Here is a 57,915-nt window from a genome sequence, read left to right as displayed (position 1 = left end):
ATTACCTAAATGACATTGACCTCCTGATTTGACATTGTAAACATTTCTAACCACAAGGTAAATAGCAATGAAGAACAAATGGCACATATTATATTACTTTGTTATCTACTGTAGGTGTTATCAGGTCATGATAACCTGCAAATATAGTTATAATACTCTTTAATATATTTACTAAAATTACCAGTGATAATAAATCATCCTGCAAGACATAAAAGAATGTTATGTTTGTAACACCTTTTTGTACACCCTGGGTTATCTTGTTCTTCATGTTTCACAATGTTCATTCATTACCCTGTGAAGGAAACTTACACTTAATGCCTTCCAGCCTCCAATGTAGGGTTAGCTTCATAATCTAAGGTTGTTAATGCTGACTAATATACAAGTATGAATACATATCTTAGCACAGGTTTAAAGGTGGCCTTTAAATGGGGATAAAGATGATTATGCTGGATTGTGCACAAAATAAAAAATAATCAATTTAATGAATGGACTCAGTAAGTGCACATAATGTAGAACATTGTTTTGAGATATTTTAACACCCACACAGCAAAGGATTTTAACAGATGAAATGATTGCACAGCCAGATCTTGAAAATCCACCTAAATAGGTGCCTTTGCATACTAGTTTAACTATCCATCTGAAAATGTCCTCACAGAAACCTCTTAAACTTGTGAGGATGGTGCTGCTTACTAATAAAAAGAGCAATAAATACTCCCAAAAATGCCTTAATTTAAATGTAAAAATGCCTGTAGGTGTCTGTATATTGACGCATGTTTTTGCTTAAGAAAGTTTTTTTTATTTTTTTTTTTCAAATAATTGCTTTTTTTACTATGATGTGGAAATGGGCTTTCATTCTAATAGGAAGGAATCTAATTTCATGCAGCATGATCGTCTTATTATTAAAATAGTAGTTATTCTACAAAAAAAGGATTAAAGTCAACATGATGTAAAACTTTTCTTCCCTAACTAAACATATTTCTGCGTGAAACGGCCCCTCGAGTGGAAAAAGTTGGGGTGTGTGTGTGTGGGGGGGGGGTGATTGGTTGTTTGATAATTGCTATTTTCACGTGAGTGACAGGTTGCTGGAGGCAAGGAACTGAAACTCATCTAGCTACACAAAGAAAAAAAAACATTACTAGCTATATATATCTGGGGACACTTTTGCTTTGTGGAAAGTCACGCAACACTCATCTAAATATCATACATGCACTGAATGGTGTGATTTTTTACCTCCCATCGACGGTAGGTCAGCAGGAACAGGGACAAGGGTATGGCGGTACCGGACATGGCATGCGTGGAGGGCATACTGTACTCCGAGTTGTAGAACATCTCCACCTTGACCACCGGAGGTGAGGCAGGTCTCGGCCACCGGATCACATCTTTCGTGCACTGGCCGAGATACATGACCAACACCCAGACCACGACCAGCCGGCGGCTCACATACGCGTCTACGTTCCACATGAAGAACGGGAAGAACGAGATATAGAACAGCTCGTTCCCTAGCTCAGTGCCAAGCGTGAACAGGTAGAAAAGAAACTTATTGTCGATTATGAACTCCCGCCCGAGGTCTCCGGTGAGAGAGTTTCTGCGCAACGGCTTCACCGCGGATCCCTGAGCCTCGATCCCGTCTTTATCCAGGACCTGCCCGTTTTCTCCTGCAGCGCCGTTCCCTCTGCCGCTCTCTGGTCTACGGCGGGTGGCATCCCCGCCTCCGTTCTGAACATCCCCGTGGCGAGCGCTTGGTGCCCCGTTACGAAGTCTGTCACGAGGTTCGGTCTCGCGTACCCCACAAATCCGCTGGAAGCGCGCGACGTGCTGAGGATCCTGCAAATAGTCCATGAGCCGCACGAATCCCGCTTTCAACCCGCCTGCCATGTCTAGCGACAAACTGCCTAAGTTGAACCCACCCGGTAAGACCGGGAGAAACTGGACCTAACTTACTGAGAATGAACCGTGCTGTGGGTTATTAAACCATCCCCTCCATTTCTGTCATTATAGCAACAAAACGCCCAATTTAAGACAAATAGACTTATAGCAACGTATGAGGTTATATCTAGACATACGAAGAAAAAATTAACCCCAAAAAATCCAACGTTAGTTGCAGCGGTTTACAACCCGACCTCTACGCCGTATCCGGTTAATGACAGATCTGCGCGACCCGACCACAAGTTAAAATGGGAGAGGCTTAGCAGCCCGGACATTGTCTGTGATTGGTCGGTCTAAGTACCATGTGTCTAAATAATACTATTAATATTTTAACACGTCATTGTTTGATATTAATCCAACTGCTATAAAATATAATTATTTACTTTATACACGTTTAAAATGTTACCCAACCCGCCCCTGAAACATCATAGAGCCAGCATTGTCACGTGGTAGCTGTTACTTTTCACAGCGCTGTGGATTTATTGGTCAATCAACATGAGTTCATTATTAAGAAGGAATGTGTGGCCTGATTTATAATTACATGCTTACGTCGTAATAATCCTTTTATATTTTTAAACCACAAAGCTTTTAGAGTGAAAACGTTTTTATATTTAAACACAGCTCAATGGTTTCTAATGCCACAAAGCAGACCACGCGGTGTCTAGCCTGGTGTTCCGGAATATTTGGTCTGTCTGAGATTTTTTGACACTGGGCGGAGCTTACATGAATATTCATGAGATTTTCTTTTCGGAGTTCAAAAGCGCCACCAAATTTATTAGTGCTCTTTGGATCACAGAAACTGTTTTCGGTAACATCATTTAATGTTAGCTTCGATCTAATTTAAGCTTTTTTTTTATTATTCATTCATTTAGATACATAGATAAAGGTTTCTAGAAAAAAGCCTTAAAAACTTTATCTTTCTGTGAATCTTTAATGACATGTAATTCTCAATTTAATTATTTTAGTTTGTAAAGCCATTTTTATTATTTTTTTCTGATCTTTTTTGTTGTTGTTGTTTGTTTCTGCTTTGTTTTTTGTTGTTATAATTGTCTACCACTTTTATGTTGACAGCTGTATTATTCTGTGTACTATTCTTGATTTTTGAGCATTAATAAATAATAATAAAAAAAAAAATGTATACAGTGTATACCGTCGTCTCCCATCATCACTGTGACTCTGTAGCAGCTGCACATGCTGGAGGAACAATTTTTATCTGCATATATTTATTTACACAGATAAACAGAAAGGACTTAGTGAAACATTCAATATTATATTTTATTTGATTGCCATGAAAATAGACAATTCTCATATGCTCCTTTTAAATCTTTTGGCAAAATAGCACTAAATTCTCTGAGCAAAAGTGTTCTCTTTGAAACAAAAAAAAACTCCATTTCAAAATAAACTGGATATTTGTGTCTATGCTTTGAAATGTCCAAAAGATAGCACTTTGAATTTAGGTTTCAGTAAATTACATTCAGATTTTGAAAAAATTACAATACACATACAAATGCGCATAAACAAACACACAAAATATTAATAACTAGAGTATTATTAACCATACCAAAATATTTTTGTACAACTTTTCCTGTTAGAAAACTTTATGTAACCAAAATATGTGAGACATGTACAGCAATATGAGACAAGAACAGGATCGTCTGAGGTTCTGTAGGAGAAAGAATGGAGGAATTTACACTACATTGAGCATTTATACCTTTTTTTCCCTATAAGTTAAACCATGGTCTGTGGAGTGAATCTAGGACATTGTTATAAGATATTCGGACACCAACATAGCTAGGGTTTTTAGATCCAAAGATTAGAGAGCCAGAAATGTAGAAAATCCCTTTGTGTGTAAAAGGAGGCATTGGTAACTCTGCATACTGGCCAGACAAACTGGACAGACAACCTAAATTTGTAAAAAGAACAAATGAGAGTAAAACACCGTTATAAACTGTAGTGCAGTTGATAGCAATGAACCAAAGAAATCTATGTAGCTGATAATTCATCGCCATAACACTAGATGGCAGAGTTACCATGAGTAACAGTTTCTGCCAAAAGCCTTTAAAAGTCTGTATGCAATGTTAGTAGCAAGTAGCAAATGCAGTAAATTGTTTTTTCACAATGTGAAAGCTGCATGTCACTACACTCCCAGAAAAAAGGTACAAAGCTGCCATTGGGCTGGTACATAGTATCTTAAATGTGCATATTAGTGCTTAAAAAGTACCTTAAAATAACATATTAGTACATTTTGAAAGGGACTGCCTGATAGGTGACAGAAAAGTACCTTTTTTTTCTTTTTCTTTTTTTTTTTTTTTTTTTTTGCAGACTGCGAGACCCTGTTTAAACCAAAAACCAGAGGGCCTTTGAAAGAAATATTATTTTTCAATGCTCATTCGCCCTCATACATTTTCCTTTTTTTTTTTTTTTTTTTGATTTTGTAGGTAAGGAAACGTCTTGGTTGCACTTTATTTTACAGTACATGCACTTACATATACTTAAAGTGTACTTACAGTGTATTTGTCAAAGAAAGTTCTGATAATGCAAGGTAACTACATGGGGTAGGGGTAGGTTTAGGGTTAGTACCTAGTTATTACATAGTTATTGTAATTACCATAGTAAGTACATAGTATGTACATGAGGAACAGGACTGTAAAAATAAAGTGCTTTCAAAAGTCTTTTAAAAAATCATTACTAGTTCGACATCATTAGCCACTTACACAAAAAAAGTCAATTTCACTGCAACAAAGCTTTAATAAAATCACTCTATCCTAAAGAACAGCTGGGACTTTGACACTTAAAATTGTAATTTTCGTCTCTTTTTTTTTTCTTCTAAAAACATAAAATAACAACCACAAGGTGCATGGCTTCTTGTTTGCCTTTTTTATCCCTGAAAACAATGCTTAGGATTATAGCTCACTCAAGCAAATTTATGAAAACAAAATGTCTGTGGTCAAAGTTCATATCAACAGAGTGAGGCAGTGATAACAGGATGATATTTTTTTCCGGTTGGAAAAACACACCCTAATATGGATAACACCTGTCACATCAACAAACCTCAGAGTGCACGCTCACCAGCACAAGCTCAAATGCACACAAACCCGAATCCCCTTCTTCCTTAATGCTGGCTCCTGGAAATCAGTCGTAGACAGTTGGAATAATCCCCTGCATGTGCACGATGACATCTTATACTTTATCATCCAAATGGTAGAGGAGCATTGAAGCTCCATGATCAGGAGGGCATGGTGTGGCAGCTGCCCAGGCCACAGATGCATGAGGCTGGGGAAGATGAATACGGCAGCAGCTTGTACTGCTGGAACTCCTTGAGCACCACCTTCAGTCTCTTCCGCCTCCACTCCGTCTCCTCTTCCTCTTCATATCTCTGTTTCTCTCTCTCCCTCTGGGCTTCGTCCAGGTGGATCTTGCGTAGCAGGTTATTGATGAGCACGGAGCGACGGAGGTAAGCCTCAGGGTCGTCTAGGAAACGCAGCTTCTGCAGAGACATGCGCAGGATGCAGCTGCGCTCCTCACGCAGGATCAGGTGCTGAGGAGAGACAGACAGGTGAGGAGAGACAGACAGGTGAGGAGAGACGGAGAGGTGAGGAGAGACGGACAGGTGAGGAGAGACAGAGACAGAGAGGTGAGGAGAGACAGACAGGTGAGGAGAGACAGTGAGGTGAGGAGAGACGGACAGGTGAGGAGAGACGGAGAGGTGAGGAGAGACAGAGACAGAGAGGTGAGGAGAGACAGAGAGGTGAGGAGAGACAGAAACAGAGAGGTGAGGAGAGACAGTTGGAAGATGTCAAATGTGAAGACAGGAGCAGACGGGATGTTTACATGAAATGGACAACTGCCTAGATAATCTATCTACCTATCTATATATCTATTTGTCTGTCTGTCTATTTATCTATCTATCTATCTATCTGTCTGTCTATCTATCTATCTATCTATCTATCTATCTGTCTGTCTGTCTGTCTGTCTGTCTGTCTGTCTGTCTGTCTGTCTATCTATCTATCTATCTATCTATCTATCTATCTATCTATCTATCTATCTATCTATCTATCTATCTATTTGTCTGTCTGTCTATCTATCTATCTATCTATCTATCTATCTATCTATCTATCTATCTATCTATCTATCTATCTATCTGTCTATTTGTCTGTCTGTCTATCTATCTATCTATCTATCTATCTATCTATCTGTCTATCTATCTATCTGTCTATTTGTCTGTCTGTCTATCTGTCTATCTATCTATCTGTCTGTCTGTCTGTCTGTCTGTATATCTATCTATCTATCTATCTGTCTGTCTGTCTGTCTGTCTGTCTGTCTGTCTAGAAACTTAGAAACTTTTTCTAAACTTTTTTCAAATCTTTCAAACAAGGCTCTGTAAAGCCAATTTAATGTTTAATAATAATTATAATAATAATTCATTACATTTATATAACGCTTTTCTAGGCACTCAAAGCGCTTTACATTGTATAGTGTCCCCATCACTACACTGGGGCACTAGGGCCCACACAGACCACAGTGTGAGCACCCCCTGCTGGCCTCACTAGTACCTCTTCCAGCAGCAACCTAGTTTTCTCAGGTCGTCTACCATCCAGGTACTGACCAGGCTCAGCCCTGCTTAGCTTCAGTGGGAAACTGGTCTTGGACTCCAGGGTGATATGGCTTCCGAGTTTATACATTATCGCAATTAAGCACATTTCAAATGCCACTCACTTTTTGTAAATATCCATGTAGGCTTCCCCGAACATCCTCCTCTTCCGCATATTTGCGCTTAAAGTAGGCGACTTTCGACGTTGTTGACCGTTGAGGGCAGTCTTAGAGGAAAGACCCTGCAGACGAGCACACAGGGATTTTATGAAATCCATGGCTTTGCAAATGGATGTAAATTGGATTTTTACAAATGTAACATCTCTTTTTTTCAATCTCTTACTGTGAAAGATGATTCAACAAACAATTCCATCAGTGTAATAGTGTTTCTAACACTATACCATGGGTAAAGTGGATTAGACTTCAGGTAGTGTTATGTAACAAGGCCTGTGTGTTGTGTGTATTAATTACCTGAAAACTGCTTCACGCAAACACAATCACACACCTCTCTGACAAATCCCCTATTCACCTGAGACGCTTTCCTCTGGCTCACACACATTGCCTAATGGTTTCTAGTCATAGAAAGAAAGAGACAGTATCGTTTACTAAATCTTATTGTTTACTTTCCGATTAAGGTTAGAATTATACTGGTGTGAATGCTTGACAACTAGCCCCGATTACATACAGATATTCGTGTAGTTCTGTCTCAAAAACGCGAATACATATCGGGCAAGAACTGTTGTAGTAAATGTAACGACACCTGCAGGCAGCTGTGACGTGTGTAGTACAACGTCTTAATTCTAAAAGAAACGTGCCGCTTGCTCTGTCTGTCAACACAGCGGCGCGCAGTGCGCGTGGGTGGAAAGATTAGTGTGGGCTGCGTGTGAGTTTGCGCACTTATTCTCTCTCTCGAGAATAAGTCGAGAGAATAAATAGGCTATAAGACAAAAAAGTATTTTTCCTTTGTTAAAATTGGTTAAATTAAAAATACAATACGTTTTGGTGGCTGTATAGGCCTAGTTCAGTTCTAAATGTAAACGTCATTAAATGTAATCATTTTTAAAACATTTTAAGCAGGTCCAATTAACATGTTTGAACTAAAATCGGTTTGTTATTTTAATTGTACTGATAACATTGATGCTATATATATTGTGCATAAATTATTATTAATCTTTATATTACTCATAACTATAATGAATTATTCTTAATTATTATTATATTTAATTTAATTTTACTTTTATTTTTTTATTTAGTTAAAATTAACAGAAGCATAAACATTTACTTTATTTTATGAAATGACTTTATTTAGCCTATTTATTTTATAATAAATAAGGCAATTAAAACATTTATTAGATTTTTTTATAGATTTTCTTGCTAAAGGAGCACTCTGGATAAAATAGCAATTGAAGAGTTCAGATGCAAAAGCTTCTAAGTGCTGTCTTAAATTTTCATCTAAAATTTTCATTTTTATCAGGCTCCTATTTATGTCAGTTTTTGTTTCACATTAATGGCATAGAAAAGAACCTATATATTGCCATTAAAGTAAACTGAACCTAATACATTGCCATTAAAGTAACCTGAACCTAATCCATTTCTATTAAAGTATTACTGAACCTAAACATATAGGAGCCTGATAAAAATGCAAATTTTAGAAAGAAATTTCAGATGGTACTTTTGCATCTGAACTCTTCAGCTGTCTTTGATGCAACACAACACTAAGCAAAAGCAATAGTTTTCGCTTTCTGATGTTATTTTAGAAATACTATTTTGCATTCGCCATGATCATTATTTTCCAGCAACATTATCCAATCCTCAGGGTAAACAAAACAAGATTAGCCTGTTAGTATTGAGCTGGTCCTGTTAATGTGGGCCACATGAAGTGACCCATTCCACACAAAAATTTTTTTTTTTATTTTGGTTTGTAATTTGACTTGAAACATAATTTCTTCACAATCTAAAATGTACTAAAATTTACTGTACTAAAAAACTGTTTCTTTAATATTCTCCGTGAAAATACTTTATAATTTTGCAAAACATTTAAGAATATTCTATACTATGGAAAATATAGCCTCATTGTAATGCAACTTACAGGTCTTTGCTGTAGCATTTTATATATATTTGTAAAAATATTATTTATTTTCCTACAGTGTACCAAATAAGTACCTTCAATAACTGAAAATAGCACAGAATATGCATGCGTGTATTATATTGTACAATGCAGTAGAAGCAACCACTCAACCACGCTAATGAATGAATCACAGATCGCGCATCTTCCAAAATAATTCCAAACCACCAGAGAATGGGAATTTCATCTGCTATGACTGTTACAAAATAAACAAAAGCGTGCAGTAAAAATAGAACATTATCTTTTAAGTGCGCTCACAGAGATGAAAAAAAAAATACATGCGATTAACAGAGCTAAATATTCCTACCTTATTTATAAAGCCACATTAGCAGTCCCCGCACGCGCGTTCTTCGTTAAACCAGAGGCTCAAAAAACAGCTCATGCTGTGCCGAATGTAGCCGTTTTCAGCTCCGCGTGAACTTGACGCTTCGCCCCCAGATGTCGAAGTCTTGCTTTTCATATAACCCCTGTAGTATTCGGCTCACTCTCGGCTCTTAAAATATCCCCTTTCTGTGCAGCGAGCAATACTGCACCGGCTGCTGATTGGTCGACGCTGAAACAGATGTTTCCTGTTGCTAGGAGAGTCACTAGGCAATGATGACGCTCCAGCATCAAACTCCATTCTTCTCGCATCCTCTGCTGCTGCGTTTCCTGCTCTTTCTTTTTACGTATTTCTTAACATATGGCTTATCTCCTTAGAATATATATATATATATATACTTTTGAAAGGTTTTTTTACTCGTACACTCATGCAGCATATCTATCTACTTAAAGATACCATACCATATGCAGAACATACTTATATAGTATATGGTATGTCATAAAGGTTTTAAACATTTTAAACTCTTAAATGATCTTTTAACCTCCCGTCTCTATGCTTATTTATCTCATTCGAGCATAAATTATTTTTCCACTCCTGTATGCAAACATTACCTGATTGGAAAATGAATACCCTCACTCTTCTGGCAAACGGTTTCAGATATTATGTCAGTCTGATCCAAACAGCCTGATCAACAGATTATGATCATATGGTTGGTTACTGTCAGTTGAAGCAACATTTTCTTCTGCCAGTATCACCCATTTTCACAGTTGTGATACACTAAGATTAATGCAAAATCAGTGTTACAAAATAAAGATTTATTGATGTTCCGAATCATAACAAAGCACAAAAGTAGTGTATTAGGGATGTCTTTAATAATAGCCAAAATATATGCATTTATCTCCAAAAAAACACTTTGTATTTGAATGCATGCAAAACAGGCACTACTGATTTTTAAAACACCGTGGTCCATGCATTTGTAATGCTCCGGAGTTTTTCATGCTTATATCCAATAACACAGGCTATAAATAAAAGCTCCATAAAGGTTTGATCAGATCAGGCACTTTATATATGCATAAAGCATTACAGGCATGCATTAGAAAATAGTTTGGGTTTTAATGTAATAAGGACAGAGTTAAGTTTGTCTGAAGATTTTCTTGAACATGCATAAGTGTCTGTGCTCTGAGTTTTAGTATGTAGGATTGGTCTCTTTCCAAGAATTTTGAAACAAAAAGGGAACTGGAGCTTTTAAGCTTCAAGATGGATTCACAAGCATTATAAAAACTAATACATTTGACTTGGACACTATACTCCAAGCCATAGAATAGCTCTGTGAGAGGAACAGGCTGAAATGTATGCAATAATAATCTCCAGTGGTCTGTTAAGCATTTGTGATCAGATCTTCGAGGAACTGATTCAAATGAATTTGTGAACCAGATAAATCTCTTCAAATGAATCATTCATACCATTGTTGATAAATGTATCATTGAACTAAATTGAGTAAAAGGATTCATTCGCTAATCAGATTCACTTGTAAACATGCCCAGTAGAACAAAACTGCATGTCTAGATTTTCAATGAATAAAATTAGTATTTTTTAAGCCTGAACAGCACCAGTCCCCAATCAATGAAATTTCTGAAAAGAGTTTAAAAACGTTAGTTTTCCTTAGTAGAATCAAAACAATTCATAATGGAACATTATGAGGGTGAGTAAATAATGACAGAAATATATTTTTTAGGTCAAATATGGCATATTTGAAGTCATAAAGTCATATTTTGACGTAAAATAAAATAAAAAGATGTCAAATGTAACAAAAAGAAACAGCTTTACTCTCACCAGTGAGAGAGCATGATTGAAAGTGCACGTGTTCAACAGTTTAACATTTGGTCTCACCAAAACTGCTACTGGTGTCTGAAGAAAGACATTATCATTTTAAATCAATCCTCCATTCATGAAATCACTAGGCGACAATCACCGTGGCTTTGGCAATAATACGTTTTGATTGGTTGCTGCTGGAGTTGAAGAGAGTAGTCAGTATATTACGCCATGAAGTCATTTCCGGGTTACCAGATAAGAGACTATATCAAGTACTCTCAGGGAGAAAGAAAAGTGGTGTGTGGGTGTTTCTTTGTGTTTGTGTGTGCTTCAAAGATTTTCACAGTTGCATTATTATCTTTCTTTGAAACTGTTAAAAGTGCTTGTTCATTTCTGTTTTTGTGGGCATTTTGGTCTTGGCTTTCACCTCCTTCCCAAAGGAGAACCCCATCTGGATGAAGTAGTTATGAATGATTAGACTTCTATCTCTCCTCTAAGCTTCAAGTAGTGTGTGCCAGCGGCAGACTTGCTGGTTTCCACTCTCCTTCATATCCTGCCAGTGAAGAAGCTCTTCCTCACCACTGCTGTTCTGGCCCAGAGCCACCCAGCCAATCATCTCCTTGCGTTTTATGTTCCGCCGATTGTAAATGGAGACCATTAATGTGACATCTGAGAGTTGGAACAGCGCGACCTGGAAGACAAACGTCTCCTTGAAGACAGGATTCGGCTGACTGCGACGGATGGACGTCTTACAGCGGGAAATCTCTTGTCCCACGGAGTTTAACAGAGTGAGCTTGCCAAATGTATCTAAAAGAGAAACACAGGTCACTAAATCTCACCTCAATATATTTACTTAATCTAGAACATTACATTTTTTTTTTATTCCATTTTACATTTATTCCATTTTAGCCCTGTGATCAATTTTTTTTTGTTATTGGATAATTCTCATTTGTGAATTTGATTTACATTAAAAAGCACAAGTATTTTCATTGCTGAAAATAAGAAATGTTTCTTGAGCACCAAATCAGCATATTGAAATGATTTATGAAGGATCAGATGTAGATGAATTTGTTTCTTCATAGGAACAGATTTAGAGAAATTTAGCATGACATCACTTCTCACAATTGGGTGCCGTCAGAATGAGAGTCCAAACATCTGATTACATCATCACAATAATCCACAAGTAATCCATTCGACTCCTGTCCAACAATTAAAATCTTGTGAAGAGAAAAGTTGTGCTTCTGTAAGAAACAAATCTATGACTGTGTTTTAACTTTAAACCATAGCTTCTGGCTAAAATACAGTCCATAATCTATAATAATGCTTCCTACAGTAAAAAGGTTCATGCCCTGTTGACCTCTCACATCAAAATCCACCAAGGTATTTTTTTTTTTTAGAATTGTTTTGGACTCTTTGGACTTGATCTTTGCATATTTCTCTTCTGGATCAGACGAAGCAGCTCATATTTTAACCAGAAGCAATGGCTTCAAGTAGAATCGTGTAGATTACTTGTGGAAAACTGTGATGTTTTTATCAGCTGTTTGGACACTTGGATGGCCTGAGGATGACTACATTTTCTATTAGGAATTAACTATTCATTTAAGAGACATACAAAAATCATATAATCACTAAAGGTAGAGTATATAAGTACAGTAACAAATATTGTTTTTATTTTTGAAGAAAACACAAAACTGTGAGAGCATTATATCACAGTATGTGTGTGTGTGTGTGTATGGTTTACTTCAGCAGTGACTCATCGACTTGATGGAAGAGGTGTGAGAAAAAGATCTGGGGTTCTGTGATCGATTAAATGCCTTGTAACTCCATTCACAGAGAAGCATCATTGTGAGATGTGACCGTGAAAGATTAAGAGTCATACGAAACAGCATGAACTCTAAAAGCCTAATGTTTGACCCACAACACAACTTGTGAGGATGACACGTTCAGAATGTGCTAGTACAAATGTCTGTAATAGCAGCTTGTTTGTGTAGAAATGATCTATTTCAGACGACTCATTTACGTCTAAATCAATGTCAGATGGCTTTACAAAAGGTTATTTGCTCAAGAGTCAATCCTGATGTTCTAATGATGCCTCTGAATGTGTTTGTGGGCCTCTGTTAGTGTGAGTGGGATGGTGTGTTTACCTGGAGGTCTGTTGAGTGTGAAGTTACGGAAATGGCTGCCTTTAATGATCTCCACAGACAGTCGTCCTGTGGTGGCGTTATATGATAAACCCAGCAGTAGTTCTGGGTTTCCACCGTGAGAAACAGAATGAGTGGAGGAAGCACTGTCACTCTGAGCACCCAAAGACACCGGGGAGTCTCCTGTCTGCAGGGAGGGACAGCATTTGTACATAAACTATAATTCCACCTAATTTTTCAACATATGGACACTGTACTATTTCAGTCTTCCTACTTCAAAATTTTAATATAATTACTCAATGTGCTACTTGCCATTTCTTTATAATTATTTGTGAAATTATTTGTATTTTCATTGTGCCTTTTAAAAATGTAATCCCTTTTTCATATCTACAACTTGTACATCTACAGATGTACATAATAATCTTTGCAAACAAATATGGTGGTAACCTCAGAAAACTTCCAGCATTTTTTATTCTGACGAGTCTTTAGGTGGAGAAAAGTCGATTTGTAAAGTTGAACATTCATAAAAAAAATTTCAGAAGCTGTTTGCACATAAAAGTGTCTATCCAAAAGTATCAAAATGTATCTGTCCACTTGAGCCTTTAATATAAGGACAGTGTATACTTAAAAAAAAGAAGAAAAAAATTAATAATAATAATAATTTTCACAGCAAAACTGCTAGTTAATTTCACAAATATTCAGAAAAACTATAAAATAGGTAATAATAATAATTAGATCTATTTTTTTTTTGTTGAAAAAAATGGCAAGTAACAAGTAACTTAAATAAAGGCTACATTTTTTATATAGAAAAACATACTCCAATAATTTTCCATTACAACTTTGTAAAATCATTTTCAGCATTACACAGTTCTGAGCCAGTGTTTCATTATCTCTATTGAATTGAAAAATGTGCTTTTCTGCTTTGCAAACCTAAGTATTTTGCTTTCTGTGCTACATTTCATTTTGTTATTAATTCTGCACCAAGTTAATGTAATCTAGGAAATGACTTTATGCACTGTTAAAAATATTTTTTTGTAGTTGGGGCCAAATCATGCCATCTGAAAAATCCTAACTGCTGAGCCATGGCACTTTACAAAAGAATAAACAAACTAGGAATACTATCAAAGCAAAGCACACACACCTTGAGATTACTACGTGGCTCCAGCACCAGCGTGATCTGGAAGCGCCCTATTTGAGTCAGTCTGCTCAGCCTGTACATGGCCTCTCCCATCATCCTCTCCTTGTTCATCTTCCCCAGTGCATACAGGCGGAACCGGAGTGCAGAGGAACCCAGGTCCCCCAGTTCTAGATGTGAGAACCGGAATGTCTCCTCAAACCTGGGCATGGAGCCTTTCTGTACGGCCGTCTTGTGCCGCTGTCGTTTCCCAGGTAACAGCACCACGTGCACCAGCCAGGAGTCCATGCCGCTCCGTGCCTTGTCTGGAATGCCTTGGGCCATTATCACTGTGACCAGGAGCCTGTGGGATTCAGCCCGGTAGTCGAGGGCAAGTGTGAGGTCACCACATTTTGAGATATGCCCACGAGGAGAAGTGCTCAGAGGGTGGGATGGAGATTGTTCATGCTGATAGAGAAAGGAAATCCTCATTTGCATATGTAAACACAAACACTCACTGAATGTAAACATACAGACCTAAACACACGTTCACACACAACCTCCCCATGTCTCTTCAAATGAATGAGGATGATTTTATGGTGCAAAACATATACATAAACACAAGGTGTTTCCATTAGCAACAGCTATGAGTGCCATAGAGCACAGACGACTCATTAATATTCATTAAAATGTAGTTCTCATAACACTTTGAGATGTGGAGAGAAATTTAGATGATCTAATTATGAACGGAAAAGATAAAACATGGTGTAACACATAATAGTAATAATACACAACAGTTAAAATGTACTAAAATTTCTATCATTTTATAAAATTCTAAATTTTTGTATTATACGTTTTGATTCATAAAGGGGAGGTCATCAAAATGTATTAATGTCTTTGAAAGAAACCACTAATACTTAACAAGGCTGCATTTGGATGATCAAAATACAGCAAAAACCTTAATACTGCTAAATATTATTTCAACATAACTGTTTTCTGTTTTAATTTTGTTTTGTTGTAAAATATAGAAGCCGTTACTTCAGTATTCAATGTCACATGATCCTTCAGAAATCATTCTAATATGCTGATTTGGTGTTCAAGAAACATTTTGTGCTATCAAACAGTTGTTAAAACAGTTTAACTGCTTAACTTTATCTTTTTTCTAAAATATATTTTTCAGGGTTATTTGATGAAGATAAAGTTCAAAAAGCATTTGTTTGAAATAGAAATCTGACTTTGTAAATGTCACTTTTGATCATCCCTGCTGAATAAAAGTATTAATATCTTTAAAAAGACAATTCTTACTGACCACACACTTTTAAACGTCGTCTTTACAGAATGATAAGAAAAGATCTGGCTCTTCTGCACACAAGCACACACACCTCAGGACTCCATGTGGGTGTACTATCCGTAGCCACACTGTTGTCGTAACCATGATTGTCGACTGCCAGACTCCTTTGTGGAGTCTGCCGCCCCACACTGCCCAGACGACTGCGCTCATCCCTGGGTAGAGCTTCCAGACTGTCCCCTGTGTCCTGGGAGCCCACAGATATCTGCTCTGCCATCAGAGAGAGGGGGTCAGTAAGCGCCCGGTCCTCAGAAAGAGGACTCTGTGACAGCGGGTCTCTCGTCTCAGACCCTACACGTCGCCTAGATGAGAGGGGATCCTGAAAACTCTGCACACTGTTTCTCTCAGCTTCTACATGAAAAGAATGAGAGAATTAGTTTATATGATTGTTGCTCAGAACAATTCAGATGTTTCTCCTAAAATCCCTCGGCATAAATAAAAATAGAAACAGTGTTTTCATTGCTGACTTCTTGGCAATTCTGATCACAGTTTGAGACATCTTTAAGATCTCTGCTGAAACACTAAAGGAGATCGATGTCAGGGGAACAATCTAAGAAGCAAAAGTCTCCATTTAATCTCACTGCAGTTTATGAGAAACAACTGAGCGATTATAGAGATCTCATTTGTCAATTTTTTATTCCATTGAGTAATTCAAATAAACAGACGATGTTATTTAGAAAGAACAATTAAGTAGTAGATTTTGAATAGAGAAATGAAGACAAGATTAACAGCTCTCTCTCTCTCACACACACACACACTTTCCCTGAATGTTTAACAAATGAAGTTTTACAGACACTCTGACAGATGTCATAATTGCAGGACAGGCTCCCTTGACCAATCAGGCTCTCCGGAGCAGATGACAATGATTGTAATTTACGGCTTTAAGTGCATGTCCTACGTGACTCTATGAATTTCACTGAATGAAATCTCTTTCAGGTTACGAACTGTTCTACTCAGCAGCAGTGACCAATTAACTGCAGAAAGGGCCAGTTACTTTGTTACCACAGCAACCGAAAAGACGCTTTTCCATGGCAACTGATGCTGTGATGAACATTATGAGAATTATAACTCCATACAACAAGAACATTTTGACATAAGCAACCAACTGGAAGCTGTTTTAGTGGAGCTATGTCTAATTGCGATGTACAGAGCATTAGGGGAATTAATAGTGCGTGACAAGCAGCACATTTATAAATATTTATAAAAGGCGTATTGCATCTCCTGGAACATTGGTTAGCTTTAGCATTTAGCCTGAGGCAATAAAGTCAGTGTTCTAATAATTAATATGCAGTTTTATTTAACATTATCAGATTGAATGTTTTGAAAATTCATTAAATTCATCGGTTCTCATTCCTGGGTTGTCTTAGAACTCTCAAAACAGAATCAATCTAAGCAATCAATCTCTATGTAATCGTACTGCTCTCTAAAAGGAAACAAGAAAATATTAAATACATCTCATTTGTTAAATATCATTCCTATAAAAAAAGATATTATCAAAGTAAAAGGACTCCACAAACCACTAGTCAGCACAGTATCAGATTTGTTTTTGGCTTACCAGTTTTATTTTAGTCATTATAAATTTAGTTAAAGGTTTAATTCTTTTATTTAGTTTTAGTTCTGTGTTTTTGTCACTTTAATTCCTTTTTTATTGTTTTAATTAGTAGTAGTTTAGTAGTTTTAGTAATTCAGCTTAATTCAGTTAGTCTGCAGGGCTAAATAAATAAAACTTTCTTTTGAAGTTTTCCATATAATATTTATTTTGTTTTATTACACCTTTATTTAAAGTACTTTAATGACTTTTAATACTTTTAGTTAAAAATATCAACACTGGTTTACCATAAAGTTAATTAATTAGATTTTTATTGACAGTGTTTTAGATAATTTTAATTTTTTATGTTAAAAAAAGATCAATAACAGTCAGCCAAAGTCAGATTTTTTTTGAAAGGCTTTTTTATTTTTTACTTTTTTGCATTATTCTGATGACAAAATCGTAGACAATATTTTATTCACAATCATCCACACTCACACAATGAAAACACCCTCACAAACCCTTCAAGTAGAAATGCTTTTGAAATAACTGAATGACCTTAATGAATTAAATTAATTAAAGTACAGTCTTTCTTTTTAAACCATGGCTCTGAGCTCAATTGATCAGCAAGGAGCTGCTTCAAAGTGTAGTGAAATATTCAGTGTGCTTGACATATATGTGACATGTATGTCAGTAAAGCTTAACTACGCTATGCATGTTTATATATAAATGTCAAAGAGAATGTGGGTGTGTACCTTCACAGTCAGATGGATCTGTGCTTCCTTCTTCCTGGTCAGACACCAACTGTTTAAATTTTTGATGTTGGCCTGGTGCATTCTGGGTGTGGAGCTCCATAACCCCCGAACGGAAGCTTTGTGAGCGGGAAACAGTGATCTCAAACTGCTTTGCTAACTCCTCATCGCTGTTTGATAAGCTGGAAATCTCACCATCATCACCGGAACTATTCACTGCACACACACAGATGGGGACAAAAAAAGTCCTTCTTTAAGACATTCTGATACCTAGAAATAGCTCCGGTTCTTTGTTCAATGCAAGTCTATGGGAATATTTGCCCATTTTATTAAATTAATCAAGTCTGACTGCTCAGAAAACTGAAAGAACATCTCATCTCAACAAGTCACACAATTTGAGGAATCATTCATGTGTGTGTAACAATCTCTAACCAACATTCAAAAGTTTGAAAAATAGAGTAATAACTGTAATAAAGTCAATTTAAGATAACTGTTTTCTATTAGCATATATTTTAAAATGTAAATTATTATGATTTAAACTTTGATACTTTTTTCAGGTTTAAAAAAAAAAATCAAAAGAAAAGCATATTTATTTGAAATATAAATATATATTTTTTAACATTGTAAAAGTCTTTTCACCTTTGATCAATTTAATGCATCCTTGCACAATACAATTAAACACAATTATATTGCGATAACTGCCTTAACAAGAACCAATATTAATAATAATAATTAAAAAAATAAAAACACTTCTACTCTGACCACAATAACCTTTTTTCATAATCCATCAGGTGAGATAGAAAGACATTGGACGTTGTCATTAGGTGACTCAGACATGAAGGCATTTTGAATTATAATGTAGTCTGTGTAGACAGGCATGTCTACCATATTATCAAACAGAAGAGAGTGGCCAATTAGTGTCTTTGGGCCTCTTTTTTCTCTCTCTGTCATCCATTATAGTTGTACTTCCATTCATTTCACTGCATTTCACCACATCATTCACTTACAGACATCAAATTAGACCAAGTGGCTATGTATGGAAGTTGCCATGGCTACCAGTCCCTCATGGTGAATTGTTTTTCTTCAATGTACACACTGAGTGCGTTCCATATGACAGAAATTATCTCTACGCAGGGAAACTGAAAGGAGAACAATCATAGCAGCTGTGCCATTCCAAACAGAACAGCTCACAAATAACCGCTGCAAAGAACTCTTCAAAACAAATGCCCTTATAGGGTCCAACTCATGGACATTTTGTTTGGAACATAAGATGAACCAGGTTTAACTCTCTGAGTCAGAGAAAACATTATTTAAAACCATTACATTTCAGTGGTTAATTTTAATTTCTACATACATTAATATACATTTTAACATTTTGAATGAAAACTTACTATATTATGAATAAATATGATTGAACAATAGACATCAGATCAGTTTATTTAGAAATAATAATAATAATTTATATTCAAAAGATTAAAAGCATTTAATATTTCTTCAAAATGCTAACATTTTAAAAAGTTTTGATTTAAAGAGGGATCAGAATTAAAAACAACAACAATATGAACCGTTAATTTACTACAGTAGGTGACAGACATGCCATCTTGATTTAATTTTAATTCTATTTTTCATTGTAATGTGAATTTCAGAACCTTTCCAGCTCAGCCATCCAGGCAGATTTCTATCGAACACCATATAGAAATAGGAAATTATTTACAAACATTTACTGGCTAACTTTCTTTTTTGAAATGTGTGTGTATGTAGTGTATAGTGTGTATATCCATCTCTAAGACCTTAAAGGTATAGTTCACCCAAAAATTTTACTTCTGTCATCATTTACTCACCCTTGAACTGTTCCAAACCTGTATGAATTTCATTGTTCTGCTGAAAACATGAAGATATTGTAAATAATATTTGCTGGTCCCCACTGACTTCCATAGTAATATTATTCATACTAGGGAAGTCAATGGGGACCACCAACTGTTTGGTTACCAACATGCTTTAAAATGTCTTTTTTCATTTTCCAAAGAAAAAAGAAAATCATAAACAGCTATTCATTCAGGGTTGACATAATTTTCATTTTTGAGTGAACTATTCCTTTAACAGGCATGTTAAGAGTATCTTAGGTGAGTATATTGTGACGGTGTATGACTGAATGTTGTAAATGTGTGTGTGTGTTTGTGTGTGTGTGAGTGAACGTGTGTATGTGAGCATAGCGTATTCATGTGTAAATTTAACGACTCTCCTATTTATTTTGAGAGGGCGTTCTCAGTTTACTGATTATCTTAAATATTCATAGAGAAACGCACACATACACACGAGGCTGCGTGTTAAACCCTGCATATGAGTGTCTGTGTATCTGTGTTTAGTATCTTTCCAAACAACAGAATTTCTCAGAAACTTTTGCAAATAATGGAAATATAGTATGAAGAATTTAAAATAATCTGAAAGCTAAAGCTAAACCGAATGTGCGAGAATTCCAATTCATTAGCTGCTATAGGAAAATCATTTGTAGAGTGCAGTGAGCAGCAAGTTATTTGTGCTAAACCAGTGTAATTATGACTACAATGATAACTAATAATAATTTTATAACAAATACCAGGTTGCAATATTAAATAGCATAAACGACTATTTTTGTACAGCTAAAATAACTGTCTGACACTGGATGCACATTTTAAGTACAAATGGCCATGGCTGCTTTAAAAGTTACTGTAGCAAGGAGAAGAAAAAAAATGAGGACCTTAACTAACACTATAATTATGAAGCCAACAGTCACTATTTTCACAGAGGTAACAAAAAGTTACACAGCAAACATGCAACAAGTTTTAGAGAAGGACAGAACCACCAGTGATGTCTAAACTAAATGAACGGACAGCAGTCTCAACAAAAAAGGACCAAGAAGATGAACCAATTCATTTGAACAACTACTAACCCACATCTTACCAGCATCAGAGCACCGTGAAGCCAGCAGACTTCTCCTGCTCTCCAGCTCATCGGTCTCTTCTCTGATGGGAGTCAGACGTTCGACCGAGAGGGCATATTCAAACCTACTGCCCTGATCTCGGAGCGCCAGCTTCTCCTGTGGATCAACTCCAGATCCATGAACATCCATCAAGTTCTGCTCCACCTCTGAACTCTCATCTTTCACTGACACCTCAGAGTCAACAACGCGGTTTAGGCTGAGGCGGCGAAAGCCATTGGAAAAAGCATCTGACATCTCTGCGATCCATGAAGTGAATACTGGGATACCTGACTGAGGAATGTCTGCCATTCCATCAGATTTCAAAATGTTTTCCCCAACAGCTCAAAAGAAGGTCTATTTTCAGATGCACAGAAGACCCATTGAATTCCTTCATGCTGTTACTGTTTTAAAAACAAAATCAACAGAACTTATACAGAACATATTTACTTTACACTATAATGCAACTAACAACCATAATTTGCAGATTGACATGAAACATACACTTCAATCAAAAGTTAACTGCCTCAGATTAGTGCTGGGAGATATATGATATCATATCAAGATTGCCATAAATTTGATGTTGATAACGATGATAAGCTCTGGACATTTTTTACATGGATTAATCTAACACATTAATCACACAGAAGAAATAAACTCAGCCAGTCAGCAAATCCTGCGATGTTTTGCGTGTACACAAACTCAAACACACATGATGCACACTGTTTATTCAATGTCTGCGTTTCTAAATATGAACATGAGTCACTTCACTAGCTTTATACCATTTCATTTATGAAAAAAAAACAGTTTATTAAAAATATGAAAAAGTAAGAAAAGTAAAACTTCATGACAACCCATCAAAATAAAAGTCTGGTTTAACTTGAAGAAATTATGACATAAATATATCACTATTTTATAGTCTGCTAAATCTTAATAATCAAAATATGATCTCAAAGTATGGATGGCCCAAGATTTCTTAAAGTTAAATACTGAAAAAAAAAAAGTTAGTTGGCCCTAGATCCCTTGTCTCCTCCCAACCTGACTACTCCATTGACATTGACAGAGTTATAGTCCATTCATCTTCCACTATGCACAATCTTGGTATAATGTTTCATTCTTGTCTACGTTTTGAATCCCACTTCAACTCGCTGGTCAAATCCTATGTTTTTCACCTTCTTAATATTGTCTGCCTATAACCAATCTTTAAATTTAAATTGTGCTTATTACGTTTCATCAAGATTACTTGTTTTATGGCCTAAGCAACAAAGTTCTTAATCGCTTGCAGATTACCCAAAATTCATCTGCTCGTGTTCTTACATTTACCAAAAGATCTGTCCACATCACTCCGGTTTTACAGCAATTACATTGGCTCCCTGTCACTTATCATATTCGGTTTAAGAGTCCTTCTTACCTTTCTGAAATAATTATCCCCTATCTCCCTGCTCGTACTTTGAGATCGAGCTCTGAAAATTTGCTTGCAGTATCCAAATTCCGTCAATCTAGTGTGGGTGGTATGATTTTTTGCATTTCCGCTGCCAAACTCTGGAATAAACTACCACAAGATCTCGGGGTTATCTCTTCACTCAAGACCTTTAAAGCTGCTCTTAAAACTCACCCATTTACAATGTTTCTTAATGAATTGCTTGCCTAAATTTTCTGTTCAATGCTTTTGTATTGCATATTATTTCACCTCCGTCTGCTGTTTATATGTTGTATACTATCTGTTATTTATCTTATATAAAGTGTCCTTAAGGTGTTTGAAAGGTGCTATATAAATAAATGAAAAAACATTTTATATTAATTTCAATAGGCAATTTTTTATTTTTATTTTGTCTACCAAACATGTGGAAAGTATTTCCTTCCCCATTAATGGTAAAAGAACATCGTGATATATATCGATATTGAATGATATGAAAAATATATATATTGTGATCATATTTTTGATATGATATCGACCTATATCGACCAGCCCTACTTCAGCTATCTGACGAAAACTATTTTAAATAATAATATTTAAATATATAAAATATTATCTAAATAAATACAAAAGAAAAAAAAATAATTCATTTTAAAAGCTACAAGTAATTTAGGTGTCACAACATTATAATGCATGGTATCAAAATGGTATCAGAATGGATATTCACTTTGAGATTTGCCAAAGATCGATCTAACAAACAAAGATTTAGCGGTGCTATTACATTATAAGTCTTTTCAAAGATAAACTTTAAGTACGTGTTAGATGACGACAAAGGTAAATCTAACTGTAAAAGTTATCATGTACTGTTAAATATCCAATTGCGAAAATGTAAAAAATCTCAAATATCAGCCAACAACCATTATGGTACCACTATATTACGCATCCCTAGTAAAAACACTTACCAGCATGGCCTCCTCAAAAAAACAACCAGTTACTCCATTTAGAGCCCCTGCATCTCATAAACTATCACATACAGCAAACCTTCAGTCGAATAAGTTCAGCAGCGCCTGACGCATGGCGTTTATCTAGCTAGTAGACTTAGGACACCACCTAAGACTGACAGAGTAAATGTTTACTGAAGGAGCTGCTTTGAAATTCCACAACAGAACTTCCTCCAACACCCAGCTGATATACTGACTGTGTAATGTGTGTGTATAACCAAAAGGTGCAAGGTTTACTCATAGGTGAGTGTGTGTATACGTGTTTGCCAGGAATGAGTAGAGATAGCGACAACCCACAGAGCACACAAAGATGTGTGTGATTCAGTGCATTTAATACAGGTCACTGGATCCCAAACACTCCACCTGTCTGCCAATGGTAATCAAACAGACTATTATTATATTCATCCTGGATATGAGAAAATATTTTAATAATGAAGTTTACCTTTTCCTGAATAGAAAAAAGTTTGTCTGAACAATAATACTCACCGAGTCCCTGGTGAATCCCAGAACGGTCTCTACGTTTGTGCCGGCTGTACTGCTCGAGGCATGGCAGTCCACCGACATGAGCGAAACAAAGCTTCTTACTGATGAAAAGGAAGAGTATGGCCAGCAAGATGACAAAGATGCCCACCACTGACAGGAAGCCCACCGCCTCCGGAGTGACTGGTGAGGGAACAGACACACAGATACAAATTGATCAGAAGCATTTAAGTATAGAAGTTTAATTTTTATACTGTATTAATGTCGTTTCTGTCCTTTAAAGCAGAGGTCCCCAAAAACTACCGGGCCGTGAAAGAATTGCTACCGGGTTGCAGGAATGTTCTGGGAAAAATGTGTATATGAAACTCTGTTATTTATTGCATTTAATGATAGTTCTTATTATTCAGTATTTTTGTTTTATGCGATTGATATGGAGTAGCAATTTGACGATTTCATGTTAAATAAGTAAATTAAAGATTTCTTAGATCTGTCAGATATTAGGGTTTAAATGGATCACAGTTGATCTGTGATACATGCGGATGAAACCAAATACTGTTCGGCACACATGTGACTCCCAGATTAAATTTCCAGTTAACACATTAAAGTTATTTTAAACCATCTCTCTCTCTCTCTCTATACATACATATATATATATATATATATACTGCCTATTGAATGTAAATTATTTAAAAGTTTGTGCCAAGATTTCGCTCAAATTCTTTTGCTGCTAAAATAATTGATGTATTATTAAATTAATTTAAACAAAGTATACACAAAGTCTAAGAACACAGATGTCTTCCTAGGTTGGATTACCTACTTAAAAAGGGATGTAAAAGTGATCTAAAATGGTAATTTAATGCAAATTATTACAGCATTGCTCAAAACGTGTGCTGCAACAGAAAAGAGTTCATAACTAAATGTATTTGCAAATGCCAGTCTATTTATGTACCAGTTCAATTAGTCATGTTGCTCACATTTGCAATTTTTTCATTAAAAGGGAATGTGTTGACTATACTGTAGACTGATCTCTGCCTGGTGGAGAACATCCCTGCATCTGACAGAGAAATCATGGCCTTATATTCAACACAATTATTCATCGAAGGTGCTTTGAAGTGAACACTTCAAGTGTAAAATGGACCATTAAGTTACATAAGAGTGAATCTTTCACAGAGTCTGGGAGGGCAGGTACTCCTGAGTGTGTGTTTGAGAGTGTTTACATGTGTGTGTTGAATGAAAAGCTAAAGCTTAACACTGTTTTTCTGAACCATCTAATCTGCACCCACACACACACACACACACAAGCCAAATGCAGTCACAGTTATTGCTGCGATGAACAACTACCACTCACGCAAATGAGTGTGAAAAACATAAGCATATGGTTATAAATACAAGAATGAGAAAAAAATCTCCTGACTATACTTCTGCCGAACATCATCTTTCATGTTTTTAAGGAGAAAGTCAGTCATACAAGTTTGGAACGACACGAGATTGAGTGAAATGATTTTGAACACAGAATTTGTGTTTTTGGGTGAACTATTTTTTTAAGATTCATGAGAGATTACATGTTCTGTTGCTGTGAATTTCATCTCCAAACACTTGGTCATGCTTTCTACACTCCTCTACATGTGCAATCAAGAACACACTGACCTTGTAAGCACAGAAACACACATTCACACACCCACATGGACCTGTGTACTGCATGACCAGGATGGTTTCCTTGGAAACAACTCGAGCATTCTGTGAGAAGTGATTTTGAGCATGGCTTTGTTGACATAAACACACACGTTTCATCTTGCCATGGATTTTCTGTTCTTGAGTACACAGTTCAGTACAGTTGAGTACAGTTCAGACGAGCTCTAAATATTATTTAACATCACTATACCATTCTTAATTACTATAATCCAAAAAAGTTACGTCTATTAAACTCATATACACTCAACACTCTCAGAAAAAAATTTAATTGTACAAACCTGTCACTGCTGTGATATCCTTCATGTATTTTTTAAGTACTAATAGGACATTTTAACACACCACCCATCACCTCAAGTCATTTCCTTTCCTTTCCATTTAGGAGTTTTTGCACTTCAAGGTACTACCACAGTGACAGCTTTGTACCTTTTTTCTGACAATGAGAGAGAAGTGAATCGAACATTGCTTGTGTTAATAAATGACAAATCAAAATATGGGGAGATGGAAAGAGAAGAACTCTAAAACGAAAAACACCAAACTTGCTGCCTGAAAATAGTAAAACATCTCTATCTACTGGTCATTTGTACGAACTACATCATAAAACTTCTTAGAACAAGGAACAATTACTTGAAAATCCTCAAGTTAAATAGCTAGATTTTAAGTTGTTTTAATTTATATATGTAATTAATAGACATCACATTACATTAAGACAATATAGTAGACATAAGCGCACACATTCCACATCAAGTAGCTGATTAGATATGGAAAAAGGAAAAATTTATGTTCGTCAAGAAAAACTTTGAATGTTGAGCTTAACAAAGCCTTTGAAAGTTACAGGGCTTGGCTTTAGTTAATTGGTACGGGATGTGTCATCTCTCTCAATTTTTCAGTAAGCTTCCCTTCAGGCACGAACACCTTTCCTGACGGCTGAAAACTTTCTCAAAGTCCACTAGTCTAAACATAAAGCCACAATGTTAAAAAATATTTGCATTTGACATATATGCTGTTATTCTGAACTTTCTTTGTGGGTCATTTTTTCATCTGAGCTATCTAGAGATTAAAATAGAACTATTGCAATTAGAGATAAAATTGAAGTAATGCATAATAATAATAATAATAATAATAAATAAGTTCTATGTATTAATAGTAGGGTAAATCAATTATTAAAATATTTATTAGGTCTCCAACTACAGAGGAAAAATCAATAAGAGAACCAATTTATTATAAGTGAACTCCACCGTTATGGAATATGGGAGACCAAATCCCATGCTTCATGTTTTGAGAGTAAATATTTCTCAGATTGAGATGTTTCTACAGACTCTATTAACATTTTCACCATTATTGTCTAGGACTAACTATGCAGGTCATTTCACAGTGAAGCATGTTGCACATGGTCTATAAGTGAGAGAGAGAGAGAGAGATGATAAAACTTGTGTTGACAAATAGAAACTGAAACTTATATAATGTATAAAATTACAAAACATAAAAAATTATATATTTTATAATATTGTTTAACCAGAAGCCATTATAAAATTATAACAATATTGAAATTTTAGTTTGGAGAAAATACCTATTGTAAAAAAATCCCTATATGTGTGCCCGAGATCTCCCTGCAAAATAAACCAGTACATTATAGATCTCTTTAATGATTTATTAATTGAACTATTTTAAGTACTTTGATTCTACATTTCCCATTGGAGATCTAACAAAGTTGATTTGAAGAATGAAGGACCTTCAAACAAACATTTCTGAAGGTAATATATCTGCAAAATCTGCCATCTGAGACTGACTGTGATTCGTCAGTTAGCTGAAGGTACTGGACAATCCTGAACTATGCTTCATCTGTATTAAAATATTTAAGACATCTTCTGTTTTAAATAAAGAACAGGACATAGAACAACTTTAAAGCGGATTTTAAGTGTTTTGAAGTGATTTCTGATTATGTGTTAATTAGCTATTACCTTTGAACTTGTAAGAATTAAATACAATTAACTTCAATAATTTTTTGTCTATTTTTTCTATTTTAAAATATAAATTGTTCTCTAAAATGATGTTTTGATTGTCATGACATAACGGGGACAGATCTGTAAAAAAAAAAAACTCTTAAAAAGGTATTGGAATAAACACGATCAAAATGTTTTAAGCCATTATAATGTGTGCTTTAAAACTATAATAATAAAAAATAAACTACTTTCAAAAGCAATAACAATAACACTAACAAAAGCGAGAACATGGATTATATGAAACATCACATGAAATTCTCCAGTCGTGTTTATAATCGTTTGAATGACATGTCATTTGTTATAATGTACAGTAGACTAGAGAAGCCTAGATGATATGAATGATGACAATGACGCTGGCACAATTCATCGTTGAGCACTGCCGCAAAATCAGCCAAGGAGCTTTAATAAACAAACTGATACCGTGTATGCAAATATTTGATCAGGAATGAAATCAACTCTTTTCGTAAAATCGTTTAAAGTAACGCGATACTTACTATCTGATGCCATGTTCGAGTTTCACTGAACCACCCGCCCTATCGATCAGTATCTATCGATATCTCCATGTAAAGCACAGGGGAATCGAAGAGGCTTGGCGACCGGTCCTACTGAACGTATCAGCACCGTCTGTCCCCGACAAAACCGCTGGAGACCGCGGAGAAGTCCACCGAGACATGCTGCTTTCGCGCGCGAGTACGTAACTACGCATACGGGTACCCGGGCACGCGGGCATCTGGACGAGCACGCGCTGCGCGCCCCGCTACACTCTGCAGAAATGTCCTCTAGAATAGAACCTTCATCCAGGCTCAATTAAGTAACATGTATGTTTTTACCATGTGTTGTACCCGTTTCCCAGATGGACTTTCAAATCTTAAAGTTTAGGTAATAAATTTATCATTAAATTTGACTACAACGTAAGACTATGATTAGTCACACAAATAGTAAAATAATTTCATATAGTGTATAAATGACAACGACCAACGATTGTGCCACAGAGTTTCATCAAATATCAGTTTACTTGTTTACCAAGGAGACAGTGACAGCGAAGAGCATGCATGTAATAAATAAACAAATACCGGTAAAAACTTTCTGATTAAGCTTTTTTTACGCAAAATTATGCAAAAACTTAAAATATAATTTCATTGTGGGTATTTATGATAAATAAAATATTAGCTAGAAAAAAAACGTTTCAGAAAAATTAGTAAATAAAGCATATAAAAACTGTTCTTTAAGAGAGTTTACTCAAAGCATGCGAATATGAGTCAGTTGAATCATGAAGAGCAACACTGAATAGTTTAAGATTTACTGAAAATCTGCTCTCAGATCAAGCAAAGCAGGTAGCTAAAACATATCACATTTTTATAAACATTATTACATAAGCATAATTTTCAATCAATCTACACGAACAGAATATCTCGAAAATGCCATGCACAAAATCAGAAAACAGAAACCCTGACCCTACATTGCTGTGTCTCATGTTCCCAGCATGCATAGAAAAAAATCTATTCTTTCCAATCAGTCACTATGATTTGGATTTATTGAATTTATCTTAAAAGCTAAAGCCTATTAGGTGTAAACTACATCAGTCTTGACTTTGCTCTGCAGATCTAAATTATCAGGCTCCTCAGACTCCTCACTTTGGCTAAGGCACCAATGAGTGAGTGAGAGAAATGCTAGGATTGGAAGCGATAAAATATATTGAATAAAATCGAACAGCCAAATGAGTACATCAGTAAAACCTTCAGGTTAGAAAGAAATGGACCACACGCATACAACAGAAAGAAAATGGAATGATGAAAGACAAAAGAACAACAGGAAGTGCCAAATGTTCAACAATTAAATAGTAAACATCATTTAAAACCTCAAAATAAACTTTTCAACAAACTAATCATTTTAAATAGCTGCATAATATTATGTTAATGTCAAAAAACTATCAAAGATCAGTAAACACATAGCTTTACTTCAGAGCACCATAGATCTAAAATGATTTTCAAGTGCTACTTAAGTTACAATGCTTTTGGGAAACAGACTGTAATACTAAGATCAGTCGTACGATTGTTTTTACGAATGTATAAGCTTACAAAGCTTTTGGGAAACTCATACCAGGTTTCTTTTCAGTGTCGTTTAGCTCATCTAGATTTTTTGGTCTCATTTCTCATTTTCCTCTGGTCAATAGCCCATAGATTCTCTCTGAGGTTCAGGTCTGGTGAGTTTGCTGGCCAGTCAAGCACGCCAACACCATGGTCGTTTAACCAACTTTTGGTGCTTTTGGCAGTGTGCAGGTGCCAAATCCTGCTGGAAAATGAAATCAGCATCTTCAAAAAACTGGTCAGCAAAAGAAAGCATGAAGTGCTCCAAAATTTCTTGCTAAACGGGTGCAGTGACTTTGGTTTTCAAAAAAACACAATGGACCAACACCAGAAGATGACATTGCACCCTAGACTTTGGTAACCTAACACTGGACTTCAAGCAACTTGGTCTATGAGCTTCTCCACCTTTCCTCCAGACTCTAGGACCTTGGTTTCCAAATGAAATACAAAACTTGCTCTCATCTGAAAAGAGGACTCTGGACCACTGGGCAGCAGTCCAGTTCTTCTTCTACTTAGTCCATGTAAGATGCCTCTGACGTGCTCTTTGGTACAGGAGTGGCCTTACAAGAGGAATATGACAACTGCAGCCAAATTTCTTGACACATCTGTATGCCTTGAACCCAGCCTCAGTGCATTCCTTGTGAAGTTCACTCAAATTCTTGAATCAAGTTTTGCTTGACAATCCTCATAAAGCTGTGGTTCTCTCAGTTGGTTGTGCATATTTTACTTTCACACTTTTTCCTTCCACTCAACTCTCTGTTAACATCCTTGGATACAGCACTCTGTGAACAGCCAGCTTCTTTGGCAATTAAATGTTTGTGGCTTATCCTCCTTATGAAGAGTGTCAATGATTGTCTTCTGGACAGCTGTCAGATCAGCGGTCTTCCCCATGTTTGTGTAGCCTAGTGAACCAAACTGAGAGACCATTTTGAAGGCTCAGGAAACCTTTGCAGGTGTTATGAGTTGATTAGCTGATTGGCATGTCACCATATTCTAATAAATTGAATTGGTGGTTTTTTCACTGAATTTATTTAATAAATGAGTTTCGCATTTTGAGTTGAATTACGGAAATAAATGAACTTTTCCTTGACATTCTAATTTATTGAGATGCACCTGTAAAACCACAAATTAAAAAAAAATAAAATAGAGCGTAACATTGCAGAAGGAAAGACCGTTCAAGCCGAACATATTTAGTGTTCTGATTCCTCAAATGTTTGTTTGCTGCGTAGCCTATAGAGACCATTCTATGTAGTTTAATTACAATTACAAAGACAATAGTCACTGGACAACTAGAAAACGTTGAGAAAAGCCTTAGAACTACTACTGGTTTACTAAAAATGGACATAGTGGTATCTGCTGGTCAGATTGCAGTATTGCAGGCAATAACATGGCAGGTTGTAAAGCCACATTCTTGTATCAACAGTTCATTGAACAATAATAAATGAAGTACCTGAAACTGACAATGAAGTAAAAGTATAATAATTAGCACATATGATTAAGCGCTGTAAACGCGCGTGTGCGGGGCGGAGACGCGCCGCGGAGCGTCAGACGCGCGTGAGGACCAAACTCAGCAGAACGGTAGGAAACTTCACTCGTCTTATTATTTCTCTTTTACTATAGCGATTAATTTTTAGATACGTGATCTGAGTCTTTCATAGAGTTGTTTTATAAACGCAACCTGAAAGTTCCTGTCAGTGTTTAAAAACTAATTATAAATGTGTTTAATGAATTTGGTAAGTACGGTATTCAATGATTTCTTACATAGAGGTTATTAATATAGGCTGAAATATTGTGTTTTTTTTATAGTTTAAAGGTGATCTTATGGTGCATTGCTCGTTAAAAGTTAGGCTGTTAATATAATATAGAGAAAGACCATTCTTAATTATTTTTACTATATTACAATGCATTTATTTTTTACATTCTTTGGTCGAAGTTTTCAGATCGGCACTTCGGAGCCTGTTCGCGACTCCGTTGATTCAGATCTGTTCGCGACTCCGTTGATTCAGATCGGCACTTCGGAGCCTGTTCGGGACTCGGTTGATTCAGATCGGCACTTCAGTGCCTGTTCGCGACTCGGTTGATTCAGATCGGCACTTCGGAGCCTGTTCGCGACTCGGTTGATTCAGATCGGCACTTCGGAGCCTGTTCGCGACTCCGTTGATTCAGATCGGCACTTCGGAGCCTGTTCGCGACTCGGTTGATTCAGATAGGCACTTCGGAGACTGTTTGCGACTCCGTTGATTCAGATCGGCACTTATGAGCCTGTTCGCGACTCGGTTGATTCAGATCGGCACTTCGGAGACTGTTCGCGACTCCGTTGATTCAGATAGGCACTTCGGAGACTGTTCGCGACTCCGTTGATTCAGATCGGCACTTCGGAGCCTGTTCGCGACTCGGTTGATTCAGATCGGCACTTCGGAGCATGTTCGCGACTCCGTTGATTCAGATCGGCACTTCGGAGCCTGTTCGCGACTCGGTTGATTCAGATCGGCACTTCGGAGCATGTTCGCGACTCGGTTGATTCAGATAGGCACTTCGGAGACTGTTCGCGACTCCGTTGATTCAGATAGGCACTTCGGAGACTGTTCGCGACTCCGTTGATTCAGATCGGCACTTCGGAGCCTGTTCGCGACTCCGTTGATTCAGATCGGCACTTATGAGCCTGTTCGCGACTCGGTTGATTCAGATCGGCACTTCGGAGCCTGTTCTCGACTCGGTTGAATCAGATCGGCACTTCGGAGCATGTTCGCGACTCGGTTGATTCAGATCAAATGCATATGTGTAAGGACCTCAAATAATTATTTAATTTGTTTCATGGCTGTGTTTATTGTAGATATTTGTTACTAATATAATGTAGAGAATAAATGTTGAAAGTTTCAGAAATGATGTATACTGTTGGGGGCGCTGTGAGAAGAATGAGACTTAACACGTTTTGTTCATGTAAAAACTTTCAGCCCCAGAATCTGTAACAGAAAACAAAAGAGAAAAATAACCGGGGCAAATAAATCTACAAGAAAAGAAAAGCTGTCGTTGTTATTGTCCAAGGGGGCAACATAAAATTGGTGTTTCTGCTCGGTTTGTGACGGATTTCGGGAGGAAGAGAGCGGTAAGTAAGTGCAGAGCGGCCATCGAGTGATGAAACGAGCCGCGAGTGCAATGCGAGCTGAGAACGAGCCGCGAATCACAGTGGGCTTTGAAACTGCGGAAAAACAACTGCAAAAGTGAGTTAATCTGTTCATTGAGTGGCCATAATGTTGCCTGTGTGGGAAGAGACGCTGGATGAAATAGAGGGTAAATTGCTAGAGTTATCTGCTTCGCAACTGAGAGATTTGTGTGAAATGTTAAATGCTAAATGTGAGGGAGGATGAGACACACGCCTCGCGCGCTGAGGAGACGTATTCTGCAGTATTTAGAGGGAGATGATGTTGTTTCACTTAAAGATGAAGGACTATCTATGTTATTAGATACAAAGGGAAAAATTGACAGTTTGATAAATATTGATGAAGAGAAAACCGAGAGATCATCCAGTGCAGAAAATGAGCAAACCAACGAGGGACAGCAAAAAGTTGACCTGGAGCACCACTCTGTGGGCGTTAGTGGAATTGCATCAGAAAAGCCTGTGATAAACACTGCAACAGAACCAGTACGTGCCAGAACAGACCGAAAAATGCCAAATTCATCAGTTTCAGGAGAAAATGTCACACTAGTGCATCCAGTGTACAAAAAAGAACTCAAAATAATTGGACAAATTGGTGAACCTGGCCAGAGAGACAAATTAAACTTTACCAGCCTGGACAGACAGATTCACAGGGCATGCAAAATGGGTTATGATGAGGGAGAAATTGTTGAGGCAGTCATTCAAGCCATCATCCCAGGTGTCAATTTGAGAAGTTATCTGGAGAGTAGATCAGATTTAACATTGCCTGTCCTTAAACAAATACTCAGAGCACATTTTAAAGAAAAGGATCCAACTGAATTGTATCACTCACTCACACGTGCAGTTCAAGACCCCAAGGAAACGCCTACCCAGTTCTTAGTTCGAGCCATGGATCTCAGGCAGAGGGTTTTGTCAGCATCTGAAAATGCAAAGACAGGATTAAGATATAATTATGAACTAATCCAGAATCAGTTTCTGCAGACAGTTATGACTGGCCTTCATGATGACAGCATACGCACAGATCTAAAACCCTACTTGGAAAACCCATGCATAGAAGATGAAGTGGTTCTGGAGAAAATGAACATGTCATATAGTCTGGAGCTTGAACAAAAATCAAAGTTCTCAACCACTCGACCAAAAATAGCCAAGGTGGCCACAGTGATGGAAGAGGAACAGGCAAAAGCTGAACAAGATAAAGGTGTCATTATAAAAAAAGAGAAAGCTCCAAAGCCTGACAACCTGATGGAAAAGCTTGATGCACGAGACAAAGTGATTTGTGAAGCAATTCAGAGCCTTACGTCTCAAGTAGCGAGCCTTGCTCAAACATCACGGCCCCAGACAATCAGAAACAGTAACCAGAGATTCACTCGAAATCGACTTACACCTGTTCGAGCAAGCACCAGGCGCTGTACCTAATGTGAGCAGTCCAGGCCAGTGGGAAGATGTGAACACTGCTACAAGTGTGGCAGCAGTGAGCACTGGGCAACGGGTTGTCGGAAACGAACTGTAACCAATGTGACGTCACTGAGACTGAAGGAGGGAGCATACACCTGCTGGCACCAATTCTCATTGCATCCAGTGAATTGGAGAAACCCATAATTGGCTTTAATGTGATTGAGGAATTGGTCCAAGCTAACGCAGCCCAGCAGATTCCTTTAAGTTTTCTTGTGAACACACTGAGTTCATCTCTGGAAGTTAGCCTTAGGAAAGCAAACGCCGTTCTGTCACTGCTGAAGAAACGCAAAAACAGCAGCAGCTGTCAAATTGCAAGACTGGGACGAAAATCCATAATTCTTCCAAGGTGCACGAGAGTGAACGTCAGCTGTGGCAAACTGAATAGGATGGTCACCTGAGCATCGATAACCTGAATTTGTATCCTTCATACTTAGTAACACTAGTGAGAGTTGAAAAAAGTTAATGTTTAAAGTAATCATTTTGTTAAGTGAGCTATAAACAGTTAAGGGTTTTGTAAGTTTACAATCGTAATAATGCTTTAAAGCAGAGTTATAGGTTGGTCAGCTAAAGGTATATTTGATATAGGCTGGATGAAACGCTAAGAGATTAATGCATTACTTAGGTGACATTTGAAATGTGTTAATACATTGTGGAGGTGTAGGTGGTTGTGTCCACTTGTCATTGCAGGATGTTCTGGGGGGCCCACCAGCGAGCCTAAAGACAAGACACCTCTCAACATGCAACAAATCTAAACGTTTAGATCATTGTTATTATGTAACAGTTGTATGGGAGTAAACTATTTTGTTGAGAAAGCATGTACATTACACTGTAATTGGAACTTACATTTTCAGTATATACCCAGAGATAGTAAATTAAAAATGTTTTGTAACATTTTATTTTTTTTAGTGGGGGAGGGTGTAAGGACCTTAAATAATTATTTAATTTGTTTCATGTCTGTGTTTATTGTAGATATTTGTTACTGATATAATGTAGAGAATAAATGTCGAAAGTTTCAGAAATGATGTATACTGTTGGGGGCGCTGTGAGAAGAATGAGAGTTAACACGTTTTGTTCATGTAAAAACTTTCAGCCCCAGAATCTGTCACAGAAAACAAAAGAGAAAAATAACCGGGGCAAATAAATCTACAAGAAAAGAAAAGCTGTCGTTGTTATTGTCCAAGGGGGCAACATATGCACATTGTACATACCTGTACATCTTAATATTTAAGACTACAGTTTACATTCATGCACATTACTTTGCGTTCTATATTTAATTTTACAATATACAGCTTTTTTATATTTTATTCTTATATTTGCATTGTTTACTTTTATTTCATTCTTACATAGCTATATTTATGTATATTTTCATTTGTGTTGTTTTCTTTAATAATTGCACTGTCCATGGAGTGGACCTGACTCACATTTCACTGCTGGTTATATATATTCTATATATAATTTTATATGTGACGAATGAAAATCTTGAATCTTGAATCACATGATCTTCAAAATCATTCTAATATGATGATTTATTATCAGAGTTGTGCTGCTGAAACTGTGATACTTCTTTTAGGATTCTTTGATGAATGAAAAGTTAAAAAGAAGAGCATTTATTTAAAATAGAAGACTTTTCTAACAATAAACACTAGAGTTCAAAAGTTTGTGGTCAGTAAAATGTATTCTTTTTTTCTAAAAAATATAGAACTCTTTTAGGATGTAAAGAAAAATTTGTAAAATATTTGAAACATTATATTTTGAGTTAAAATACAACGTGATTGAAATTGAACAACTAAATAGTAATTTAATAATTAAACAAGCTTAATTCATGCACTACTGCTCAAAATTTTGGGGTCGATTAGATCATTAGATAAAGTCAGAAACTGTTCACCAAGGCTGCATTTATTTAATAAAAAATACAGTGAAATCAGCAATATTGTGAAAGAGTATATTAGAATTTAAAATAGATGATGTCTATGTGAATATATGTTAAAATCTGATTTATTTCTGTGATTTCAGCCTCATTTCTCCAGTCTTCAGTGTCACATGATCTTCAGAAATCAGTATAAGTTTATGATTTGCTGCTCAAGAAACATTTCTGATTATTATCAATATTGAAAACAGCTGAACAATATTTTTGTGGAAACGGTTACATTAAATTTTTTTTCAGGATTCACAGATAAACAGAAACTTCAAAAGACAAAAGAAGCTCAGCGAGTTTCTGTAAAGCTGAGCTCACGTGCGCTTGCGGAGGAATGTAAACACTCAGAATGAACGAGTGAAACTCCTGCGGCGAATAGAACGGCTTGCAGTTGATCAACTGCATTTCTAGATCAGGACAGCACATCTTCTTTAACACAGTTACATCTGTACCCCACCGTTCACTGATGTAAAAGCATGTCCTGCCACCGCGCGATTTCCCTGTTGATTCTGCTTCGGGTTCCGCTCTGAATAGCTGAAAGTCCAGCAGATGGAGCGTGCTGTCCGGTATGGCGTCATTCAGCCAAGTTTCCGTGAAACACAGAGCAGCAGAGTGTGAGAAATCCTTATTTGTCCAAGAGAGCAGAAGCAGTTTGTCCGTTTTGTTGGGTAGAGAGCGGAGATTTGCCAGATGGAAGCTAGGCAACGGCGTTCGAAATCCAGCTCTTTTTCCCCGTCTGCGCGTCCTCTTGAAGCGTGTGATCAGCGCAGCCGCTCCGCCGACAAGAATGTCCAGCAAAACATCAAAATAGTCGAAAACCGGTGATATATCGGGAGATGTGTGTTGCCAAATGTCCAGCAATTCATCGCTGTTGAAACTGATTGCAGGAATATAACTAAAGACAGGACAAACTAACAAAAACACAAAAACAACTGCAGAGCACGTCACGGAGGCAGCCATCCTGTATCGGCGCCAATGACGATCGGCACTTCGGAGCCTGTTCGCCACTCGGTTGATTCAGATCGGGACTTCGGAGCCTGTGTCGACAATTACCTCCAGACGAAACAAGAGAAGAAAGCCAGAAAATAAAGGGGGGGGGGGTGCCCTTTTTCAGTTTCAGCACATGCCCCTCAAAAGGTCTGTGCACGGCCCTGATCCACACAGAAATAAACAAATGTGTAAAGTGCATAAAGCCAGGAAAAAGAACAAAGTTCATTCTTTCTTTTTTCATTTTTTATTATTAGGTTGCAAATAACAGCATTATGACAATTGTTCAAACTACTTTAAATGACTAGACAGTTAATTAAGTCAAGTCACCTTCATTTTGTAGTGTTTTATAAAATAGAGATTGTTTCAAATCAGCCTAGAAAGTATTAAAAAGGTACATAACAGAATTCAAGGACACAAATCCTTTTAATTACAATTTCTCATATTAAAACCATGCTTTAATTATTTAATAAAAAAAGTGATCTTCAACCACCTTATACATGCACATTTTACCTGTACAAGCATAAAATTAACATGTGCACACAAAGTGCTCACACAAACGCATTGTTATCTGTTATTATCAGAGGCCCTTATTTTGGCATAAGCTCTTTGGCCTCTTGCAAATTCATCATCTCTGCATCCTCCTGTTCTTCATCTCCATCATCTTCATTCTCAAGTGAAGGTGGACCCCTGGAATGAGAGAGCAAATCTGCAGCTCCACCTATTACAGCCCCTGCAGCTCCACCCACAGATGCCACGGCTGCTGTCAAACCTGCAGACAGTCCAGCAGCACCTGACCAGGGAGAACAATCTTCGCATCACCAAAAATTTGCAAAATCTTCAGGAACATTTTGGAAATGACATAGGGGTATGTTTTATGGTTAACTATTCCTTTAAAATGGACAGGCAAATTAAATTTTAATAAAGAATACCTGCAGACTGGAGGAGAGCGACCAAACTTCCTGCAGCCACACCACCTCCATTGGCAATGGCTGCTGATGACATCATGCTGGCAGCCAAAGAACTTGCTGCTATACCTGCAGAGGTGAATCCAGCCATGGTGAGTGCCAGCGGGGCCAATGCAACCGCACCGACTAATGGACACAGATACAAATAATTATCTTCTGTACAACTGTGCTTTCATGTAAAGAAAAAATCATCAGAACACAGTTACCTGCCCCTGCTGTGACCCCGATTATGGTGAACAGTCCTGAAAATGGATAAAACTGATAAAATCACTGCAGAAATTATTTATAAATTAAGGGTTGCAAAATTCTGTGAATTTTCAAGACTTGAAAAATTCCATGGGAATTAATGGGAATCTGCAAAATGGCAGGAACAGGGAACTAAAATGTAGTTGAAAATTTAATGCAGATTCATTGCATTTTCAGTTGAATTCCAACCCTGTCCATTCTTCAATCACAAGCACACAGCACACTTACTGCAGACAGCACACCCTACACTGTGCATTCATCTATAACATGCACAGATAATTTATTGAATCCTGCACACAAAAGATTGGACTAAATAGCAAGATGAATGAATTCTGAAAAAAAGTATCACAGTATAAAAATAAACAAATAAATAGTTAATAAAATAAAAATATATATATTTTTTAAATTTGTATTAGTTTGCATGCATGTGAACTTATGACCAAACAAAATGTAAGTTTGTACAGTATATGATACAGTTTCCCCAAATTTCCAATTAATTCCCATAAATTCCTGTTAAGTTTCCAACTTGAATATTTCCAGAATTCCCCAGATTAAGTTCCTATGGAATTTATAAGACATCAGAACTCAAAAGAAACCATCATATATATCTTTTTTTCTTTTCTTTTTCTTTTTTTTTTTAATTCACTGGCAATTGTCTGAAAAATATTGCATTTGAATAACATTTTGAAAGATACTCCTCAATAAATAGTTAATTTATACGTTTTGCTTATTTATCAGTTAGACTGTAAAATGGAGTAAGAAAGTCAGTCAGTTAATCCGTGTAGTATACAGCCTTTTGGGAAAATCTAAGACCTATTATTTGCTTTTGAATTGTAAATTCATCTCGTCATTTACTAAATATATATATTTTCTTCTTTCTTCTAAATACTAAAATTTCTTCTTCAAAATTCCAGCTCTAACTCACAAATAATTCTATTTGAACAGCACATTTCTAAAATATTATTATTTAATTTTCTGATCGAGTGTTGTGTTTATTTTAAATACAGCAAAAAAAAAAAACAAAAAAAACTTTTACCCACATCGATTAGATTTTGCCTCATGCTATACACTTGCATATATATCTCATATTCACCAGAAGCAAACGTTTGAGGTACTTACCACGTTTCATGGTCTAAAAGATCGTACAGAACGAGAATGGTGCTTTTTTTTATATGCACACGGATTTGTGCCGCTGTGATGTACGCTGCACAAGAAGTAATGACGTGACAAAACCGAAACATCTCAAGGGCGGGAAATCACATGCCGTCTGACTCCATCCGGGAAAACCAGAACTGAATGGGAGTATTTCTGCAACACCCTAACAAACTGCATTTGTGTGGAAAAAGAAGTGATTGTCTTTGTCTTCTTGAACATGTTTAACTTGATAATTCCATTCATTTACATTTTTAGATATAATAGTAAATGTCAACTGAGAAATGTTCGGATTCCTTGTCATCTTAATGGTGACGGTTACTCTGTAACAGAAGTTTATTGTGGTAGTGTGAACTGTAACCTTTAATTTCACAAAAGGTTCTTTATAGAGGAAAATGGTTCTTCAGAATAATAAAATGTTGTTCAAATATGGCTCTTCTGTGGGATCACTGTGAGTGCACTTTTAGAAGCAAAGCCATTTAATAACTTTTTGGTTTCCTAAAGAATCTGTTAATGATTTCTTAATGGGCCAATATTTTCATTGTACAATTTAGAAGAACAAGATCAACAATTTAATTATAACAAGAAACTTATTCCACTGTAAAGTTGCCAGGTGTTTGCATACATGTCAGTCTTTACATGTTTTTATGAACGTTAGCAATGTATAAGATATGACATGGTGTGATGGAGGAGACTCTCCATGGAGTCTCCTAGTTGGTCAAAAGCTGAGGACCAAAGGGCGTCACCTTGAAACGTTGTCTTTATAAGCTACTGTAAGTCTGTTTGTTCACCTCTTTGCACACAGACAGCAAGCTGTGTGTAAACCAGCTCCTTTTCTGCAGAAAATTAAAACAAAAGACGAAGACAAACAGAATTCTGGTGACAGAATTCAAATTTAATCACATTATTAGCAACATGAATTTACTACATGGATTCATTTTAAAGTAGTTACTGTACATTTTTGCAATCTATGAAAAACAGTGAATATGAATAATTCTGCACATGATGTAAACACAATGTAAAAGTGCTTTTAGTACATAAATTTAAACACAGACCACGCATCTAGCCTAGAGCCACAGTATAATTTTAGTTACAAAGTGCTAAATGAAAAATCACAGATTTTTTTTCAAGTTTTGGGTGCTTACATCCTTATTTTTAAAATTTAGCTAAACACTTCAAATCAAGCTACAGAAAATTACTTTAAACACTCTAAGGCTGCTGCTAAACTCTTTTCATGGTAGCCGGCTGTAAACAGAAGCTCTCTGGACTCCAGTACATTTCTCATTTCCTCATCCTTTTCAACAAACCAACTGCTCCACTTGCTAGAGCTCCTGCAGCAGCGCCCACAGATGCCACACCAGCTGTTGCTGTTGCAGACATACCAGCAGCGCCTAAAAAAATGACAGAAGCTTTATTGTCTAACCCTAATGGGGTAGAAAATAGCCTTTAGGCAAAGGCTTTTTCACCAAAGGGACTTTATCCCATTTGCCACAGTAACAAAGACTTTCCTTTTTAATGCCACAGTATCCACTGAAGCCTACTGCGTTTTGAATTATGGTTGCCACTTCCGGTTTGGGGAACTTCTATTTGAATGAGCTGTCGATTTCCCTTCATGTTTTATAATAAATAAAAAAAAAACAACACAGAGTGATACAGAATGACATGTTATAAGAATATCTATGGCATATTTTATTAAGGCAACATATATTACATAATACAGATATTACTACAGTGATATTTCACCCATCTGTTATTGCTGTTGAACAAATCTGGCTTTTGGGGTTATTCATGGTTTGTTGAAAGTTCCCGTTTATCTTTTTACACTGTTATTTTTATGTTTGATGGTTGAATGGCTGAGTAGAATAATGTCATCTCATTGTGCCCAGTTGAAAAAAACAATAACATATTTTGCATTCATAAAGCGAGCCTTTTACTGATTTACAGCTTAACAGATGTTACACCCATAATTCACGAAAAAGGGTCATGGGGCGTAGGAATAAGGTGGATAGAGATCAGTGAGAGGTACTTGTCAGAACACAAAACGCCTTACAACAGGAAAAACTGAATCAGAATGACACAGAGCTGTACCCAGCCCAGTGATGTCATACAAGTTCATACGTGCATCTTAGAATAAAAACCCTACCATTGACATTACTCAGGAACTACCGTTTCAAAACAATTCAGTTACATGTGTAGCTTATCAGACGAATTCATTTTAGTACAGGTGTGTTACATTTTTTTTGCTCTTATTAGGGCATTTATACTCTTAATATAGGATTAGAAAATACCTGCAGATTGGAGGAGAGCAACCAAACTTCCTGAAGCCACACCGCCACCGCTGGAGATGGCTGCTGATGACATCATGCCAGCTGCCACAGAACCTGCAGTGATGCCGGCGGTGGTAAACCCAGCCATGCCAAGCGCAAAAGGGGCCAGAAGTACTGCACCAGCTAATCAACAGGAAAATAAATAGTTTAAAGCATTCAGTTAAATTTTCTAATAAATTTTAAATACTTCTATAAAATAAGTGGTTCACACAAGTATGAAAATCTTCTGAAAAGGTACTCACCTTCAAGCCATGCAAGATATGGATGAGTTTATTTCTTCACCAGAAAAGATTTGAATAAAAAAAATTTAATAAGGAGAAATGAGTATCCAAACAGATAATGAAAAAAAAGAGATAATAATCCAAATAATGGACACCACTTCAGTCCACCGGTTAATGTTGTGTGAAGTGAAAAGCTCCATGTTTGCAAGAAACGTTTAACTGTCCTGCTTTCTCTAGTGAAAAAGTCTAACCCCTGTTGTCCTTTCACAACAAAATTCACCAAATAGATTTATTTAGATCGGTTTTCACTTGTAAATGGTTCTTGGTCTGTGCATTTCTCTAGTGATTCAGACTAGACAATTGTTCATTTTTTCACTGGATAAAGCTATATTATGGATAGAGGACAGCTAATTTATAAGTCAATAAAATTGTTTATTACAAACACGCAGCTTGTGGTTTACTGACATATCATTTATATAGTTTATATCAGCTAACTGAACTCATTCTGATTATGATATTGTCATGCTACATTTCTGTTCCGATTTCAAACTCATCTACATCTTTGATGGGCTGAGGGGCCATCATATTTGGGGTGAACTATTCTTTAATTCGTGCTCAAACACATTTAAAAAGGGCCTAGATTATATGCTGGTCTTTGCTTACACTTACCAGCACCAGCTGTAATGATTAGAGCTGAAAATGAAAACAGAGAGTACGTAAACAAACAACGAAACACAGAGGAGATATATTTGCTTTGTGCCGTTTATGGAAATTGGGTACTCACCCCTCGACATGTTTTCAAAGAGTTTACTACAGAGCGACAATGGCCTACGTACAATATAAAAACAGGTTCAACACATAGCCTGTATAATAACAGGTTCAACAGTATTTCTTCTTCTTTGTTGGAGTTTCACGGCAGTTGGCATCCATAGTTTTGCATTACTGCCATCTGTTGTCTCACTCAAACTTATTAAAACTTAAAATCATCATTCCAGTCCAGTTCTCCTTAGAAAAGTAAACAAATATCTCCGTCCTTGGTCATTATTTCCATGTGTTACTATATTTTTAACATTATATTCTAATAGGCTATATATATTTCCTGTTCCTGATTTTTTATTTTTTTGCCTTTTTTGTATACAGGTGCTGGTTATATAATTAGAATAACATAAAAAAGTTGATTTATTTCTCTATTTCCATTCAAAAAGTGAAGCTTGTATATTATATTAATTCATTACACACAGACTGATATATTTCAAATGTTTATTTCTTTTAATTTTAATGATTATAACTGACAACGAAGAAAAATCCCAAATTCAGTATCTAAGAAAATTATAATATTGTGAAAAGGTTCAATATTGAAGACACCTGGTGCCACACTCTAATCAGTTAATTAACTCAAAACACCTGCAAAGGCCTTTAAATGGTCTCTCAGTGTAGTTCTGTAGGCTTCACAATCATGGGGAAGACTGCTGACTTGACAGTTGTCCAAAAGACGACCATTAACACCTTGCACAAGGAGGGCAAGACACGAAAGGCCATTGCAAAAGAGGCTGGCTGTTCACAGAGCTCTGTGTCCAAGCACATTAATAGAGAGGCGAAGGAAAGGAAAAGATGTGGTAGAAAAAAAAAGTGGACATGCAATATGGATAACCCCACCCTGGAGAGGGTTGTGAAACAAAACCCATTAAAAAATGTGAGGGAGATTCACAAAGAGTGGACTGCAGCTGGAGTCAGTGCTTCAAGAACCACTACACACAGACGTATGCAAGACATGGGTTTCAGCTGTCACATTCCTTGTGTCGAGCCACTCTTGAACAACAGACAGCATCAGAAGCATCTCGCCTGGGCTAAAGACAAAAAGGACTGGACTGCTGCTGAGTAGTCCAAAGTTATGTTCTCTGATGAAAGTAAAATTTGCATTTCCTTTGGAAATCAGGGTCCCAGAGTCAGGAGGAAGAGAGGAGAGGCACACAATTCATGTTGCTTGAGGTCCAGTGTAAAGTTTCCACAGTCAGTGATGGTTTGGGGTGCCATGCCATCTGCTGGTGTTGGTCCACTGTGTTTTCTGAGACCCAAGGTCAACGCAGCCGTATACCAGGAAGTTTTAGAGCACTTCATGCTTCCTGCTGATGACCAACTTTATGGAGATGCAGATTTCATTTTCCAACAGGACTTGGCACCTGCAATCAGTGCCAAAGTTACCAGTACCTGGTTTAAGGACCATGGTATCCCTGTTCTTCATTGGCCAGCAATCTCGCCTGACCTTAACCCCATAGAAAATCTATGGGGTATTGTGAAAAGGAAGATGCAATATGCCAGACCCAAGTATGCAGAAGAGCTTAAAGGGTTAGTTCGCCCAAAAATGAAAATTAAGTAAGAAAAACATCAAAGTAGTCCATGTGACATCAGAGGGTCCGTTGGAATTTTTTGAAGCATCGAAAATACATCTTGGTCCAAAAATAGCAAAAACGACGACTTTATTCAGCATTGTCTTCTCTTCCGTGTCTGTATGAGAGAGAGTTCAAATCAAAGCAGCTCGATTTCCGGTTCGCGAACGAATCATTCAGTTCACCAAATCGAACTGAATCATTTTAAACGCTTCGCATCTCTAATACGCATTAATCCACAAATGACTTAAGCTGTTAACTTTGTTAATGTATGGAGCCAGAAGAGTCTCAATAAAGATAAATGCACACACTACAGTCACATATGCACACATAGGATTCATACATGCACACACATAATTCATAAATACACACACAGGATACACAAATGCACACAAAATTCACAAATGCACACACAAAATTTAAAAAGCACAGAAGATTCACAAATGCATACAAAATTCAGAAATGCACACAAAATTCAGAAATACACACACAATTTAGAAATGCAAACAACATTTACAAATGCACTCAAGATTCACAAATGCACAGGACAAGATTCAGAAATGTATTTCTGATGCACACACACATATATCTTGATTTACAAACTGCTTGCGGTCTGTGAACTTCACTGCATTTGTGTGTGAATTTTGAGACTCCCCTGACTTGGCTCGACACACAAATGCCTTTTTTTAAACAGGGAATGATCTGCAACCAATCAGATATCTCCCTTGTTTTAGCCAATCACAAGAATGCACCCCACGTGGGGGATTGTTTATTTATAAGCCAATCACTTTCCTCACGCAGCGAACGACTCACTTACCTCACGCAGCCAGCGACTCACTTTGCGCAGCCAGCGACCCACTTTGCGCAGCGAACGACTCACTTTCCTCACGAGTCACGCAGCGAACGACTCACTCTCCTCACCCAGCGAGCGACTCACTTTCCTCACGAGTCACGCAGCGAACGATTCACTTTCCTCACGAGTCACGCAGCGAACGACTCACTTTCCTCACCCAGTGAGCGACTCACTTTCCTCAGCGAACGAATCACTTTCCTCAAGCAGCGAAGTTGAGCGAACGATTCACTTTCCTCACGCAGCGATCAACTCACTTTCCTCACGAGTCACGCAGCGAACGATTCACTTTCCTCACGAGTCACGCAGCGAACGACTCACTTTCCTCACCCAGCGAGCGACTCACTTTCCTCACGAGTCAGCAGGGAACGATTCACTTTCCTCACGAGTCACGCAGCGAACGACTCACTTTCCTCACCCAGCGAGCGACTCACTTTCCTCAGCAAACGATTCACTTTCCTCAAGCAGCGAAGTTGAGCGAACGATTCACTTTCCTCACGCAGCGATCAACTCACTTTCCTAAGCGAAGGACAGCCAGAGAGCCACTTTCCTCTTGCAGCCGACCACTGACTCTCTCTTCATGTAGGGACTGAATATTATAATTTAAGTGACTTCTATATTGCATCCAAAAGAATATTTAGATATATTTAAATATTCAAAAAGGTTTAAACATTTTTTTTTTTACTTTCATTAAAATATTTCAATAAAATGAAATAATTGCCTATTGCAAATTTATGAATCCATGGTTAACTTTTTTTCTGCAGTCACTGGGCTATATGTATTGAGACATTTTTAAATTTATATTTTGTAAAAAAATAATAAAAAATAAACCTGAATTGTAATCTAAACATCTGTATTTTCATACAATTTAATACAATTGCTGTGTGAACACGTTCATGTGATTGGCTTATAAGTAAACAATCCCCCACGTGGGGTGCATTCTTGTGATTGGCTAAAAGAAGGGAGATATCTGATTGGTTGCAGATCATTCCCTGTTTAAAAAAAAGCATTTGTGTGTTGAGCCAAGTCAGGGGAGTCTCAAAATTCACACACAAATGCAGTGAAGTTCACAGACCGCAAGCAGTTTGTGAATCAAGATATATGTGTGTGTGCATCAGAAATACATTTCTGAATCTTGTTCTGTGCATTTGTGAATCTTGTTCTGTGCATTTGTGAATCTTGAGTGCATTTGTAAATGTTGTTTGCATTTCTGAATTGTGTGTGTATTTCTGATTTTTGTGTGCATTTCTGAATTTTGTATGCATTTGTGAATCTTCTGTGCTTTTTAAATTTTGTGCGCATTTGTGCATCTTGTGTGTGTATTTATGAATCATGTGTGTGCATGTATGAATCCTGTGTGTGCATATGTGAATGTAGTGTGTGTATTTATCTTTATTGAGACTCTTCTGGCTCCATAGAACTGCTGTGATGAACACCGAGCCGAGCCAGATAAAGAACAATAGACTGACTCGTTTCGTAATCACATCGTAATCAGACTCATGGATACAGCTACAGGAAACCAATTTTTTTTTCTACCATATAGATTGTGTTATTACCTACCCCAACCCTAAACCTACCCTTACAGTAATGCAGATAAATTAAATATTCTTCTTCAGCATGAGAAAAAGGACACATTATTGATGTGCACATGCACAGTCAACCCTTGTAGGATAAAATGTCAGGACACCGGCTCTCTTCCCCAGTCTACGCATCCTGAAGTGCTTGATCAACGTATTAATTGTATTATTATTCATTTTTTTGTTTAATAATATTATTCTGCAAACTCTTCAGCCACACACTGTAGTTTATGCAGTAAAGCAGTGACTAGAGCTAGATCACACTGCCCCCTGCCGGCAGATCAAGCACATCACGAAATGTTTGGCTGGATGAGGGTCAACAGGAAGTACTACTTGTGTCCCACCGCAGTTCTCAAGCGGAAAAGGTTGTGGCATTGGCGACAACGACAATCCGAATGGCGTCCCAACAACGTAAGCAATAATACAAGTCCTTCTCCCACTATGCACTGGCTTTTCGATTACAGTGACAAACGTGGTGAGTGTTTTATCTCGCATCTAGCGCGGAGTGGGCGTGCACGATCTCAGTTCGTTTAGCGCGAGGCCTTCCTGCGGTGCACGCGACGCGACTCCAGACGAGTGTGCAAAAAGCCGCGTCTAATTTGCTTCTAACTATATATGTACCTTTAGGAGATGGTGTCAAACAATTGTTGTTGATAAGAGGGAGTTTAATTCGGTCTGGTGAGCGCGTGAGATACTTGCAGGCTGGTTGGTAAAGGCCCCCTGCTGTTAGCCGAAGCGTGTGGTGGTTTGTTTGTTTTGTGAGGCTTTTCTAACGCAGAGCTTTCCTTAAACGCCGACTGCATCTATAGCAAACATTAGAACTGTGTGTGTGTTTTTTTTTTACAGCTGCCTTCTCTTGTTCAGAGAGAGTCTGTGAATGTGTGAGCTGCTGAGGGCTGCATGCGCTAGCTGTCAGTGCACGTGAGCCGATCTGTAGCCAAAATAAAACACATCAGTGGCTCTGACCAGTCTACTCTGAATGCAAAATGTGTGATTTAGGTCATTAAACAATTTAGATGTATATCTCCATTGAGTTTTTAGTCTATAATAGACTTTTGCAGTTTGACACCTGATGCTAACGCCATACTTTGTTTTACCAACTGTTCTAATTCATTGTGACAAGCTGTTCAGTAGCTGTGTTATTATAAGAAGGGGAGACCGGGGCCAGTTGTCAAACTTTTTACTTTAGTGAATGTTTCATATAATTAGGCACATTAACTTTTAAACACACACAAGGTTAAAAAACATACCTTTTAAGTCTTGGCTCCAAAAAAAAAAAAAAAAAAAAAAAAAATTGTTTCCTGCAACATTTCATACCCACTGCTAGAGTAAACAAACACTTGTGCAGTTGGACTTTGGACTGGATACTGCCCTTTTGACAGTTAGCCCCTGCCTTCCCTATGTCGGTGTGTGGTTTGCAACATATTTGTATATAGTTTTGATTTAATGCCAAACATGCTACATTTTATTAAGCATGGGAAACTGTAGGATTTTTTTTTGTTCTTTTTCCTTCTGCAAACTAATGAGCATTTATTTGGCGTTAATGTCATCAATCCAACTCATTTGTAAAAATGGTACACATTAGAAGATAATGCAGTGTTAAAGATACATTTATAACAATTACCTTTTTTTACTCTTCTAGAGCAAACCATACAGTGCAGGAATTGATGGATATAGCTGGTGGTCCATTCAATCATCTGGTTCCCAGTGACCAGTTGGATGATTCCTTACTGCTCGGACAGAACCTGGAATGTGAAGCTAGGGATGAGTTTGAACCGGGTGACGGCCAACCGGAAGATTCACTGAAGAACATGCTCAGTGACAAAGATCCCATGTTTGGATCTGCTATTACCCAGTTTCATCTGTTAGAAAACGAAGATGTCAGTTTTAAGCTTGGGAGCTCAACCGGTACAGTAATTGCTTTTGAAGTCTGTGTTTTGAATTTGAAGAAGGTTTGTAGTTTAACTACTTTGACGGTGTTTTGCTGATGCAGATCATGACATGACAGCTGCAGGTGTTAGTCAGAGTCCATCTGATGGAGAACACAGTCAGTCCAGCTTCTCGAAGGGCAGAAGACAAGCAGGTCATTTACAGAGGAGACAAACAGGTACACATAACAAAATGAACACAACTGGATTGGTTTGAATCTTCTGAATCAGCTTGCAGTAAAAGTTCAGAAGTAAACCACAATTAATCCACTGATTGTTTGCAGCTGTCCAAAGACAATTTTTACTCTATTAGTTAATATAAATTAGTTTTTATTTTTAAAGTTAAAATCAAAATAAAATTTTAAATGTCAACTCGTCAATTTTAATATATTTTAATAATATAATAATAATAATAATAATTTTTAAAATGGCACTTATAGTTGTCTTGTCTATAAGTGATTTATAACAGGGTGTATGTAGTATGCCCATATATATATATATATATATATATATATATATATATATATGGGCATACTATATATATTTATGCGCCCATATGGGTATCTAGTAGTTAAACCAAGGAATTACATAATATTTTTTTGCCTTTATGCATTGGAATTTAAAAACGTTTTCTCTATTTTAACCCTGAAAATCATGCTTTTACAGTCATTTTACAGCTTAATATGTTACTATAGACATTGGCCTACCAAAAAAAGCTGACAAAAGGATGCCATCAAATATTAAATGTTGTTTGTACATTAATTTGAAGATTTAGAAATTATTGCAATATAAAAGTATATTTAAAACTTTAATGTTAGGTGGGATTAATCGCAAAAATTAATTATTATTTTTTTAATCGTTTGACTGCACTAGTTTAAAGTCATCTGGAACCAACGTATTTGCCCGTTTGCTGTGTTTGACTGCTCATCTGTTTAGCCACTATGTGTGTTGAAACCATTTTTCTCTTTCAGCGAGCCGCGGTCGATTCAAAGGCAGGCGCACAGGTCCTGCACGAAAAGCAGCCGAGAGTAACAAGCAAGAGTCAACATGTAGCAGAAACCCGGTTGGAAATAAAAGCCTTGATGCAAAAAGGGAAGCCCTGCTCAGCCGACGTTTTAGAATCCATGAGGTCGACTCCTCTATGAATCCAGTAGTTGTGTTACGTCGATTAACTGTTACTGTGGGGGGCTATAAAATTGAACTGCTTCCTGGCCCGTCGCATGCATTTGGGTCATTTAGCACGAGCGCTCTTCAGTCTCTGGGCTTCCAGGATGACAGCGTCACTGCCGATGACCATGCACTCAACTTGGGTCAAAATCAAGATGATGGCACACAAGAAGTTGTTAATTCTACACAAGACGTTGTCGGGGAAGTGAGCGTTGGCCAGTCAACTAGTGAAGACATGCCTATGGATTTTGGGCCATATGTGAACCCTAATGAAGTACAAGACACCAACAGCTCCATGTCGCTCAAACCCAGTGTGGATAACACCACACCTGCAGACAACAAAAAGAATGACCAAAACAGGACCCGAAAGTTACGTGCACAAAAAACAGGGAACAAGAATGGCAAGCCGGTTCAACCTGCAGTCAAAAAGCTTCTAAAACACAAACAGGCTTTGTCTGCTGCCAAAAACAAACCATCTCATCTCAGCAGGCCAGGGCTCTTGCAGAAAGTACCAAGACACCCCAGAGATAAAAATCTACATACAAACCGCCCCAAAAGTCATAAAGGAAAGCCCATTAATGTTGGCTTGAAACGGCCAGGTGGACCAGTCACTCCTAAACCACCCTTAAAAATTCAAAAGGTTCAAGTTGGAAATCCTGCAAACCAAACCGTAAACCCACCTGTCCCAGTGTCCCCTACTGTCAGCAGAAAACTGTCATCTAATTCTGGTCCACGTGCCACGTCAGTCCAGTCTCCTCATCCTCTAAAAAAGCCACAAAATCCTCCCACTCCAGTAAACAAAACAAACACACCTGTGAAAAACAGCCAAGGAGAAGAAGAGCAGGAGAAGGTCAAGATCAAGCAGCCAGAGAAGATCCAGCAAAGACACAAGAGCAGAAACTCTAGGAGTATATCGGTAGAGGAGCCGCAGCTCTTTATCCCTGATAATGCCCCTGTGGTGAAGAAGGAAGCTGAGGGTGACCCTCCTCCTGAAAGCGAGACTGTGTGGGATCCCAGCAAGCACTGTGGATTATGCAAGAAACCTCACAACAACCGGTATGTGCTTTAATCTCTAAATCCATTCATATGTGACCGTGGACCACATAACCAGTCTTGAGAGTAAATTTTTCAAAATTGAGTTTTATACATCAATGAAAGCTGAATAAATGAGCTTTCAATTGATTTATGGTTTATTAAGATCCTACAATATTTAACAGAGATACAACTAAAACCTTGTTTTTCCCTTTGAATTATGTTGTTTTCAAGCCTTTTGCGACTTTTTTTTTTTTTTATGAATATAAAAGTAATGGATATTGGTTGGCAGTTAAATTGTCACACATTGAAGTTTTGCTAATACAACTCATTGTGTGCTCCCCAGATATAAACGTTTAGAGATCAAATTGATGTATTATTGGTACCTTCAATGTATTCCTTATATTTTCTTCACTTAGCCTTAAAATGTCTTACATTTACCTTCATAAAACCTAAAGATATCCTAATCAATCGGTAGTTAGAAAAAAAGCCTTATGTTAGATCTGTATGGGCTGAAGACAGACCTGTAAGTTTCATCCACACCGCTGTTGTCTGATTGTTTGATTAGGTTCATGGTGGGCTGCGGCCGCTGTGAAGACTGGTTTCATGGGGATTGTGTGGGTCTGGATCTGTCTAAAGTGCAGCAGATGGAAAAGGAGGACCAGGAGTATGTGTGTTTGAAGTGCTGTGCGGAAGATAATGGGAAAGTCGATGCTCAGGCCAAGGGGCAGTCGGATGAGAAGTCATCTGCTAAACAAAAACAGAGACCCCAGCAGTCGGTCACCGCAGGTGGAATACGACCCTTCCAAAAAGTAAGCAAACAAGTCAAAATGTATGCATTGGTCAACATAAAAATCAAGTAGTTTTTAATTATAAAGTGTTGTGTAACTGCCATATATGAAAGCATAGATGGGAACCAGTAACTTTCACTTAAATCAGGTGAAAACTTGAGATTGTGACTGAAAGTGTTGTAAAAATCACAGGCTGCTAAATTAGCATTAGCATGTCATTGCCTAAAATTAGATTAAAAGGAATCTAGATTAATAGGATATGATTTGTCCTATATCAACCTAGTGCAAACAAAGTTGTATTTTGATGATTGCTTATGGCAGATTTATATTTTGTTCTGCCCTTTCTGATTTAGCTTTTGATTTGTGTGGTAGCCACCTGCTTTCTTTAAAATGGTTTGTATAAATCAGCTTTTCTATATTATTTACACTGGGTGTGAAGGGCTTAGTTAGCTTTCACTCAGGGTAGGTGGACGGTTCCTCACAGGTGTGTTCACATGGACAGGTGTGTTACACACTCACATATACGCACAACCGGCGCAGCGTCATAGAATGTCTATCAACAGAGTCACGCCCACTTTTAGGGGAAAACAAACCGCCATACAGCATTGGATCGAGGTAGTGGACTAACATTACAACATGCCAAAGAGTTGTTGTGTGGTTGGGTGCACCAGTAATGTTTGCAAAACCCCAAATTTGCCATCATCATCCATATCTTGCTGTTATGGAAATATCATGAATTACTATGATTCTAATCGAAAGCTAAGCCAGGCTAGTTGTATGGCTGGGCAGAAAAGTGCACTCAGTACTCTAAATATAAAGACATAATATATACATTTAAAGAGGTTTACTTTCAAATACGAAGGAAAAACATTCACTGGTGAACCTGCTGTCTCGATGAGGTATGAGTGAATGTCCCGGTAAGGCACTTCTGGCCACTGGATGGGGTTGTTACACCAGTTTGACACTGGGAGAATGAAGGGACGTACGTGTTTTTAAATTGACCAAATTAAGTTTGTGGATATATCTTTCATGCTCTGGTGCAGGCAGAGTGGACATATAATTTCTTGACATGTTTAGTCTTAGGGATTTCTTAAGTTATTCACTCCTGCCGGCTGTGTACATACGTTGCTTTTCGCCGCTATTTTGTATGGAAGTCTATGGGAAATCTAGTTTATTTTCCCCTAAAAAGGGGCGGTGAAAAAAATTGACAGTTACGTTCCCGGATGTGCCGGTTGTGTGTAAATGGCCACCTGAATTTGTTTGGCTCAGATTACAGTTTTACTGCCATATAGTAGTACTCATTTATTTTTATTTATTTATTTTTATTTTTTACAGAATGTTGGAGAACGACGACCGTCAGAAGATTCAGCATCAAAGGGTATTTATTTTATATAAAATATACTTATATACCTATTTTTTTTAATTATTTTTTCAATTTATTAATAAAATGATCAAATTAATAAAATTAATTTGTCCTCATTCATATTTTAAATTAATACAAAATGATTAACTTTAAATATTTACAGGACCAAGTGTTAAGCATGAGGCGAAGAAAGTTAAAATATCACCTGTGTCCTCAAAGAAACCGTCCACTGGACATATAAGACGAAGTGTTCGGGACTCGCTGGAGGAGATTCTTTTGAAACGGTTTGTGAACGTTGCTGAAATAAAGCGGTCTACCTCTTGTTTGTATTAAGTGTGTAATGTTAAGTTGTTCATATTCTCTTCAATGTATCCTCTTATTTTACAGACTGAAGGAGGCCGATTTAAAGATTTCATTGGACAAGCCTGCTGAGTTGGCCAGAAGAATGGAGAAAGAGCTTTTTGCTCTATTTCAGGGTGTTGACAGTAAATACAAAAATAAATACAGGAGTTTGACTTTCAATCTGAAAGATGCAAAAAATAATGTAAGTAATTTAACATTATTTTTGGTAATACAATTGTTTTTCAATAGTATACAATTTTGGGTTACACTTAATTTTAAGGTGTCCTTGTTACAGGGTACTTATGCATTTAAGTACTGAGTAATTAACTACATATATGGTTAGTTATTATGTTATTATAATAGTAAGTACATGTAATGTGTAACAGGGACACCTTAATATAAAGCGTTACCCAATTTTTCAACAGTATTGTAAAAAACGTATAAGATTTTATATTTGACAAAGTATTTCATGTCTCTGGGCAGCATATTTTCACTGTTTACACGTTTTCATTTTTACTTCCCTTCTAAAAATCTAATGCTGTGTTAATGAAAATAAATGTTCTTTTGCAGGTTTTATTCAAGCGCGTGCTCAAGGGGGAAGTTTCCCCTGCAGATTTGGTGCGTATGACTGCAGAAGAGCTGGCCTCTAAGGAGCTGGCTGCTTGGAGACGAAGAGAGAATCGACATGTTAGTAAAACATTGTGAGATTTTGGAAATGCAGCAGAGCTACAGTTTATATTTTATAAATAATAATCAGTGGGACATTTGTCCATCAGAAAAGTAATTTCAAAGTCATTCCGATTTTGATATTGATTGTTGACCTTATTGATGTTTCTGCTGCCAGACGATTGAAATGATTGAGAAAGAACAGAGAGAGGTAGAGAGACGTCCTATCACTAAAATCACCCATAAAGGGGAAATTGAAATTGAGAATCAGGAGCCTGCCAAAGCACCAGAGGCCATAGAGGTTGAGGTGAGATTTGGGAGACTTAATGCTCCATTCTGTGCAGCTTTTAAAAAAAAGATATTTTCAAACAATGAAAACGAAAATTGCTTTCTAAATTTTCCTTGTTTGTCTTCAGCCAGAGCCTGTTCCGAAAGCTGCAGAAGTGCCTGAAGAAAAACCCGAGACTAAAGCTGACAGTCCTAAGAAATCTATAGATACCACCAACTTGCACAAGTCTCATCTATTTGACCTCAACTGCAAAATCTGCACCGGTAAAACATTAAAATAAAGTTCAGCTTTTAAAAACTTATTTTTTTGGGGGTGAAGGGGTTACATCATACTAAACTAAAAAGTATATTGGGTCTACTTAATGTTAAGCAAATTTTTTTTACCCAAAAAACTAAGTCTGATAAATTAAGTCCATTAAGAAGCTCCCTCTTTTAATGTAAGATTCAGCTTGTGTACAGGAATTTTATTTGTTAAAGCTGTTAAACATTCTTAAAAAGAAACTTATGTCAAAGTTGCAAAATGTATTCATTAGTAAAGTTTTCAGAGTTACAGAATGTTTTTATGGTACAATGAACTTACCATGATTCCATTTCTCTGAAGGTCGCATGGCTCCACCTACAGAGGAAGCCACTACAAAGGTAGCAAAAGTGGCTACAACAGTTGTGAGGAGGCAGTCTAGTACGACAGATGAATCTCTGCACTCCACAACTACTCCTACATCAGCACTGATGGACGATCTGTCTTTAAGGGCTATGGAGGAAGGTCTCCTCAATTTTTTGCCCGAATCCAGGTAAGATTCCTGATTAAGCAAATTATTTAAGTAATCTCATGTTTGGAAAACAAGACTTTAAATTATATTATGAAATTGTTGCTTTAATAGGTCAGATAGTCTAAGTAGCAAAGAAGATACAGCTACTTTCCTCAGCAGTTTGGAAAGCCTATGGGGTGGCTTTGTTGATATGCCGGCAGTGGCGAGGTTTCTAACAAAAGCTTATCCTGTCTCTGGAATACTGGACCACCTAACTCAGGTAATGTGGCAGTCAAACATTTTGAAGTACATCCTAAATATATCAGTGAAACATTGGAACTGATGTGTTAGAAACATATCGAATCGTGTCTGCAGGATTTGCCGGACAACATCCAAATAGGTGGACGCATCTCTCCTCAAATAGTCTGGGATTATGTGGAGAAAATCCGTGCTTCTGGGACAAAGGTGAATGATTTATCCTTTGAGTAGTCATTGTCTATATATGACCATTTGTATTTGCTTTTTGTGACTTTTACTTACCCCCTTCCAGGAAATATGTGTAATCCGTTTCAGCCCCGACAACGAGGAAGATGAGATCTCGTATACTTTGTTGTACGCCTATTTTAGCAGCCGAAGAAGATATGGAGTTGTTGCCAACAACCGCAAACAAGTTAAAGACATGTATCTCATTCCTCTTGGCTCCACAGAAAAAATTCCCCACCAGATTGTTCCGTTTGATGGTCCAGGTAAGACTTTGTTTTTTTTAGGGCAATTTGTACTATCCGCATGATTTTTGCAACGAAAATTAATTGTGTAATCCTCCACATTGTAGGAATGGAGACCAATCGCCCCAATCTTCTTCTTGGATTGGTAATTCGCCGGAGACCGAAAAGTGACTTTGGGGTAATCCTGCCAAGCGATGTCAGCGAAGCTCCTAGTTTCTTGGCAGAAAGCAAACCTCATGTCGATAACCAACAGAAAGCTCCTGTGGCTCAAGACGCGGAGCAAAGTTTTATCAGCATTTTGGGGAACACGCAGAAAAAAGACACTGCAGACTTAATTAAGTCAGTCGTCGAAGAACCGATATTGGATACGGAAACCGATGAGAATGTTTGTTTGCACTTTCTTCCTGGGGTGCTGAAGTTGCCCGGAAATGCGGCATCGTCTTCGAGCGACACTGCGAAGAGTGATTCTACAGCAACTGAGTCCAAGACTCCAACTGTTGACAGTGGAAATCATGTAGCAATCCATCCTAAACCTACAGCCAGCGTTCCTCGACTTGACCGCTTCATTATCAAGAAAAAAGACCCCAAAGCTGTTAAAACAGAGCAGGCTCCACCCAGCTCGAGTCTGGAGACAAACTCGGAAAAAAAAAGAGAGTGAAATCATACTGTCTCTGAGTGACAAACCTGCAGATGTTTCAACAGAGAGTTTCCTGTCTTCTCTCACGGCCACTAAACCAAAGAGGAGTCCGTGACTGACAGCAAAGCTGCACCAGCTAGTCAAGAAACAAGAGAAACCACTTCATCAGATGCATCAAGAGATTCTGTTAGTGACGGCTCTTGCTCTGTCCCCAAAAATGAAACAGTATCAAGTCCCACCAAGACTTTGAAGATGTCTTCATCATCTGAACTTCCCGAGTTAAAACCGCAACAACCAGAAAGTAATTCAGAAAAGAAAGTTACTCAGCAGCCATTAACACAAGCCTCTCAAGAGTGCAAAGCCATAGAGGACATCCAAGCCATCAGCACAATCTCCTCCTTTGGGAAAAACGAAGGTCTTAAGCAGTCCAGGACCTCTTCTTTTAACCATAAATTACATAATCCATCCCTCATTTTTCATTCCTTATTACACCGGTCCACCTGTTCCCCAATATTTTCCTCCTCCAGCCAATCCTGCCCCTTACTTACCTCTTCAACCACGGGTTCCCTCCACCCTTCGCATTTCCTTCTGGTCCACCTCCCCCACAGATGTTCCCTCCAAGTGATCCTTGCATGCTCGCTCCACCTTGGCCTCAAACCGTCCCTTCCCAAATGCACCCTGCACCACCTCTGACGAATGAGTCAAGTTTACTGACCTCTTCACCCCTCAGCAAAGATGAAAAAGGCTCGGAGAAGTCATATGGTGACTTGGGCGACAAGCCGTCCAGACGGTCCGATGAGACCCACAGGAAGGACAATAGAGAAAGAGACCACTATGACAAACACCATCACAAAAGCAGGCACTATGACAGGGACCGCGAAAAGCACAGGGAGAGAAGTCACAGTCATAAAGAACGCCACTCGAAAGAGGACAAGCATGAAAAACCCAGAGAGCGGCACCACAGCAGCAGTCATAACCGGGACAGGGACAAACACAGACGGGATTCTGATTATGAGAAACAAAGGAGAGACTCGAGAGAAAGACGCTCGTGATCTTGGCATGGAACCGCTCTAGTTTCCTTAAATTTGTAAAACAGTAGAAAACTATTTATAAAGTTGCAAAATGATTTTTATATGGAAAAGCAGCTAGCGAGATTGTGTGTGTTTTTTTAATGCAATCTAAACGATATATTTTCTTTTTTTTTTTTTGTAAATTTTCCCTACCTGGCTTTTCAATTACCCACTAACATTGTCTTCACAAGCAGCTGGTTGTAATCAAGAAAATGAAACTACTGTTGTACGCAAACTGCCATGAGACAAAACATGTCATGGTTGATGAGAACAGCTTCTTTTGCTACACGTTTTATTTTTCGGTTTTAATTTTTTTTTAAAATTGGCTTCTTAAGTATTTTCTATATTTCATGTGACAAATATTTCTTTGTACATTTTGGCTTGTCACACAACAGAAATGTGCATATTTAGCACATCGTGTTTATGTACAGTTCATAAAATGTTTTATTATTAGTAAAGCGACTGAAATGAAAGTCTTTGTTTCTTAAAGAGGCTTATTTTTTTATTGCCATACACTGTAATTAAACATAACACCTGAGATCACAGAATAAGGTACGGTTTATTTCACAATAACAAAAAAGGAAATAAGACTACTATTGGGTAAATGTTTTGATTGCCTTTTAC

The 57,915-nt window shown here is 37.4% G+C and overlaps 3 protein-coding genes, 1 long non-coding RNA gene and 2 pseudogenes across 6 annotated transcripts; 1 reads left to right on the top strand and 5 right to left on the bottom strand.

Moving 5' to 3' along the window:
- Positions 1-1,130: 1,130 nt before the first annotated feature.
- LOC113068811 (sphingosine-1-phosphate phosphatase 1 pseudogene) lies at positions 1,131-2,188 on the bottom strand (annotated as a pseudogene).
- Positions 2,189-4,603: 2,415 nt separating this feature from the next.
- Positions 4,604-7,685, bottom strand: LOC113068810 (uncharacterized). The gene is made up of 3 exons (XR_003279608.1): positions 6,988-7,685; positions 6,643-6,758; positions 4,604-5,464 (listed from the first exon to the last, which is right to left on the bottom strand). It is a non-coding gene; the product is annotated as an uncharacterized LOC113068810 (long non-coding RNA).
- Positions 7,686-9,758: 2,073 nt separating this feature from the next.
- LOC113068809 (synaptotagmin-16-like) lies at positions 9,759-27,918 on the bottom strand. Of its 3 annotated transcripts, none has more exons than XM_026241670.1 (7): positions 27,699-27,918; positions 23,519-23,695; positions 17,662-17,874; positions 15,413-15,729; positions 14,058-14,498; positions 12,920-13,103; positions 9,759-11,582 (listed from the first exon to the last, which is right to left on the bottom strand). In XM_026241670.1, the coding sequence occupies exons 1-7, from the start codon at positions 27,709-27,711 to the stop codon at positions 11,269-11,271; spliced, it is 1,659 nt and encodes a 552-aa protein (XP_026097455.1). In that variant the 5' UTR covers positions 27,712-27,918; the 3' UTR covers positions 9,759-11,268. The 3 variants fall into 3 exon arrangements, with proteins under 3 accessions (XP_026097455.1, XP_026097453.1, XP_026097454.1); XM_026241668.1 differs by lacking the exons at positions 23,519-23,695; positions 27,699-27,918 and adding exons at positions 20,599-21,018; positions 22,994-23,144; XM_026241669.1 differs by lacking the exons at positions 23,519-23,695; positions 27,699-27,918 and adding exons at positions 20,599-21,018; positions 22,026-22,483.
- A 9,118-nt stretch (positions 27,919-37,036) lies between these two features.
- Positions 37,037-39,275, bottom strand: LOC113068807 (interferon alpha-inducible protein 27-like protein 2A). Its single transcript, XM_026241667.1, has 4 exons — positions 39,139-39,275; positions 37,980-38,015; positions 37,738-37,899; positions 37,037-37,598 (listed from the first exon to the last, which is right to left on the bottom strand). The coding sequence occupies exons 1-4, from the start codon at positions 39,146-39,148 to the stop codon at positions 37,396-37,398; spliced, it is 411 nt and encodes a 136-aa protein (XP_026097452.1). The 5' UTR covers positions 39,149-39,275; the 3' UTR covers positions 37,037-37,395.
- Positions 39,276-40,045: 770 nt separating this feature from the next.
- LOC113068805 (interferon alpha-inducible protein 27-like protein 2A) lies at positions 40,046-42,637 on the bottom strand. Its single transcript, XM_026241666.1, has 4 exons — positions 42,504-42,637; positions 42,389-42,412; positions 41,460-41,621; positions 40,046-40,562 (listed from the first exon to the last, which is right to left on the bottom strand). The coding sequence occupies exons 1-4, from the start codon at positions 42,511-42,513 to the stop codon at positions 40,453-40,455; spliced, it is 306 nt and encodes a 101-aa protein (XP_026097451.1). The 5' UTR covers positions 42,514-42,637; the 3' UTR covers positions 40,046-40,452.
- Positions 42,638-46,823: 4,186 nt separating this feature from the next.
- LOC113068808 (PHD finger protein 3-like) lies at positions 46,824-57,603 on the top strand (annotated as a pseudogene).
- The last annotated feature ends 312 nt before the right edge of the window (positions 57,604-57,915 follow it).

Source organism: Carassius auratus, unplaced genomic scaffold (genome assembly GCF_003368295.1).
Source record: "Carassius auratus strain Wakin unplaced genomic scaffold, ASM336829v1 scaf_tig00000127, whole genome shotgun sequence".
NCBI lineage: Eukaryota > Metazoa > Chordata > Actinopteri > Cypriniformes > Cyprinidae > Carassius > Carassius auratus.
The sequence above is the reverse complement of the archived record's forward strand: the minus strand, read 5'-3'. Positions and strand labels throughout refer to the sequence as shown.

Bases quoted from the DNA above. Each gene is read 5' to 3' on its own strand.
- LOC113068809 (XM_026241668.1), bottom strand. From the start codon at position 20,926: ATGGCAGACATTCCTCAGTCAGGTATCCCAGTATTCACTTCATGGATC. The intron at 17,875-20,598 runs GTAAGATGTGGG...GTGTGTGTGCAG, and splicing joins TTCACGGTGCTCTGATGCTG to TGAATAGTTCCGGTGATGAT. The intron at 15,730-17,661 runs GTACACACCCAC...CTTTTCATGTAG, and splicing joins AGATCCATCTGACTGTGAAG to AAGCTGAGAGAAACAGTGTG.
- LOC113068807 (XM_026241667.1), bottom strand. The intron at 37,900-37,979 runs GTAACTGTGTTC...TGTGTCCATTAG, and splicing joins CGGGGTCACAGCAGGGGCAG to TCGGTGCGGTTGCATTGGCC. The intron at 37,599-37,737 runs GTATTCTTTATT...CTCCCTGGTCAG, and splicing joins CGCTCTCCTCCAGTCTGCAG to GTGCTGCTGGACTGTCTGCA.
- LOC113068805 (XM_026241666.1), bottom strand. The intron at 41,622-42,388 runs GTAAGTGTAAGC...CCTGTTGATTAG, and splicing joins AATCATTACAGCTGGTGCTG to CTGGTGCAGTACTTCTGGCC. The intron at 40,563-41,459 runs GTATTTTCTAAT...TCATTTTTTTAG, and splicing joins TGCTCTCCTCCAATCTGCAG to GCGCTGCTGGTATGTCTGCA.